This window comes from Haliotis cracherodii, unplaced genomic scaffold (genome assembly GCF_022045235.1).
Source record: "Haliotis cracherodii isolate W230 unplaced genomic scaffold, xgHalCrac1.p SCAF_8, whole genome shotgun sequence".
Taxonomy (NCBI): domain Eukaryota; kingdom Metazoa; phylum Mollusca; class Gastropoda; order Lepetellida; family Haliotidae; genus Haliotis; species Haliotis cracherodii.
In genome coordinates, this window is record NW_027266341.1 from 16,881,103 (window position 1) to 16,940,322 (window position 59,220).

Genomic DNA, 59,220 nt, shown 5'->3' on the forward strand with positions numbered 1-59,220 from the left:
CTAAACATATATATTTCTTTCTCTTGGCACATAAACATTCAGAGTCGAACCATGGAGGTTGTCTTACTCTATCATGTGATCTATTTCTATTTATAACTTTAAAGTGATCGCCAGCATATTGGAGTAATTCGACAATTTTAGCAGTCGCTGCATTTACATTCGTACGTACAACATCAAGAAAATCATTTACTATATGACTGCTCATATCAGAGTTAAATCGACTTAAAAACTCTTCATTACCGTAGTCATGCCATTTGAACTTCAGTATTCTTTTGAAATCCAGATCAGTCTGTCAGGCTATGGCGCATTATAGGAAATAGGCAGTTTAAGCTGACATGAAACTGGTAGATGATCAGATTCCGGTCTGGAGTGAACAGCTAGATCTATGATATATTGGAACATGTTTGATGATGCGATAAAGTAGTCACCAAGCTAGTGCCAATTTGTATAATAAGCATCACTATTGAGAGGTCACTTAGAGACTAAGAGACAAAACGTCATTTTTTCAACTTCCAAGAGTGCAGTTCCCTTGTATTCGGAATGAATCATTAAATACCCAGATTGGCTGTACTTGTCATGTATTCCAACTGCATGGGCTCAACAACAGGCTCTGTTCAGTTGTGTGTTTTGGATAGCTTTTAGCGTCACCTTCAATCTTGCATTTTCATTGTCTTAACAGTCGTTGTCCCTGTTTCAAGTTTCATAAAAGCATTCAATCAGTGTGACATAGGCATAAACAACATGTTCTTCACCCGTATTTACATTGTCAACATAATCAGACCTATTAACGCCTTTCGGCATATGTTCTTATTTGACAAACTACGTATCTTGGAGACCTTAAATAACGACGCTGGTCATTTTGCGAACTGTTTCAGTGTTGAGAGATTTATTATGGCTGTTGTGGCTTATCGTGTTTATTTGCTCAATGTATGGTTAAAGTATTTACCGCGGTCCAAAATCAGGCGAATCATGGTGAAACGTCGCTTTCAAGATTCACTTATACAGCGATTTGCATGCAGGTGTGTGTGTGTGTGTGTGTGTGTGTGTGTGTGTGTGTGTGTGTGTGTGTGTGTGTGTGTGTGTGTGTGTGTGTGTGTGTGTGTGTGTGTGTGTGTGTGTGTGTGTGTGTGTGTGTACTAGTCAAAACCAGTCTGATACCATGACACAGTTAAACTTGTATTCCCCACCATGACACAGTATACTGTCTCCCGGCCGACCAGTCCTTGTTTTAGCACTTTAATGCCGAGCACCAGGCAGGGTAACAATAAACTCTGGAGGCGATCGTCTAATATGAGCTTTAACTTAGTGCTAATCCAGTCACGATTAGAGACCCGGAAATATTTTCCCCTTTGGGAGGGGTGGCCAAATAGACTAGGGCGCTGCAATTTGCTGTGCAGAGTTGCGTCCCTTAGGCGTGTCAGAATCATATGATGTTGATGCCAGATTCACTCTGGTTATTATTCCTGGTTTGTCAGCACCATATCCGTGCTGGTAAGTTTCTCCAAAGTTACAAACGACTGATATCAGCATTTCGAGCATTAAGCTGAAACGCACTGATATAACTGAAATACATGAACTGTTCAAACAAACGGGTTTAAGATCTGCAATGTATTCAACTCAATTGAATCCCGTGGTTACGTTGTGTGGCCTGGATGGTGGGCATTTTCATACTTCCACGGTATGAATCCTTTTATCTACTATCAGTAAATGGTATGCCTGTAATATATGTAAAAATGAACGTGAAATTGACAAGGTCAATGTTTATTAACAATGACGTTTGTACACACTGAAACTTATGAACAAGGTGATATATTATTTTAGCTTTAAACAAGTAGTATAGACAATGGGGGTTCTGCCGCAACTCCGGTGGAGCCAGATTTATATAACTATACCTCCACTACAGGGGGATTTTTTTTATGTCAAAACGCTGATGCGATTCAACGATCGTCATGAGACGTATTAAAAGAAACATCAATATTAATTAATAATAAATAAAATTTACTATAGACCACGAGGATATTGGAAAGGTATAGGAGCAATACAATTAGCCACTGCCGCTAAGGTATCTAAAGATGTGGCCATGGATTGGTTAAAGAAACAAGCGATGTGGCAAATATACTTACCAGCACCGCGTTATATACCGAGGAAGAAGTTTGATATTTTTACATCGAATGACGATCATCAGGCTGACCTCTTGTTTCTTCCCCATGATAAGGTAAGACGCAAAACGTATAAATACGCTTTAACCGTAGTGGATGTGGCCTAGTTGATACAAAGAGGCTGAGCCATTAACTTCGAAAGATTCAGCAGAAGTAGCTAATGCACTCAGTCGCATATATAAACGCGGACCACTAAAATGGCCTAAGCTATCTCAAGTAGATCCTGGTCGCGAGTTTATGGGATCGGTATCTAAACTGTTAACAAAGCACGATGTCGAAATCAGGCGTGGTGAAAAAGAGGCCCATCGTAGTGAAGCTATCGTCGAAAGATTTAACCAGACATTAGCGGAACGTTTGTTTGGCTATCAGTATGGGATCGAAATGAAATCGGAAACGATTGAGATCATCCGAATTGGTGACACGATTATCAGCTGTTGTTTCAGCGCTGAATAATGAATCAACAAGATTAATCGGGAAGAAAACATCCAATTAAAATGATAAGATATTTATACCAGCCCAGTGAACTCGAAGGAGGCCTACGTCGCGCAACTGATCCGATTTGGTCCCTTAAGATATATAACATTAGTCGATTGGTTATGAAAGAAGGAGAGCCTATTCTTTATTATCTTAAAGATGGACCGGGCAGGGCATTTGTACGAGAAGAGTTGCTCATAGTTCCCGACGATACAGCATTATCGCCCTAAATAACCATAAGCATAGGTAGTTGCACCATCCTTATCAATCCATCTCTTTGTATCTAAGGGGGATAATGATGTCTTGTTCATTCTTAATCCATATATCCTATGATTGTAACTTCTTAAAGAGTTCATCTCATGTTTGAATGTTGTACCATTGAATAATGCTTCTTTATATTGTTCATGTTTGATATGCTTTTTTACCACATACTTCTTAACAGCCTTAGTTTTTCTTATCTGTCCATTATAGGACTTCTTTATGGAATACATCTTAGGTCTTAATCCTACATACTCCGCTATAGGAGTCCCAGCACATTCATCCTTCATCTTACCTAACACCTTTTTATTTACTATGCTGTGCAGTATATTATCTTTAGGGTAATAGCTAGTGTCATACATATCTATTTTTTCTGCCATATCTTTATACACATCCTCGGTTTGTGTTTCCATCAACAAAGAATCTGTATCGGTATATAACACCTCGCATCTATCGCCGTATTGCTTCTTAATTTCGTTGTAATAAACGTCATACATTAAGTGTTTTGACAAGTCAAGAATACTCATACCAACGTACACAGGTCTTTTGAATTTTATATTACTCCTCTGCATATGCAACGCGGCTAAGTCATTATCGATTATCTTGCTCCTGTTAAAAGCCGGACAGGCTATAACTTTCCTGAGTCTTTCTTCCTCATTAGATCTTACTAATTTAACATCAACACGCTTCCTTAGATTCTCCATTCTCACTGAGTTATTCATGAGCTTATATAAATTCTTTGTCTTGAGTTTCATGCCTATAACTGGAGATTTCTGTAGTGAACTATATATTTTGTCTTATCCATCACAATTGGTACGAGTTTTCTGCATTAGCTAACCTTGTATCATCCATCAAGGAGTGTTGATATTCCGACATCCAATCTTTATTAACCATTACTCTTTCAGGTGCTAGAGGATAACTGTCATGGTCTTTATGTTACGAATTTGGATATTCCAAGTCAACTTCTAGTATGTACCCTGTATTCGCATCATTCACATTGATATCATGGATATCATTCACTTGGATATCATTCACATCGACCCACTCAAAACCACCCATGGGGAAAGGTTGACTCATAGCCCATACGAACATATCGCTGGCGTCGAGATATAATATAATGGTGTCGGGTTTACTTAGATCATATCCTTCCACTAATTTATTATTAGCCTGAGAATACCTTTTTGCTACCATTGATATACCACCCCTTAATCCTTTCTCAATAAACAAGTGCATATCGTAATCTGTGAGTTGTGTTAGTTCTACACCGATCTTCTTCAACAATGCATCCCACTATAGTCCGGGACTGTAAAAATACCATGCCTCGTCCAAGCCGTATTGTATTAAACATGTCTTTCTAAATATTTCGAATATATCGGCGAGTAACAGTACGTCTTTTTTTAAATACAGATCGTGATAATCGCCTAAATTCTTACAACCTAATTTATCCCACACTGTCAGAGCATGTTCATAATCGGCATCAGTTATTTTAGATTCTGTTAAGTTACTATAGAATGATTCAAGACGTGGTAATTTAGTTTCGTCGAATCTAGACCAATCATCCATATATTCGTAAGGATATACACCTTTTCTCAGCAACAAATGACGAGTTAACCGATCAGTATATTGATTTGTTATTGCAAAGTCATCGGGATTGTCGCATTAGCTAAATTGTCTATGAATCTAAGCCCATAACTTTCTTTTATTCTAGCTTTCCCATCCTTGTCCGTATAATGTATAGTTTTAGTCAACGAGAATGATATATATTTTTCCATATTATTAGGAATACATGTTAAACCGCCGTCGGTCTTTGAGATAGCTTGCATAATGAGATGAGAATCATATCCTCTAAGGTTATGAAACACAACGGGGATGGGTATTGTTTGAGAATTCATTTTTAGTTTCAAGTTATACTCTTTATGCGCGGCTCCCCGATAATGACCCGTGACGTGGCAATGATCTCTTACAGAATCCCGATTCAGGGGTTTATGACAAACATGACAACTCGTTGACTTCCTATAGGCCCTCCAATCATCCCTCGTCATACACAAGGGTTTTTTACACGATAAAGTTTCCCTGATTATTCTCTCTTCATTTTGTAGATATTCTAAGAACTTTCCCGCTGCATCGGGACCTCTGTAAATCTCTGGCGGGTTAGTTTCCCCATCATACCTTACAACAATATATCCAAACCAACAGGAATATGTTCTTGAGTTTTGTGCGTAAAACTCTCTTGATTATCTTGATTGCTTCGGTTGGTATGTTCTATAGGTTTTTATAAGTGCTTCGAAGTACGGAACTAGCATTTGATTACAATAATGTTCAAATTTTAATATATTTTTCCCCTCTTTAGGTATATCAATCCTGATAGCATTCTGTCCAACACCTCTGCAGTCTTCTTTAAGCGCTTCTAATAGATTTTGTCTGCTGTACCCATTTAGGCATCTTTTGCAGAAATATTTCTTTTCCTTATGTTTTGTTTGATCGTATAATAGCCTGTTTAAAATCTTTATCCATTTATAAGGATATTTTCCATCTTTTTTTATCAGAAATGAATTGATTCTGGGAATATGTTCTGGAGCAGAGCTTATCCTGTGTACAACAATTCCTTTAGAATGTCCGAAAACATTTATAGCTAAATTATTTTGCTTTTCCACCTTATCAATTTGTGATATTGGTGTAGGCTCGTCTATGCCATCAAAGTTGAGTCCATCGTTTTGAGGATAGCTAGAAGGTCTATTTGCAATTTTAGAATCTACGGGGAACAATCCAAATCTTATCATCATTCTTAAACAGTCATCAGATTTATTTTTTACATTAATTATGTCTTTTTTCTTTTTATAATACGGGCGTTAATCTATATAAGATGCACCTTTGAAAGGCAATAAATTGCTATATCTAAATGTAAACTATCGATTTTATCCACCCCCCCAACCCGAACCTCTATTAGTCCAGCGTTCTAAAGTTTCTTGTATCCTCTGAATTGATGAATCTAAAGATGTGTTTATAGTATCGGATTCAGTTATAACTTCTTGATTGCTTCGGAAGTACGGCTCGGTATATTCAGTGCTATCGTCTGTACTATGTAAATCATCTAATTCCTCGTTAATTTTACTCGATATGATAGGCTTAACATCATTAACATCCATGTTGGACTTAATATCCATCTTCCAACCTCTTAGATATTTACCAACACCGGCTGTGGGTACAAATTTTAACTCATCAACTGGTTGATTTTATCAACATCATCTTGTTTTTTATCAACATCATCGGGTTGATTATTATCTAGTAAAGCGATCAATTCAGCTTTTCTCATTCGAGAATAACCTCTCCGCCCACTGTTTTTTGCTTGAGCTTTGAGTTCTCTAACAGTCTGGTGTTTGTTGTATTCCAAACCGAGTAAATCAATCAATTCAGCTTTTCTCATTCGATAATATCCATGGAGACCACGTTGCTTTGCCAAGGCCTTCAACTCTCTAACAAAAACCATTGTGGTTTAATGGTATATACAAAATGAATCAAATGTCTAAATGGTTGTTTTTCATATATAAATATGTTTTCTCCCCAACCTATTCCTCTCGTTGATGTAATCTCTCTTCCTAGCATAAATAATCTGGTTCCTGACCCTATCAGCACAGTGTTTCTTACATAAACATCATATCATTTGTCGAAATGCAAATCACATCTCCACTGGTGAGTCATAGTTTTCATCACTATTTATAGATTAGTTGATACATAATAGGCCATAGCTTATGTGTAGCTAAAAATAGACAACAGTCAGCCTGACATAACTTAACAGCCAGTCAGCGCTATTTATAGATTAGCAGTCAGAGTGACATGGCTGATAGATCATGGTTTATGGTAGTTATTGTATAACCTAAAATAGGCACACCAGTCAATCCCAAAATCTATAATTGCTATCTCTCTGTTTTTTTGTTTCTCTGATGGTGTATAAAACTGACTTATTGTTGGTCTCTGTATTGGGTCAAGTTTCTTTCCATAAAAGAGGAAGTATTCATGCATGGCAGATTCAACATGCTTAAACGTTTGAATTTAATGTCCTTGTTTATGCAGTTCTTCATTAATAAAATGTTATCTCTCCATTCTGCACCTGGTCCATTTTGACTGGGCTGCTTCGAGTTGTTCTAATGCTTTTTATGTCGTTTACGCTCCTCTTCAACTTCTTTAGCGTTTGATTCCCTCAGAGTAGAAAATAAACAATTACTCCCCGAAAAAGCTAGAGCATTAACAATAGCTCCACTGACCATCATCGCAATTGTTGCCATAGTCAATAACATAAAATATTCAAATGTTTCATTACTTCATTATGTCCTCTGGGATAAGCCCTTGTTTGATGAGCATATGTTTTTTAGCCATTGCTAATCCAATATCAAGAATGATCATACCGATATCATAACCATTAAAACCTAGCTTGTGTGGTGTGGCTTTAGTAATCAATAGCCAATGGCCAAGCCGCTGACCACCGCTGAATGATACGTTGCGTTTACCAACATTTTACCGTCTGTAACTGGAGTAGTCATGCTTTTTATAGCATTATACCTCTAATTGAACTTGTTGTTGTGTAATCGGGGGTGACGTTTTTTCTTCTCCGGTCTTATAAAACAACCATACCACCGCTATAGCAACATCATCTAGTGCATAGGGAGTCCAAGTTTTAATCTGACGATTATGTTCAATATTTGAATTATGCATTAGTTTCGACTTCCTTGCTAGACCACCCTTCCTACAAGCTGAGATTTTTCTGGGGTTCTTAGTAACTCTGGCTTGTGATTTCGCAATTGCTGGTATTTCCTCATTCACAATCTGTTGTGATTTTGCAATCGCTGGTATTTCCTCGTTCACTTGTTATACAATCTGTGGTGTCACTTGACTCTCCATTATTATTAAGTGTGCACTTTTGTTTAAATTGACAATAAATAGCCGTTATTAAAGTGGTTGTTACCGGAGCTAAGAACACTCCATATCTATGATAAAACTCACAGCTTACTGCGCTTATAGCGTGTTCGATGAATGAGTCTTTCTAGAGAGATTCGCATAAATATGGGCGATGTTCTGCTGGGATAGGGAGAAACGTACTAGCTACGACTGTGTATAGTTGTAACATAGCCGAACCTATTGTTTTAGTCACGGCAGCTCCCAGTCTAGACTCGTAACCCACGTACAGTTTTTTTATTTCTTCATCGGTCATGTTAGCAATTTTTTCGATGGTATAATTTTCCCCAAAATATTGGGAATATTTTCCACCAGCTACTAAAGCAGCGAGTCTTTCTCAATGTTTATCTGCATGTTCTTCTGCATGTTGATCAGGTTTTTTGAGCATTTGTTCGATGAGTTCGTCGCATTCCTAAGGAGATATTTAAATCTAACATAATATAATATGGTATATCCAATACAACCTGTAATAATAAGATATTGATAGAATGAGGATTTCAAGCCACATTATAACGTAATAACCGCTAATATTCGCTATATTTTTGCTATAATTTTGCTATTTTTGCTGTATTTTTTCTATTTTTGCTTTATTTTTTGCTTAGCAATTTCTATTTTTGCAATAATTTTTGCTATAATTTTGCTCAGCAGTTGCTACATTTGCCATATTTTTGCTATTTTGCTTTATTTTTGCTCTATTTTTTGCTTAGCAGTTGCTATTTTTGCTTTATTTTGCTATATTTTTGCTATATTTTTTGCTTAGCAGTTGCTATATTTGCTATAATTTTGCTTAGTAGTTGCTATAATTTTGCTCAGCAGTTGCTACATTTGTCATATTTTTGCTATTTTGCTATATTTTTGTTATTTTTGCTATATTTGTGCTATATTTTTGCTATCTTTGCTATATTTTTTGCTTAGCAGTTGCTACATTTGCTATAATTTTGCATAGCAGTTGCTATATTTGCTATAATTTTGCTATAATTTTGCTAAGCAATTGCATAAGCAGCTGGTTGATCGGTTTTTAATACGAACGTACAATGCTTTGTTGAAGCTAACAGTTTTCTGACTTTATCTCGTTCGAGCTTGGTATAAATAACATCATTTTAGCTTAAACATTCCTCAAATGATACTCGGTCTTTGCAATGAAACAGGGCTACCCATTTGGTCTGCTCTCTGAGATCTTTCAGGACAGAGTTGTATTTTTGAGTAAGTACCCAAACGCTATGCTGAGTATGTCGACTGGAGAATGCTAAATATGAAAGCATATCTTTCTTTTTGGTTAGTTCTTTACTCGCACTGCAATCGTCCATTATGAAAAGGGTTGATTCTCCTTTGTATTTTTCGTGACATACTCGTAAACAGTCTTGTAAACGATCGCCTGGATCAGCTTTGTACACCCTGGGATCATTCATTTCCCAATCTCTCGATAGGTATGTCTTATTAACGCTTATAGTCGGGCACAGAATAATAATATGATCGAAAACGTCCCGATAATGACTTTCTAAAATATCTAGAATAAAAGCTGTTTTTCCACAACCCGTTTGCCCGCAGATGATAGCGTAGTGCAGTTCTTTAGGTAAAAGATTATCAATAGATTCCTTACTATCATTAGATCACACCGCATAAAATCATACATTCATTTAGAAGAAAGCTTACATAAGTATATAATAATGGAGAATTACAAACCAACAAAGGAAGAACTCGAAAAAGCTATCGAAGCATTTATGCTCAGGGACAAAATTATCAAATGGAGAGAATTACCACAAGGTATATATTATATCAGTGATGTCAAACCATCCTAAACGGGCATCAATTGTTTCTTACCAATTACCAAGTTACCAATTACCAAGAAGAGTATATAGTCTGGTCTCCTAGTCTGTCAGCGTTATGACATAAAAAATTTCCCCTGTAGTGGTGGTATAGGTATATAAATCTGGCTCCAGTTGAGTTGCGGTAGAACCTCCATTACCTATACTTCCAAACAGAATATATTTTTGGGTCAATGCATCAATACACAAATCATTTCTCTGAAAATGTTCTTTTCACCACCACATTTTATTCAGTACATCCATGTTAAAAATAATAATTGGTTTTGTTGTAAAATATGAGACAAAATTATTTTTTATAGTTATTTTCTGTAAGAAGTATTTTTTCTCGTTCAATCTTTTCTTTAATTTACAATAGCTAGACTTTGAACTTGTAATATGTTGGCTGCATTGATCAACTGAAAATGATCTATTTCAGACATTGCAAGTGAGGATGAGGTGGAGTCTCGTCCTCCTGGTGAGTCTGGGAGTCACTTCCTTGGTCACTCTCGTCAATAGCTGTAACAGAAGCGGAAGCAGCAGCAGGAGCAGTTCCAGCAGGTCCAGCAGATACAGCAGATCCAGCAGTTCCAGCAGTTCCAGCAGATACAGCAGAAACAGCAGAATCAGATACAGAAGGCCAGGCGAGTGTAACGCTGTATTCGTGGAATGGTTATATTACCGGCAATATTTGGTCGGTTGGTTGCTTTGTTGTTTAACGCTGCACTCAGCAATATTACAGCTATATGACGGCGGTCTGTAAATGATCGATTCTGGACCAGGCAATACAGTGATTGATATCATGAGCATCGACCCAATTGGGATCGATGACATGCTTCATCCACGTCAGCGAGCCTGACCACCCGATCCCGTTAGTCGCCTCTTACGGCAAGCTTAGTCGCCTTTTACGGCAAACATGGGTTGCTGAAGACCTATTCTACCCCGCATCTTCACGGGTAGTATTTGGGGCCCGAGATGATCGGACTAAAGAACAACAGTATCATTACTATCCAAGCATTAATGTAGACACGACATGCTACCAGGAAGACTAATTATATACAAAAGCATCATTACAGGGGAACGGGGAGTTGGACGCTGATCTAGATGAAGTTTAACAGGATCAGTTTGTAGGTTTTACCACTGATAAGGTATAAAATAACATGCCCATTATATAAGCGCCACTGATTTATTGTTTGAAAACAGAAGTTGGTAAAAGTGACATACCAAATAATGACACATATATGTATAAGGACAGTATGTTAACTGAAACAGAAATCTGCAAAAAACACGCACAAGTACATTTGCCTTGACTTTAATACGGCATGTCCATTCCTCTTTTTCACTGGATTTCAAAGTGACATAAAATCAGTAAAAAGATAGATATTATTGCCAATCCACAAGTGGAATTGATCCGATGTGGATTCTCAAAAATTCAAAGGACTTCCTTAAATACATTTTTCAATTTTGTACACATCTATGAAACTATACCCAGTTGAGGACAAAATTCATTCCTTGAGAAAACAATCATTTATTGTGTAAACGGGAAATGAGTGTATAGTGGGGTTCGGAGGAGATACTGGTGAACTGTTTCCATTGCATTGTCAGGGGGAGAATCGATGGATTTCACGTTGTGTTTTAATTGTGTTAACGGTGGAGTGTATAGGGGGTTTGAAGGAGATACTGGTTAATTGTTTCTAGTGCATGAATATAGTGGGGGAGAGGGAGTTGGTGGATTTCACGCTGTCTTTAAATTGTGCTAACTGGAGGGTGTATAGTGGGGTTCGGAACAGATACTGGTGAATTGTTTCAAGCGCATTGTTGGGGAAAGAGAGTTGATGAATATCACGTTGTGTTTAAATTGTGCTAACGGGAGGGTGTATGGTGGGGTTTGGAACAGATACTGGTGAATTGTTTCGATTGCGCTGTCGAGGAGAGAGAGAGAGAGAGAGAGAGAGAGAGAGAGAGAGAGAGAGAGCGAGAGAGAGAGAGAGAGAGAGAGAGAGAGAGAGAGAGAGAGAGAGAGTTTATGGCTTTCACGATGTGTTCTTAGTTGTGCTAACAAGAGATTAGTGTATAGTGGGGTTGAGATGAGATACTGGGGAATTGTTTCTATTGCATTGTCGGGGAGAGAAGAGAGTCGATGGATTTCACGCTGTGATCGGGGTGTTCATGAATAACACGGGTCGTTATTTGTCGTGAGGATTTAATATCAGAACGAACGCCCCTGTAGGTGAAACTGGGTTGGGATCTGCGTTCACCAACACAACTGATAGGACTTATGATGCCTGCCTCTCTTAGGACGGTCTCAGTTGAAAAAAATACACAAAGCAGATATTTGTTGTCAACATGGTCAAGATGCAGTGGCTGGTTTGTTGTTTAAATGCTGGGTGTTAGTATTCAAAACAAGGCCAATCAGGCGCAAGCTGTATTAAATAAAGGACCGATCCAAGCTACCTACCTTACCCCATAAACAGAAGAAGTTAAATGAAAGAAAACTCCACGCAGAGATCAAGTCATTATGCTGCTGTTGAGCTGTAGAATACAACAGCTTTACAGGTTTATTTAATTTAATTCAACATAATGAAAGGTTAAAACACCATTTCATTACAAAACATTATATGTATACAAATATATAAAATACAGAAAATACACATTATATACAACACTGGCACACGTGTACGCCGAGGTAGAAGGCCAACCGCTGATGTTAGTCGAAATGGGCCAGGATCTGCAGGAGGCGTGGACAAGACTCCCTCAAATTGTCTTTGGGAGATTGATTCGGACCATGCCACGCCGTATAAACGAATATTTGACCAGTAGTAGGGACATGACCCATTGTTCATCAAGTGATCTCAAAGCTTCATTTTTTACGACACATACCTGTCGTCTTTCTTGGTTGTTGCACCTTTTTTCTTATCAATCCAACATTCGATACCACATCTGTATTCGTCAGTTGTTTTCGAATACCCACTACTGTTTGGGGGAGTATACCAGTATTTATCTTTCGAAATCAGTCTTGTAACCTTTTCAATTTGAAAACTGTAATAACTAGCATCTTGCGTGTAAAAAGTAGATCTAACCAACTTCAGTAGCAGATTGGCATTGTGACGTCATAGTAACCGATGATGTCACAGAATGATGGTCTGTAAAGAATTATGACTCAAGCAATTTGTTTGATCTCCCCCGTGCGATATAACCTGTTGATGCCAGTTTTGGATGATAAGATGTATACTCCTTGGTTTCTCAGTACTTCATCTTTGCTCGTTGGGTGCACTGAAACGGTAAATGTTTCAAACTTACATCGCGTCGGCCATTCCTTCCGCATTACTATGACATGCTGTGGTATATCAGAACCAAGGTTAAAAGCTCACTAACATGCTAACTGCACGTTCTAAGACCATTAACAAAGATTTGCTCTTTTTCGAATATTAAAAAGACTTAATTATTGCTCTAACACAAATTATCTATGAATACTTCATAGAAAATACAGTATGAAAATAGCGATATTATGGGATTCCAATGTATAATGACGATATTTTTTTATATTCCACAGTACGAATATCATGTCCTCCCAGTCGTACTTTCACAGCCAATTATGGCAAACTGTCGGCTGAGATCTACTGGACTGATTCTGAGGGATATGATTCCAGTACAGGAGTGACGTGAGTATTTCGCCCAGTTATCATATCTGTACGATTTCGCTACGACTGAGACAGGACATTTTCAACACGTCACGAGTATATTCAACGTTTCTCCTTCCCCGGGAATGCTTAATGTCGCGTTCCGGTGCATTCGCTACTATAAATAAAGAAAGCGAAGGCTTTTATTCAGACAAATAGCACTCAGTTTACATCGCACAAACAGCAACGTGTCTTGTTTGTTATTGTGCTCCACACATTGCTACTGTTATACCGAAACCTAAATACGACTTCCTCGAATGTGGCACAGGTTACAATATAGAATGTGTGGTACTTGTGATAATTTGGATCGATGCTTATGATGTCTGATAACTGATTATCGTTGACTTAAAAAAAAAGGAATTGTCAGCTGCAATTACATGTAAAGTTTATCGTGCCCTGAAACCTATAGCCTGATGAGGTACATATGACATTATCTATTGTCATGCCTTTATCATCCCTGGATTTAGTAATAGACATGATATATATTTTTGATGGCGTAAGCTGTCAATGCTATTTCGTCCATTTGAATAAATGAAAACAACGTGTCTTTGTAACTAAAGGAGACAAACTCAAGTTTACATGTGATAATGGTGGGTACGTTTGGATGCCCGATACTTACGCGGTACCTCTTCATCGCTGATTGCAAATAGCATCACTATTACCAATCATTAATACAAGTAATTTGCTTGGCTTTTTATTAATTGGATATGGAAAAATAAATTACGAGCATAGTTGTTAACAAATTGTACAACTGATTAATGGAACCTAAATACGATTTTCTCGGATGTGACACAGGTAACAATACAGAATGTGTGGTCACTTGTGATAATTTCACACCAAAAATACCCCTTCGTCGCATGTGTTTTAGGTGTCGGTAAAGGGAGCATTTAACATTTGAACACTTTTGCTGAAGTGTGAGTGAGTGAGTTTGGTTTTACGCCGCTTTTAGCAATATTCCAGCAATATCACGGCGGGGGACACCAGAAATGGGCTTCACACATTGTACCCATGTCGGGATTCGAACCCGGGTCTTCGGCGTGACGAGCGAACGCTTTAACCACTAGGCTACCCGACCGCCCCCTTTTTGCTGAAGGATTAATCCAGTCATCGTCCTGAATGGAAGTGGTTGTGAATGCACCGAGCGAAGTTCCCGATCGACATCAACAGCAGGCCCTTATTTTGTTATGTTAGCGAGAAATTCACAACACGTAGATGTTTTAATTGTATTGATGTTAGCATTCTATGTGTATACATCAGGTTGTTTTATATGAACAAAGGTAATCTACGTGCAGTCCATTTTCTGTATACATCAGGTTGGATAATATGAACAAAGGTAATCTACTTGCAATTAATGCATGTATACATATGTATACATCAGGCTGGATAATATGAACAAAGGTAATCTACGCTAATTAAGTTTCTCTATACATCAGGTTGTATAGTATGAACAAAGGTTATCTATGTGCAATGAATTTTCTGTATACATCGGATTGGATAATATGAACGAAGGTAATCTACGTGCAATTAATGTATGTGTACATCTGTATACATCAGGTTGGATAAAAGGTAGTCTACGTGCTATTATGTTTCTGTATACATCTGTAGACATCAGGATGTATAATATGAACAAAGAGTATATATATGCAATTAATTTTCTGCATGCATCAGGGTGAATAATATTAACAAAGATTATCTATGTGCAATTCGTTTTCATCCATGTTGTATTCGCAATCTACGGGTGCAGTAGAGGTAAACCTCGCGTCTTATGAAGGTAGCATTTATCCAGTAGGGTATGAACATCTGCACTGATATGTCACACACCACCTTAACCGTACTTGTTGGGATTATCCGTATTTCTGAGTAAAATTCATCATGAACGTTTTCCACCTATAGTCAGCCATATAACTATGAGTTACAATACGATTTGCAGGATTAAGCAAACCAGGGGACCAAGCTCTCACTCCCGGTTCTATGAAGGCACAACTACGATAGGATACAGGGCGACAAACAACTACGGGGACAGTGATTATTGCTCTTTCTACGTCACAATCAAAGGTCAGTCTACAACAAGAACGATGTGCCTTTTACGCTGTATCAATTTAACACGATTGATTAAATTTATCCAAGACGTGTGAGATCGCCTCCGTGGTCTAGTGGTAGAGCGTCCGCCCGGAGAGCGGAAGGCCCGGGGTTCGATCCCCGGTCGCGTCATACCAAAAGACGAAAAAAGATGGTACTTGTTGTTACCCTGTCTGGCGCTCGGCATTAAGGGGCTAAAACAAGGACTGGTCGGCTCGGAGTCAGTTTACTGAGTCTGTGTGGGGCATTCATGTTAAACTGCGGCATGGTATCTCAGTGGGCTAGCACTATAGGGAGAAGTGGTGTGTGTGATGTGATGTATGTAGGGATGGTTGATGTTGGTGATGTGATGTATGTTTGGAAGGGTGATGTTGGTGATGTGATGTAGGTAGGTGTTGTTTTGTAAAATGCTGTGAGTTGGTGTTATTATGGGGATATGATGAAGGGAGATATTCTGTTGGTGATGTGATACGTGTTATGTTGGTAATTGATGTAGGGAGCTGTTATATTGGTGATGTGAAGTGGGTAGGTGTTATATTGTTGATGTGATGAAGGTAAGTGTTATGTCGGTGATGTGATGTAAGTATAGGTGTTATGTTGGTGATGTGATGTAGGTAAGTGTTATGTCGGTGATGTGATGTAGGTAGGTGTTATGTTGGTGATATGAAGCAGTGAGGTGTTATGTTGGTGATGTAATGCAGGGAAGTTGTATGTTGGTGATGTGATTTTGGTAGGTATTATGTCGGAGATGTCATGCAGGGAGGTGTTATGTTGTTGACGTGATGTAGGCAGGTGTTATGTTGGTGATGTGATGTAGGTGGGTGCTTTGTTGGTGACGTGATGCAGGGAGTTTTATGTTGTCGATGTGATGTAGATAGGTATTATGTCGGAGATGTTATGCAGTGAGGTGTTATGTTGGTGATGTGATGCAGGACGCGGTTACGACGGTGATGTAATGGAGGGCGGTGTTATGTTGGTGATGTGAAGTATGTAGGTTTTAAGTTGTTGATGTCATGTAGGTAGGCATTATGTCGGTGATGTGGTGCAGGGATGTGTTATGCTGGTGATACGATGTAGGTAGGTGTTATGTCGGTGATGTAATGCAGGGAGGTGTTTTGTTGGGGATGTATGCAGGTGGCTGTTATGTCGGTGATGTGGTGCAGGGAGGTGTTATGCTGCTGACGTGATGCAGGGAGCTGTTATGTTGGTGATGTGATGTAGGGAGGTGTTTTATCGGAGATGTGATTCAGGTAGATGTTACGCTGGTGATAGAATTCAGGGTGGTGTTATGTTGGTTATGTGATGTAGGGAGGTGTTATGTCGGAGATGTGATTGAGGTAAATGTTATGCTGGTGATATAATGCAGGGTGGTGTTTTGTTGGTTATGTGATATTAGTAGGTGCTATGTTAATGATGTGATGTAGGTAGATTTTAAGTTGGTGATGTGACGTTGGTAGGTGTTGTGTTGGTGATGTTTTTGTAGGTAGGTGTTATGTCTTTTATGTGATGTAGATAGGTATCAAATATGTGACGTGATGCAGGGAGCTGTTATGTTGGTGATTTGCAGGGAGGTATTATGTTGGTGATGTGATGTAGGCTTGTTTTCAGTTGATGTGATGTAGGTAGGTGTTATGTTGGTGATGTGATGTAGGTAGGTGTTATGTTGGTGATATGATGTAGGTAGGTGTTATGTTGGTGATATGAAGCAGTGAGGTGTTATGTTTGTTATGCAATGCAGGGAAGTTGTATGTTGCCGATGTGATTTTGGTAGGTATTATGTCGGAGATGTCATGCAGGGAGGTGTTATGTTGTTGACGTGATGTAGGTGGGTGTTATGTTGTCGATGTGATGTGGGTAGGTGTTATGTTGGTGATGAGATGCTGGGTGCTCCTATGTTGGTGATGTCATGCAGGACGGTGTTATCTTGGTGATGTGATGTAGGTAGGTGTTATCTTGGTGATGTGATGTAGGTAGGTGTTATCTTGGTGATGTGATGTAGGTAGGTGTTATCTTGGTGATGTGATGTAGATAGATGTTATGTCGGTGATGTGATGTGGGGAGGGGTTATGTTGGTAATGTGAAGTGGGGAGGTAATATGTTGGTGATATGATGTAGGTAGGTGTTATGTTGGTGATATGTAGGTAGGTGCTATGTTGGTGATATGATGTAGGTAGGTGTTATGTTGGTGATATGAAGCAGTGAGGTGTTATGTTTGTTATGTAATGCAGGGAAGTTGTATGTTGCCGATGTGATTTTGGTAGGTATTATGTCGGAGATGTCATGTAGGGAGGTGTTATGTTGTTGACGTGATGTAGGCAGGTGTTATGTTGTTGATGTGATGTAGGTGGGTGTTATGTTGTCGAAATGATGTAGGTAGGTGTTATGTTGGTGATGAGATGCGGGGAGCTCCTATGTTGGTGATGTTATGCAGGACGGTGTTATCTTGGTGATGTAATGTAGGTAGGTGTTATCTTGGTGATGTGATGTAGGTAGGTGTTATGTTGGTGATTTGATGTGGGGAGGTGTTATGTTGGTGAGGTGATGTGGGGAGGTGTTATGTCAAAGATGTGATGTAAGGAGGTGTCATTGAGGTTATATATTAGTGATGTGATGTAGGTCGGTGTTATGTCGGTGATACGATGTATGGAGGTGTCATGTTGGTGATGTGATGTAAGGAGGTGTTTTGTTGGTGATGTGATATAGGTGGGTATTATGTTGGTGATGTGGTGCAGGAAGGTGTTATATTGCTGACGTGATGTAGGGAGCTGTTATGTTGGTGATGTGATGTAGGGAGGTGTTTTATCGGAGATGTGATTCAGGTAGATGTTACGCTGGTGATAGAATTCAGGGTGGTGTTATGTTGGTTATGTGATATTATGTGGATTATGTGATGCAGGAAGGTGTTATGTTTGTGATGTGATGCAGGGAGGTATTATGTCTTTTTTGTGATGTAGATAGGTATTAAACAGGTGATATGATGCAGGGAGCTCTTATGCTGGTAACATGATGTAGGTATAGGTGTTATTTTGGTGATGTGATTTCGGTAGGTGTTATGTTGGTGATATGAAGCAGTGATGTGTTATGTTGGTGATGTAATGCAGGGAAGTTGTATGTTGCCGATGTGATTTCGGTAGGTATTATGTCTGTGAAGTCATGCAGGGAGGTGTTATGTCGGTGATGTCATGCAGGGAGGAGTTATGTTGGTGATGTGATGTAGGTGGGTGTTATGTTGTCGATGTGATATAGGTAGGTGTTATGTTGGTGATGAGATGCGGGGAGCTCTTATGTTGGTGATGTGATGTAGGTAGGTGTTATGTTGGTAATGTTATGCAGAGAGGTGTTATCTTGGTGATGTAATGTGGGTAGGTGTTATCTTGGTAATGTAATGCAGGAAGGTGTTATGTTGATGATGTGGCGTAGGTAGGTGTTATGTCGGTTATGTTGTGTAGATAGAAGTGTTGGTGATGTAATGCAGGACGGTTTTATGTTGGTGATGTGATGTAGGTGTTATGTTGGTGATGTGATGTAGGTAGGTATTATACTGGTTATGAGATACGTGTTATGTTGGTCATGTGATGTAGGGAGCTGTTATCTTGGTGATGTGATGTGGGTAGGTGTTATGTTGCTGACGTGATGTAGGTAGGTATTATGTTGGTAATGTTATGCAGAGAGGTGTTATGTTGATGATGTGATGTAGGTGGGTGTTATGTTGTGACGGTGTGATGTAGTTAGGTGTTATGTTGGTGATGTGATGTTTTTAGGTGTTATGTTGGTGATGAGATGCGGGGAGCTCTTATGTTGGTGATGTCATGCAGGAGGTGTTATCTTGGTGATGTGATGTAGGTAGGTGTTATGTTGGTGATGTGATGTTTGTAGGTGTTATCTTGGTGATGTGATGTAGGTAGGTGTTATGTTGGTGATTTGATGTGGGGAGGTGTTATGTTGGTGAGGTGATGTGGGGAGGTGTTATGTCGGTGATACGATGTATGGAGGTGTCATGTTGGTGATGTGATGTAAGGAGGTGTTTTGTTGGTGATGTGATATAGGTGGGTATTTTGTCGGTGATGTGAAACAGGGAGCTGTTGCGTTGGTGATGTAATGTAGAGAGGTGTCACGTCGGCGATGTGATGTAGGTAGGTTTTATGTCGGAGATGTGATAGTGGGAGCTGTTATGTTGGTGTTGTACGTATGGGGAATATATTTGTCTGGATGGGATTTAGCGAGGCGTGATGTTAGTGGTAGAGATGCGATTTGGAAGTAGTGACGCATGTAGGCATGTACGATCTTGGTGTCATGAGATCTGAAGCTGAGTGTCTAGGAATAGTGTCATTGTGAGATGATTTCGTTAAAAGATGTACGGTGTATAGTGATGGGAATTAGTGCCTCTGAGTAAACCGATGCGTAGAATGCTAAAAAAATTAAAAGGTGCTTCGAAATGGTATAGAGAATACTGTGTTTCCTGCTTATCGTAAGGTGCGGCGTAAGAAGCAGTCAGACTAAGTGACTTGATGAATTACATGATATAATTGGAAGACAACTGACCTTCTACTCTGACAGTCAACCACAGCGACGTAACCATATTTCTTGTAGTCAGGCCGTTCCTTTGACTTGCGGTGGGGTAAGGCATCGCTTATCCTGTCTATTCTCGACTGATGTTTTATTTTTACAGTGATTAGATGCAGCTATCGGTATGATCCCAGTTATGGTGATGTCTCTTGCGACAATTCGGACAGAAGATATGGTACCTTATGCCGTTATACCTGCGATTACGGCTTCTGGCGTGACGGTAGTTCCTCCACTTCGTGTGAGAAGAGCGGGTATTGGTCCTCAAGTACCCCAACATGCAGAAGTAAGTGGATTCGTGTGAGTGGTGAATGATGTGATTGACTGGCATTGCAGCTAGTGTATCGATAACTGATGAATAATATATAAGAATAAGTTATGACATCGATAATACTACATGACTTCACTTTACGACAAAGTTAAGTCGTTTCTACTGATGTAATATAATATTTGCCTTACGTTGCACAGCATGTCGATTGCAACCGTCCTGATAGGTTGGCCATCTACTAGTACAGTCACAATGCCAATCTTGCCCTCTACTTAGTGGAATTCTGATAGGCAGCTCGGTAATTTCGAACATGTTTCAACTCTCCAACATTCCAGACCAATCCAAACAAGTTTTTTCTTGAGTTGGTTGGTTGGTTGGTTGTTTAACGCCGCACTCAGCAATATGACTTTTACCTTAATGTTTTCTAAGAGTATGTCCCCAGCTTGTGTAAGATCATGAGTCATTGACAAGATTACTCTCCGACAACCCGTTTGACAACTTCAAAATTAGATTCTTGTTATGATGTCTGAGGTCGCATTTGCTCACAGCGCCTACCCAGTGGGTGTAACCTCCTGCAAAGCTTGAATCAAAGGATTGCAGTTCTTTAGCTGGCGCTTACTCAGTCGCTTCATCACAAGTCTCTGCAAGAGAAAGCGATTGATAGTGAGTGAGTTGGGTTTAACGCCGATTTTAACAATATTCAAGTTATATCGCGGCGTGTCAGCTTAATGAGGGAGGAAAGCCCAAATTGCAGTGATGCAGGTCTCAGACGTTTACCATTGCGGTGAAACCCACGAGCACGGATATGGTGCTGACAAACCTGGAAACATAATCGGGGCGAACCGGGATTCGAACCCACAATCATAGGTTTCTGGCATACCCAAGGGACGCAACTTTGCACAGCGAATCGCGGCGCCTTAGACGACTGGGCCACCCGTGCCCCCGCGAATGATAATGAGTGAGTGAGTGAGTGAGTATGGTTTTACGCCGCTTTTAGCAATATTCCAGCAATATAGCGGCGGGGGACACCAGAAATGGGTTCACACATTGTACCCATGTCGGGAATCGAACCCGGGTTTTCGGCGTGACGAGCGAACGCTTTAACCACTAGGCTACCTGACCGCCCCGATTGATAGTGAGTGAAAGAAACTTATACATAGAGAAAGAGAGAGAGTTTTGCTTTAAGTGATGCATTGATGTATGAAATAATCAGAAAATCATTTTGATTAGTTTGTATTGTATACCAATATATTCCCCAACCTTTTTATGCTTGCATCTGCAAGACACACATGTAAATTATCTCCCTTGTAACGAAACAATGTCTCATTTGAACTCATATTTATTGATATTATTATGGAGGTTATTATATGAGTGTTCATGTCATACAATGTTTACGAGACGAGTGTCTAAAGTCCGGTATTTTCCGAGTGAGCGCTCGGGAAATACCGAGTATTTAGGCACAAGTGTCGTAAACATACTATTTCATGAACACTCATATAATGTTCTTTTTATAACCGAATACGAATTACAGAGACGAATTTTAGTGTTTTCCTATAAGGACAGCAAGTCGCAACAGTAGCGGAACCATAATTTGTCGAATGACGTCAAGAATCTTCAGCTATGACGTTGTTTCAAGTGTGAAGTCATCTCGACTTCACGTCACAATAAGATTCGAATGACGTCAATAACGCCGTCTGGATGACGGAAATAAGTGGATTTTGTCTCGTGACGTGATATGACCCTAGGGCACATATGATTTTTATGTACCCCGATATATTTGCCCTCGTAGGTAATACACTGACGTGTTGAATGTATCACAAGAGTTCATATTTACGGATATTATATTGACATATTGCATAATAAAGTGAGTGTTATAGGTATACATGTAAGAAATTGTTTGTTATAAGTAATAATGGTAGTATTGCTTAATTTACAGGGAAATTTTGCGGTTCTCCATCCATGCCCTTCAGAGGTCTGAGTGTATCCTGCACCAATGGCTACTACTATGGAAGCAGATGCACGGTAAACTGTGACTGGAGAAAAGGATATTCGGCAGCATATATGAGCTATGCTTCATGTTATGGGACTGGGAGCTGGAATTACAGAAACTGGCGGTGTGCAGGTGGGTATGTCCTAGTGATGATTTTATCATCCTTTGTAATGTAGGCAAGTGACAACTGACTAGATCAATTATTTACATATAATTATTTACACTCTGATGTGAATGTCTTCACCGCTTCTGAACGACATCGTTTGTCATGGAGTGTCAGTGACATGTGGGAGGAAACCTCGAAGTGATGGATATTTCAGGCGTTTCAAATTGCTAATATGTGAGAAAAGTGTTGTTTAGCTTCTGTAGTTGATGATGGTATAAGGGATCAATATGGTTGGTTGGTTTGTTGTTTAACGCTGCACTCAGCAATATTGCAGCTTTATGACGGTGGTCTGTAAATAATCGAATCTGGACCAGACAATCCAGTGATTAATATCATGAGCATCGATCCACGCAATTGGGATCGATGACATGCATCAACCAAGTCAGCGAGCCTGACCACCCAATCCCGTTAGCCGCCTCCGACGACAAACATAGTCACCTTTTACGGCAAGCATGGGTTGCTGAAGACCTATTCTACCCCGGAATCTTCATGGGTCGGATCAATATGAATACGACAGACATACATTTCAGATACAGAGAGACCAAAGATCTTAAACTGCCCTGAGGCAGAGTTGAAGACGACAAGCAATACCTACATATGGTCTACAGTCAGGGCAACGGACAACTCCGGTAGTGTCACCTTGACCCAGGTGAAAGGTCAAAGGCCAGGGTCAGTGTTGACAGGGGGATTGCACCTGATAGAATACCGGGCTGTTGACTCTTCAGGAAACCACGCTCAGTCCTGTACATTTACAGTCAACTATGAAGGTGAGGAGCGAAAGTATTCCAATACTTCAATCACACAAGTATCTCGAAAACCCACTCCTTACAACACACATCATTCTATACATGCACTGGTCTTAAATCAAACCAAACAACAGTATACACCTCACACCGCCCAACAGACCAATCACCACCACATACACCGCACATCACACCATACAACACACATCACACCATACAACACATACTCCACCATATGACACACACCACCACATACACCACACATCACCATATGACATCTACTTCACCATTTGACACATACTACACCATACGACACATACTACACAATACGATACACATCACACCCTACAACACACATCACACCATACAACACACATCACACCATACAACACACATCGCCATATAACACATACTTTACCATACGACACAGACTACACCATACGACACATACAATACAATGCGACACACATCACACCCTACAACGCATACTTCACCATATGACACACACCACACCATACAACACACATCACACCATACAACACATATCACCATACAACACACACAACACCATACAACACACATCACACCATACATCACGCATCAAAACCCACTACACACACCACGCCATACAACACACATCACACCATACAACGCACATCACACCATACAACGCACATCACACCATACAACACACATCACACCATACAACGCACATCACACCATACAACGCACATCACACCATACAACGCACATCACACCATACAACACACATCACACCATACAACGCACATCACACCATACAACACACATCACACCATACAACGCACATCACACCATACAACACACATCACACCATACAACGCACATCACACCATACAACGCACATCACACCATACAACACACACCACACCATACAACGCACATCACACCATACAACGCACATCACACCATACAACACACATCACACCATACAACGCACATCACACCATACAACACACATCACACCATACAACACACATCACACCATACAACACACATCACACAAAACAACACACATCACACAAAACAACATACAACACACATCACACCATACAACACATATCACACAAAACAACATACACCGCACATCACACCATACAACGCACATCACACCATACAACACACATCACACACAACAACACACATCACACAAAACAACATACAACACACATCACACCATACAACACACATCACACAAAACAACATACAACACACATCACATCATACAAGACTCATCACACAACACAAAAAAAACCCATGCAACACAAACCCCATCATACAACTCTAACCTTAGCACACCACACAACACACATCATACCATATAATACACGCTACACAGTACCTCACACACCTCTCCATATAACACACAAGACAACACACATCATACAACAAACGCTACACCGTACACCCCGAACCGCTTCATGTAACACAAATCAAACAATACACCACATACCATTCAACATAGAACACACCATAGAACACTTACCACATGATGTAAAACAACAAACAATACACCACATACCATGAGGTACCAGAACACACCATAGAACACTTACCACACGATGTAAAACAACAAACAATACACCACAAACTACGCATGATTTTAACGTGCAGTATTTAAGCACTTACCTTCGTAACATTACGTAAGTGATAGAGTAGGTGAGTATAGTTTTACGCTGCTTTTACCAATATCAACAATATCAAGGCGGGGACTCCAGAAATGAGCTTCACACACTGTATCCATTTGGGGAATCGAACCCGGACCTTCGGCATGACGAGTAGTTTGAAACTTCCCTTTTTCTGTCAATATATACATTTATGCATGTAAAATCTCACCATGCTTTAAAATTTAGCAATGATTTGGAACACATTTGTCTCAAAACAGTCTGCAGGTATGGCCCTTTCATGTAACAGGCAGGGGGCACGGGTGGCCCAGTCGTCTAAGGCGTCGCGATTCGCTGTGCAGAGTTGCGTCCCTTGGGCACGCTAGAAACCTATGATTGTTGGTTCGAATCCCGGTTCGCCCCGATTATGTTTCTAGGTTTGTCGGCACCATACCCGTGCTCGTGGGTTTCACCGAAGTGGTAAACGTCTGAGACCTGCATCACTTTGGGCTTTCCTCCCACATTAAGCTGACACGCCGCGACATAACTGGAATATTGTTAAAAGCGGCGTTAAACCCATCTCACTCACTCATGTAACAGACAAATTAGGCTATTTCGCTTTGTAAGTTTTAACACAGGGCGCTGATAACACATCAAAACCTGAAATTTAGATTTGTCGATCATAGCCTCTATTTAACATTATCGTTTCAGTTCCGCCCTGTACCAGGCCCGCCGTGTCAGGTGGTGGCGACTACGACCCCGTCTTCAACTGCTATTCCAGCAACTACACCATGGGTTCGTCATGCAGAGCCAACTGTCCACACAGCCGTGTGCTGGGGAACCCGTACATCACGTGCGAGAGGCGCAACAGCCTCATTCCGGCCTCCATCTGGGTGGGACACAACAACTCCTTTCCGAAGTGCCACAGTATGTCCACCTGAATGTTACGTGTATGCCTGATCCGTGAAGATCCGGGAAAGAATAGGTCTTCAGCAACCCATGCTTGTCATAAAAGGCGACTATGCATGTCGTAAGAGGCGACTAATTGCGTGGATCGATGCTCATGATGTCAATCACTGGATTGTCTGATGCAGACTCGATTATTTGCAGGTGTTATATATACCCTGCCACCATGCTTGGTTTTGAGATTGAAATAAGCGGTTATTATCACCAGAACAAGACTCGCCGTCAATGAATAGTAAGTCTCGTTTATCTGCCGAAACAGATGCCATTCGGCGTAAAAAGGCCAAATAGTGATGAAAATAGTATGAATGTTTCACTGAAATTCAGCCATGCCACCTGGCGTTAGCGAAAGGTGTAAGCATGTCCTGTTCTACACACAAGCAATAAACAAAGCATCAATACAATGTCCAACTGTACACTGGATTTTGTTTCAGAGAAAGCATGCCCCGATCTGAAGCCGCCAAGTAATGGTGCTCTCGTATGTGACAAGATCTTCGGAGGAGAAACCTGCCAGGCTCAATGCCATGCTGATCATGATGTCCCGGGTGACAAGGCCTACCGCAATACTTACATATGCGGCTCCAAGGGAGGGTGGCTGCCTTCATCTCACGTACCTGATTGCTCCAGTACGTATTAAGTACATGATAAACTAGAATATACTGAGTTACAGCGAAAGTTCTGTTTATGTTAAACCTACACGCCAACAAGGATGAACTACAACTACAGTTTTTTCCCATTATCAAATTGTTTTCTTCGTCTTACAAACTGAAAAAAAGAAAAAATCAACGATATTTTTTTAATGAAAGATATAATTTGCAGGTTCGATCATTATGAAGAATGTTTCTGGAACCGAAAGCAGTAAAACAAAGTTGAATTGAAGCGATGGCTTTGTGATTTGCAAGTGATTGACCCTACACCCGTTTGTACCTTTGGTAACAGCTTGGAACTAGCAACTTTGTCCAAGTCATTATGTTTATATTTACTGTATTCAGATATCATTTGGATTTATCGGTCTATGGTTATTTACAAGTCGCAGAAGGTGGTACCATCCACACCCATGAATCCAAAATAACATCTAATTTCTGACTGATTAATATTACCTCACCCCTGAATCCCGAATACTACTTAACAAAAACATATGCAAGAATTGAATTCGCTCTACTAAGGCTAAAGGCGAAGTACAGGTACCTAGGCCATAAAAGGGGTAAATGTTTAGTTAAATTACAGAAAAATTAAAATATATAAAGGATTGTTTTACGTACACCAAAATCTAAACGCTGAACCTGCGGAAAAAATGCGATCTTATTTGCGTCCCACTTATCACACTGCTGAATAGACCAACAAATCCTGCGTCCCTGAAGGGCTTTGGCAGCCTCTAAAATATATCCCTACATGTACATTTCGACTAAGACAAACTATTCTTTCGGGGAAAATATTTTTACAAAATCTCCTTCAACACTTTTTAATCTGTATTGCAAATGTGCCATTGACGGAACTGTGGATAGGAAACAAGAAAACAACACTAAGTCTATTCTGCCCTCTCCCATCTACCAGACCGCAGTTCCCAGAAACACTTTTCCTTACTTGATAACAAAACGATTTCACTACCATAATCACTGGATTGTCTGGTCCAGACTGGATTATTAACAGACTGCTGTCATACACCTGGAATATAGCTGAGTGTGGCATTAAACAAACAAACAAACAAACAAACACTTTTGATGTACCTGGTGAGCAAAAGCAATAGTCACTCATGGCCATATTTTCTTTTTGTTGTTTGACGCACCGACCATAACAAAATTCATTCTTTTTCAGTATTGGTATTCCCTGACTCCTACAACCTTCCGTCCCATCTGTTCTACTATGGCGGGAACTGCTCTGACAATTCCGAGATCGCAGATAAGTTTTTAGAGAATCTTATTGAGTCATCAACTCACGATTGCGACGATGGTAAATGTACTGTTGAAAACGTCGACGTGAAATGTGGTGCCATTGAGGCAGATGACGATGATTTTCATGAGGAAGACGAGGAATATTACTACTACTATGAAGATGGTGATGACCTTGACCTTGAAGAAGACTATTTAGACGAAAAAGGAGTTGTTGACCTTGAATTGGTGGGGGAATATGCGAATGAAGGTAGCGAGCTATCGGAGAAACCTGAACCGACCAAAGCCTCTGATCTGTTGTTGAGGAGACGAAGGGATGTTGGCGGCATGACTTCTCCGACGCCTGTTTGGAACGCAACTTTACCTCCTGACAGCGGCGTAGGACTCAGCAACACTACTGATGTTGGCAACATGTCTTCCCCGACGCCTATTTGGAACGCAACATTGGCCTCTGACAGCAACGAGGGACTCGCCAACAATACTGATGTAGGCAGTGGCGCTGTAAGGAGACGTAAAAGGAAACCATTGTCCCGCATCGATGTCAGGTTCAACTGGGTGTTCACGGACAGAACTCGGTAAATTTAAAGTGAAATCTTAATGCTTATTAAACGTCTACTTTCGCTCTATACTAGTATACGTTAAAATGATTTCATTGTGGTATTGTAGTGAGGGACACGGGTGGCCCAGTCGTCCAAAGCGCAATTAGTCAGGCCAAAATCCGATTACCGCGATGAAAATCGGTTTTAATAATCTTTGTTTGTCAATGCCATTCTCGTGCTCGCTGATGTCACCAAAGTGATGAACATGCTCGTTGATGTCACCAAAGTGATAAATCACGTGTGATCTAGTGTTACCGTGTAAAACCCATTCTTGTCATCCCAAGTGGCAAGACTTTCCGTTAAATTAGCGTAATACTATTGTTTCATGCGTTCAACCCCAATGGGCCTTATGGTACCAGACCGAGTTTGAGTACCACAATCCTCCGGTTGTGTTCAAATCCCACTTTCAACAAGATTACGTCTGTTAGTCGCAACCACCCATCTTCCCGAGGCAAGGGAGTTAACTGACTATAAAAGACCAGTTTCCACCCTTGCCTAACAAGGCCACAATTATGGAGTAAGATTTTGGCTGGATTGACGAGTCTATGCATAGTCTAAACAAAATCGCGTAACGAACTCGACATTCGGTTCGTAAACAACGTGGATTTCAACGTGCGGATTTCGGTCGACTGCAGGATTTGCAAAGCATGTGTACCGACAACTAGGCGTGTTCAGATATTTTGCAATTTTTTTCATTATTTTGATCAGGTGCTCAAGTGATTTGATGCACTTCACGGGGTTAGGCCGGTCTCATTACAATATAAATGTTGATTATTGAGCAGACCGTCTTGACTCGGCGCCGCCGTCTTGTTTGAGGAAAATGCAATTGATAAGAGACAAGGAATCTGATTGGTCAATAGGAGGAACATAGGAGGGACATAGCTCGTATTAGCCATGGGTGGCGCTACGATCGAGCATGGATATTCCGGCCTAGTTCGACAAGGGTGGAAACTGGACTTTTATAGTCAGTTAACGCCCTTGCTGGGAAATATGACAATATATGATATGCTGGACTTCCTCATTGATAATATCTATTGTTGCCTTTGAGGCAAGAAGTACGTCTCCTCACTGGCACCGATTGTGATCCCCTTTTTGCTGACCTATTACTTTGTGCATCTTTATGCATTAACAATTTTAAATCTCTTCTCGGGTTGGTTAAAAAACCTACAAACAAAACAAAGGAATTTGGCCAAGACGTTTAAACCTAAAATAAATCGATGATCTGCTATCGCTTAATAAATTAAACCAGGGAGACGCTTCGCCTGTTTCATACTTACATCTATGCATAAAGATTCTGAGTGACAAAAAACTCCTCTCAAGACGAATGATTTCACCACCAGGAAATGCTTGCATGATTAATTAAATTGGTAAAATAAGCTTCAACACTGCATGACGTGGTAGGACAGAAATTTCTGAAAAACGATTTGAATTCACTCCACACTGATAATAGGTCCATCCTTTGTATGTCTTAGTCCCTTGACAACCGAGAATGTGACAGACTTCGTCGGTATCGTCCTCAACTCCACCCGTCTGTCCCTCAACGGCTCAAGAGCAGTAAACTTCATAATTGGAAGTCTTGGAAATCTGACTGTGACGTGTGGGCCTGGGAAGGTGATATCCAACGTGTCAAGGTCACTCTGTGGTAGGAACATTAAGCGGATATATATTCCACGCACAAATGATATAATTATACCATATCTAATTATGTCATAACACAAAGATTGTAAAACATCAGAAACTCCTTTTTCGTCTCAATCGTTTCTTGGGCGACTACTCAATTTCTCGTAATCCTTGGTAATGCGAAAATAATGAGATTTGGCTGCTACTGAATTTCAACAGTTCTGCTGTGTTCCATCTATACCAAACTAAGTTATCAGACATGGAAGGTTGTGAATAATGTGCATGCACTACTTGCTTTACTCGATCAGATATTGATGATGGCCATCTGTTCAATATTGTTACAGTTCATTGTCCACGTGGGACGTTCCACAACCAGGATGTTGACACCTGTGAGGCGTGTCCGGTCCACACCTACTCCGACACCAGTGGTCAGACACAGTGCACTCCGTGTGGTCAGATGACCGGTACAAAGAACAATGGAAGTAAAACTGACCGGGACTGTATCGGTGAGTGGCGGTCTTACTATGTGAAATGCCTGGTATGATTAATACAAATTGGTTATTTTTGCTTGTTTTAAATGCGTAAGTTCACCAATATACTCTACATCCCCTGAGTTGATATTTTGTTTTCTGAGGGAGCACTTGAAATGTGTCTACCATCCAAAACTGGCTTCCACAAGAGGTATCGCTTGGGTGAGATCAAGTATATCTCCAAGGAAATATCAGCCACAATGAATTGGATCCCCATTGTGACGTCATCTGTCACCATGATGTCCCAATCAAATAGCATCCCTTGCTTCTCTGCCGTGAAAGCTTATCTTCCCGAGCCAAGAGTGTCCATGAGCCTGTATCAAAGTTTAGTTTTCAGTGATGCTGAACCTGGTTAATAGGTCTACTTTTTACACCAAAGAAACTGGTTATGACGAAACATGTTGGAAGAATGAATTTGAATCATGGTAAATGTTAATACATCAATACTCGTGGATAGAGTTTAAAATTGTTTTAATTTGTATCGAGTCGTGTAGATTGAGATATATTTTATATCAAAAGACACTCGGGTGAGATTATATATTTATTTGTATGTCAATGTATCTACGTACGCAATCCTTCATCAACTACAAAACAACCTTGTTAACTCGAACTTCAAGTTTGGTCCAACAACGGAACACCAATCCACGTTGAACTCGCTATTTCTATATTCTGTCGATGCTGAGGACTTCGTATCTTCGTTATTGCATGTTGTTACACATACAGATGGCCAAACATAGATTTGAAAAATTTAATTTTTAAACCTTTTTTTCCTGAAACAGCGATGTGCCAGCCTGGCAATTTTTCTGTGACTGGACTGATACCCTGCGACCCTTGTCCTTTTGGAACATATCAGCCGAATCGGTTTGGAAAAAGTTGCATTCCATGCTCTTCAGAATCGTCCACTGTTGGAATTGGGAGTTCTAGCGCGAGCCAATGTGTTCGTGAGTACAGCTATGAGCCGCATTCCTACAGGAGGTTGGGCATGGATGGACACATGGCTGAAGGCCCTGCGTAGTTGCATCCCTTAGTGGGTTCGATACCCAGATTTGCTCAAATTATGATCATTTGTCAAAGATTTGCCTCAAACATTAAACTGACCTGATATATTTTTCAAAGAGGTTTTAAAGTATTTAACTAAAGAAACTGAACTGAAGTTTCGAATGTTTCAGAGAACGTTGATCAACGATAATTCAGTGAAGTTGACTAGTCTTTGTTCGATTCACCTTTGCATAATGGATCTTACCAATTCAAAGTCATGGTCGCATTCTGTATGGATCTTCATATCATGTTCATTTTTTTAAGCATTCGATGTACTGGTCAAAGGTCCTGTTCAGTTGAATTTTGGCCCTGTCCTGAACGACTGGGTAGAGGATTTGTCCCTCGCCTTCTGGTACCGCTCGCTGCCCCAAAGCAGAAGTAGCAGAAACATCTCACTTGTGCTCAGTCATCCCACCAGAGGGCATCAGATGACCTTTGAACTGACCACTCGGACAAATATAAGGATGAGAGGGTGTGTACATTCGGTATCTGTACTATGTGGTATAAATCCATCGGGATGTTAAGACATTACTACATTTATGCCCCGGGTTTCTGAACATGTATCTATATAGGAGGGTATTCATACAGGAGGGTAACTATACGGCTGGGGATCTATACAGGAGGGTATCCATACAGGAGGGTATCTATACAGGAGGGTATCTATACAGGAGGGTGTCTATACAGGAGGGTATCCATACAAGACGGTATCTATACCACTGGGGATCTATACAACAGGGAATCTATACAGCAGGGTATCCATACAAGACGGTATCTATACGACTGGGGATCTATACAACAGGGAATCTATACAACAGGGTATCTAAACGGCTGGGGATCTACACAGGAGGGTGTCTATACGACTGGGGATCTATACTACAGGGAATCTATACAGCAGGGTATCTAAACGGCAGAGTATCTATAAAGCAGGATGTCTATACAGGAGGGTATCTGGACAGCAGGGTATCCATACAAGAGGGTATTTATACAGGAGGGTATCTATACTACTGGGGATCTATACAACAGGGAATCTATACAGGAGGGTGTCTATACAGGAGGGTATCTATACAGGAGGGTGTCTATACAGGAGGGTATCTATACAGGAGGGTGTCTATACAGCAGGGTATCTTTACAGGAGGGTATCTATACAGGAGGGTGTCTATACAGCAGGGTATCTATACAGGATGGTATCTATACACGAGGGTGTCTTTACAGGAGGGTGTCTATACAGGAGGGTATCTATACAGGAGGGTGTCTATACAGCAGGGTATCTATACAGGATGGTATCTATACACGAGGGTGTCTTTACAGGAGGATGTCTATACAGCAGGGTATCTGAACAGCAGGGTATCCATACAAGAGGATATCTATACAGGAGGGTATCTATACTGGAGGGTGTTTATACAGGAGGGTATCTATACAGCAGGGTATCTGAACAGCAGGGTATCCATACAAGAGGGTATCTATACGACTGGGGATCTATACAACAGGGAATCTATACACGAGGGTGTCTATACAGGAGGGTGTCCATACGTGAGGGTGTCTATACAGTAGGGTATCTATAGAGGAGGGTGGCTATACAGGAGGGCAACTGTATAGGAGGGTGTCTATACAGAAGGATATCTATACAGAAGGGTGTCGATACAGGAGAGTACCACAGGGTGTCTATACAGTAGGGTATCTATAGAGGTGGGTGTCTATACAGGAGGGTATCTATAGAGGTGGGTGTCGATACAGGAGAGTGTCTATACAGGAGGGTATGTATACCACAGGGTGTCTATAAAGGAGGATATCTGTACAGGAGGGTATCTATACAGGAGGGCATCTGTACAGGAGGGTGTCTATACAGGAGGGTATCTATACAGAAGGGTGTCGATACAGGAGAGTGTCTATACAGGAGAGTGTCTATACAGGAGGGTATGTATACCACAGGGTGTCTATAAAGGAGGATATCTGTACAGGAGGGTATCTATACAGAAGGGTATCTATACAGGAGGGTATCTATACAGAAGGGTGTCTATACAGGAGGGTGTCTATAAAGGAGGATTTCTGTACAGGAGGATATCTGTACAGGAGGGTATCTATACAGCAGGGCATTTACACAGGAGGGTATCTATTCACAGGAGGGTGTCTATACAATGCTGTATCTATACAGCAGGTCATCTTTACATCAGGGTATAGGCCTGGATTTCCCGTTTGATGCAGTATGTGGAACCTGTTCGTGTGCCCTTCCCCAAGATAAGACTTGCTGGTGTCTTTACACAAACCAATACTCACTAACTCACACCGATTTTCATTGGTGGGTTATCAGTCAGGAGGTCCCAGTGAACACCTACGTCCCCCAGGACTTGTGGACCCACATGGCGGTAGTGTGGAAAGGCTATCCCAGTTTCGTGGACATCTACAGGGCTGGCCGCAGGGTGGCACATTATGGAAACGAAGTACCTCTGTGCTTCGTGCCGGAGGAAACAGAGCTTACCATCCATATCGAACAAGGGACAGGTGATTTTACATGGATCTTTTTTAATATTTTATATTAGCAGATAACAAATGTGTTAATAGATCACAAACTGCTTTTAACGCATGTACTTTTGAAATGGAAGACAAGACATTCTCAATACATACGAGTGGCGTTCAATAAGTTTTGGAACTTCAATATAAGACCAAGTCGTAGGATATCTTTTGCACTTTAATTTGCAATATAATCTCCATTCACCTCAATACACTTATTCCATTTGTCCTTCAAGCTTTTAATACCACTCTAAAAGAAATCTGCAGATTGGACCTCTAACCACGCCTCTGTGGCAGCCTTTACGTCCACGTCATCCTGGAAGCGTCTTCCACGTAGGGCAGATTTCATTTGCCCGAACAGGAAATAGTCACTGGGAGCAAAGCCTGGTCTGTAGGGGATTTAACTTTTCGAATCCATATTCAAAATGGCCTGTGCAATTCTCGACTTGTGAACCGGAGCGTTGGTAAAGAACTTTATTACAGCGCGTTGTTTATGTTTGAGAAAATCCATGATTGTGACCACCCTAAGATGAATGAAGCCATCACATCTAACTTATTGTTGTGTCTGGAACTTGTTATGACACGTGTCAACCTGGTGTTATGACTGGTGTCACACCTGCCACAAGTTGACATTGTTTGAGTAAACACAAATGCCCAAGTTGCAAAATTTATTGAACGCCCCTCGTACATAACGATGTTATATATACAGACCATACATGTATATGCATGCGTCTGTAGTTGCATTAATAAACAACGAGTAAGCCTTTGTGATTTACTTCCGATTAACCCCATAAAACACTACAGCCTCAATTGGGTTTGGAGTGTAGACTAAGTCCTTTAACCACCACCTTTCTCCGCTTGACAGGAACACCTGCAGCTAGTATTTCATAGAAATCAATAGAACGAAGATATATATTAATTCTTATATTACTTATTCAACAATTTCTTTGCCCCTACTAATTACAACCTGTTGTTCTGACACAGTTTAGAAACAAACTTTATCAAACATCAATGAAATTATTCAATGTTAATGTCACTTTTATTGTAAAGTATATGAGGTTGTGGTGTTCAACATATATCGAGTCATTATCGTACAAACACTGTTTGTTAATTATTTAACGCCACACGCGGCAGTATCCCGACTATATGACTGCGCTCTGTAAATAAACGGGTCTGGACCACAATATTCCAGCTATATGACGGCGGGCTGTAAAGAATCGAGTCTGCACCAGACAATCCAGTGATTGACATCATGAGCATCGATCCACGCAATTGGGATACGATGACATGCATTAACCAAGTCAGCAAGCCTGACCACCCGATCCCGTTAGTTGCCTCTGACGACAAGCATAGTCGCCTTTAATGGCAAGCATGGGTTGATAACCTATAATTCTAACCCGGATCTTCAAGGGTCTTGATATTATGAGCAACGATCCACACCGTCAGTGTACGATGAATGTCCATAGTCACCTAGCCTGAGAGGGACATGGGTGGCCCCGTCGACTAAGGCCCCGCGATTCGCTGTGCGGAGTTGCGTCCCTTGTGCACGCCAGAAACCTATGATTGTGAGTTCGAATCCGGGTTCGCCCTGATTATGTTTCTAGGTTTGTCAGCACCATACCCCTGCTCGTGGGTTTAACCGAAGTGGTAAACGTCTGAGACCTGCATCACTTGGGGCTTTCCTCCCACATTAAGCTGGAATACTGTTAAAAGCGGTGTTAAACCCAACTCATTCACTCACTCACCTAGCCTGACCGTCCGATTCATAAGTCGCCTCTTACGACCAGCATAGATGTCAAAATGTATTTATCTTGTTGGAACATGATCACAACATGTAAATAAATCGATGATGATGTAAACAGCAGCAGGGCAATACTGCATTATATACTGATGATTTGTTTTCAGAATTGAATTTGAGGGAGATCTACGCGATGCCACTAAGCAATGTCTCGAGGACTATAGCTCACATGGCCAGGTCCTGCTCACCTGGAGATGTTGGGTTCGATTCTCTCATCAACAAAATCAAGGCCTCGGATCCATCGAAGATCAGCATGGTGGTACCCAGTGTCTGTTCAGGTACGCTATGACATGTTTAGGTGAGCTATGACATGTTCAGGTGACTAGATTCAGAAGTAAAAGGATTCAGTGTATATACTGCTCAAAATAAGTTAAAGAACACCCACAATCAGAAGGCTGTGTGTTGTAATACCCACCAGCCACGACAGATTAACTAAAGTCAACTTCTCTTGAGAAGTATATATTAACCTGATAATCTTGTGAAGTTGAGATTTTACAAACGTAATCATCTCAAAATCACAATGTGGGCTAAGTTAGCTGTTCAGTAGATTTTACCGTTTCTGATTACTTTTGGAACCGAACTTGCACCATGAGGTTTCAAATGTTAAACCATGCGCAGTTAAGATAACGGGTAAACTAGCTGGCTCTACATTGAAAACACAAGTATATCTCCATTCTACCATGACAAAAAAAAGCACATGGGTTCAGTCAGAGGTTTTAAGTGGGTTATCGATCTGAATTAAGAGAATACCGATAATATCCTAAAACAAAAGCATGGCGGTGTATATGCTTAATGTTTTGTTTACATACATGACTCGCATATATGACAGGTTCAAAGTCACTGTTAACGCGAACACGTGGGAACCTCTCTTTTGAAATACTATCACTTATTTGTTTTCTATTGTGTTTTTCAACCCAAACTGCATTGCCACGCCTACTTTGAGTATTGTACGTACCACAACTTTACATTTGTACATAATATTCCCAAATATAGAATTATAATATATATATATATATATATATATATATATATATATATATATATATATATATATATATATATATATATAAATATATTACTATTAGCTTGTGTCCGTAGGTCAAGTCACCTGGTTCAATCAGGGACGGTTAATGTAATTTGAAACCGCTGATTGACTAATTGGAACTGAGTAATTTCAACAATTCATTGCAGAAGTGTGTTGTAGGATTACGACTGTTTTCTTTCCCTACAGAGATCGACCGATGTTCTCCAAGCCCCTGTCCCGAGCACTACTGTCGATCATTCAAGTATGGCTTCCAGTGCACGTGTAAAGGAGGCTTCTCTGGCCGGAAGTGCGAGACACCGCCGGACTACTGTGTCGTGGACAACAAGTGTGAACATGGCGCTCTGTGTGAGAATATCAAGGGAGGGGTAGCCTGTACCTGCACTGACGACTACAAGGGGCGATACTGCGAAATACCAATAGGTAAGACTACAGCGGGCGGACTGTCTAGGTAGATATTCTTTTCAGCTGCAACGCTAAATCATGTTTTTAATAAAAACCATGAGCTTAACTGTGTTTTCTTTCTTTCAAACTAAACCTTGCGATAATGTATTTTTATGACAATGTCTTAAAAAATTGATAACGCAAAACGAGAACACTTTTGGACACAATGTTGATGTATTGTGCCTCTTTCAGTTCATGGCAAGTGGAATGTTTGGACTCCATGGTCATCGTGTTCTGTGACCTGTGGCGGAGGTGTAAGGTCAAGGTCAAGGGCTTGTGACAATCCTTCTCCTGAGCCTGAGCTCGGAAAACCATGTGAAGGATCTGCTGAAGAAACATATGTTTGTAATGAGAACAAATGCCCAGGTAATGATCGATTGTGTTTATTGCTGTGTTGTACTACAATGAGATCGACGGACATGGTGAAGTGAGTGAGTGAGTATGGTTTTACGCTGGATGCTGGAAGGATGTTAATGGATGGATGGATGATGATGGATGGATGGATGGTGATGGATGATGAGGGATGGATGATGGATGAGGGATGGTGATGATGATGATGATGATGATGATGAGGGATGGTGATGGATGTTGGATGGATGGATGGATGATTGGTGGATGATGATGGATGATGATGCTGATGCTGATGGATGATGGTGGATGGATGGTGATGGATGATGATGAATGATGATGTTGGTGATGATGGTGATGATGATGGTGATGGATGATTGTGGATGGATGATGATAATGATGATGATGGATGAAATGATGATGGTGGATGATGATTTATGATGGATGATGATTGATGATGGATGATGATTGATGATGGATGATGATGACTGATGATGGATGCTGATGATAATGAATGATGATGGATGGATAATTGACGATGGATGGTGATGATGATGGCTGGCTGGATGATTGATGGATGATTATGTGATGGTGGATGGAAGATGATGATGGTGATGATGATGGCTGGGTTGATGGATGATGATGGATGGTGATGGATGATGATGGATGATGATGACTGACGATTGATAATGATGGATGGATGATGATGGATGCATGATGATGGATGGTGATGATGATGGATGATGATGGATGCATGATGATGGATGGTGATGATGGTGGTGATCGAAGGATGATGATGATGATTGATGGATGGGTGATGATGGATGTTGATGATGATGGATGGACGGATGATGACTGATGATGGATGATGACTGATGATGGATGATGAAGGATGGATGGATGATGATGGATGATATGATTGATGATGGATGATATGAATGATAAAGGATGATGATGATGGATGATGATGGATGGTGATATGATGATGATGTGGATGGATGGTGATGGATGATGATGAATTATGTTGATGGTAATGAAGGTGATGATGATGTTGATGGATGATGGTGGATGGATGGTGATGGATGATGATAAATGATGATGATGGATGGATGGAGGATGGATGGATGATGATGGATGATGATTAATGATGATGGCTGGATTGATGGATGAAAATTATTGATGATGGATGATGCTGATGGATGGTGATATGATGATGATGATGATGATGTGGATGGATGGTGATGGATGATGATGAATTATGTTGATGGTGATGAAGGTGATGATGATGTTGATGGATGATGGTGGATGGATGGTGATGGATGATGATAAATGATGTTGATGGATGAAATGATGATGATGGATGGATGGAGGATGGATGGGTGATGATGGATGATGATGATTAATGGATGATGGATGGATGATGATTGTGATCGATGGATGATGATGATGATGATGATGATGATGATGGTGGATGGGTGATGGTGATGGATGATAATGATGATGATGGATGGATGATGACATGATGATGACTGGATGATGTGATGATGATTGATGGATGGATGATGATGATGGATGGATGATGATGGATGGTGATGATGATGGTGATCGATGGATGATGATGATGATTGATGGATGGATGATGATGATGGATGGATGATGGTGGATAGATGATGGATGGATGATGGATGCTGATGGATGATGACTGATGATTGATGATGATGGTTGGATGGATGATGATGATGGATGATGATGATGATGGATGGTGATATTATGATGATGATATGGATGGATGGTGATGGATGATGAGAAATGATGTTGATGTATGTGATGAGGATGATGGATGGATGGAGGATGGATTGGTGATGATTGATGATGATGGATAATGATGGATGATGATGGATGGATGATGGATGATGGTGATGGATGGGTGATGGTGATGGTGGTGGTAGTGATGATGATGGTGATGATGGATGTATGGGTGATGATGGATGTTGATGATGATGATGGATGGATGGATGATGTATGATGATGAGGATGGATGGATGGATGGATGATGATGATGATAATGATGATGATGGATTGATGATGGATGGATGATGATGATGAAAATGATGATGGATGGATGATGATGATTGATGGTGGATGGATGATTGATGGATGATGATTGATGATGGATGGATGATTATGGATGATGATGCCCATCTGTCAATCTGTGTAAAGCAGAAGACCGCAGTTGTTTTTTTTAGACTTCACACTTTTCGAAATGTTCTCGGTGGGTTCGACAATGTAGTGCTTCCTGGGTTGCGTGTGGGGTGGGCAAGGGCCCTGAGTTGATGATGAGCCTTACCAGCCTGACTGTGCAAGGATCATCCAAACCCTCTTTCTGCATTTTTATCTTAATTTGTAAATAATAATTTTATTAATATCACAGTGTAAATGTCATCTCTTACTTTCAGAATGCAAGGCGTCCCAGTTAACGCTGAGCCAGGGCGTCAGTGTTAGCTGCACCAACTTGACGAAAGCGGCCATGAACTGTTCCGTGTCATGTGACGAAGGTTTGGTGTTCCAGGAGGATCCTCCATTGTATGAATGTTATGAAGAACTGTGGACCCCCAAAGCAAAGACTATATCTTGCGTCAGTAAGTACAGCCCCAATTTGTACACTAATATCAATAAAGGAATGTCACTATAACGTTCAGTGCACTTTAAAAATCAATAAAGATTTGAGGTTTGATTGACCCCAAACAAATGTAATGGTTGCAACATTGTCTGTATTACGAGGGACATTATGGAACATCCAACTATAAGGAGATCGGGTGGTCACAATGTCGTATTGGTGTGACGTGTTGCTTGTTTGTTCCCTGACTCTTCGCCATTGCTTCTAAACTGCCGGTAAAAGGAAGGCATATACCCCTGTTTGATGGTGGCTAAATGAAAATGAAAATGAAACAATCCAGAAATTTTAATCGATGGTGGTGTATTTGAAACGGGTATCATTGGTATGTTTTGGACCTTCAATTTGCTGTGTAACCTTACGTTTTGATAACATTTGGATTTTTATGGTTGAATCCAATTTTCAAATGGATACTTTCTTTTGCCCTGTAATCTATTTTTTTTACGGCGTGGACCGTTGTTCATGTCATCTGGGCTTGCTTCATCCAGTCTCGGTCATTGATGGAATATTGTTTACCGTGGCGTAAAATCCAGCTGACGATCTCATAAATGACCTTTCAGACTTCCAGATCCCAAACAACGTGGCGTTTAGCTACACCGTCCCCTACAAGACACGGGTCGGAATCAACATGGCTGCCGATCTCGCCATTATCCAAAACACGGCGTCTGTTTGCGCGTCTAATACTTCCTGTGTTCGGGACGAGACTTGTACAGTCGCAGTTGTCGTGGAAACGTGTCAACGAGACGCTGGAGGGTGCGCTCAGTTTCCAGAAGGATACAAGGCGAAAATGAAGTTTGAGGCTAATTTTGTTGTCAGTAACTGGAGTGGTAAGCATTCATAGATATGTACATTAAGGGGGAAGGGTTGGGGATTGGTGGTTGTTTGGGTTTGGGTGGGAAGGGTTGTGGGGGATAAGATTTATCAGTTGATGACACAGTGGTTACTGGAAATAAAATAGATCAGAACAGATGATTCAGATTTTTTCTGAATTTCACACATTCGGGTATCCAAACTGGATAATTCGAAATTTGTCAACCAAGAAGCAAATGTCTATATGGTATGCATCAATGGTTATGTGAATGCAAAATATCCTAATGTCATTTATTATCATGTCAAGGTATTAACTTCTTTGTTATTATATCGCAGTTGTAACTGAGGACAGTGGGTCACAAAAAACTAACAAATTCAGAATTCATAACCAAAATACAAGTTCATGCTATTTTCAGCCGTCGAAACAAGGCAGAATCTTGCAGAGGCCTACTCGTCCTTGAACAACAGCTACAATGACCTTGAGGAGATGTACGAGGAGTGCTTCCTGGTGACACTGACAGATGGTCCAGTCAAGCCAGGAACGTCCATTGCGGACAGTGACCTCTCGTGTCCAGTGGGATCAGTCCCAGACATGGGCTACTGTAGTGAGTTATCTTAGTAAAGTTCATAAGCATTTCGGCGTCTCGATTGGTGTCTTTTATGGTTGGTCAAATATATTATAATAACATATTTCAAAGTTCCAAAGGAAACATTGATTCCACAAGTTACCCAAAGTTTGGTGAGTGAAAATAAATCCATTTGTACCATGAACCGTTGGTAGGTATTGTGGACATATTGGAGTGAGTGAATTGAACTTTACGTCGCTTTTAGCAATATTGCAGCAATATTCCTGCGGGGGAACACCGGCAATGGGCTTCATATATTTTACCCATGTAGGGAATCGAACCCAGGTCTTGGCGTGACGTGCGAATGCTTTAACCACTAGGCTACCCGACCGCCCTTGGCCATATTGAAAATATAAATGACCGATAGTATGACTATATTGACCAATAACATTTAAATTATGTATTAGAAGGGTGATTTGTTTGGTAATTGTTTTCCTGGCCATTAAAATTATAAATTAAGGATACGTTTCTCAACTATGTACATGAAGAAATATATTTAAAGCCAAGTGTATTTACGCTTCTTTAGGAGGCGTGCCATCCAAAACAAATGGTATCACAATTTAGCCAGTTATATAGTATTTATGTTGTAATATAATCTCTCATTTCCAGGGTACACGTGTATAACTATCATTACTACTGTGTGTTACAGCTTCATGTGCCCCCGGGACGGTGTCCGACAATGACACGTGTGTTGCGTGCGCGCGCGGCTGGTACCAGGAGGAATCAGGGAAGTTACAGTGTGACCTATGTCCAGCTGCCTTTAACACTGAATACATGGGGTCAAGCTTGGAATCCGAATGTATAGGTATGAGGATTAAATGATTTACAATATTTTTGAAGTGAGATCACTGTCTTGTACTGCTTGACTTCTCATTCCATGCCTGTCACTTATACCATCACTGGTCACATCACTGATCCCTATCACCATATGTGGAATAGTGTTGAGTGTAGCGTTAAACAACAAACACACAAACAATACACATTTGTAGCATATACACCCCCCCCCCCCCCCCCCCCCCCCTCCACACCCTCGGATGCTTTAATGCCTCCATCCTTTAGTGACCCCATCACCGAACCCCACCACTGACCCCATCACTGGTCACATCACTGGTCGCATCACTGACCCCTATCACTGATCATATCACTGACCTCATCACTGGCCACATCACTAGCTCCATCATTGACCTCATCACTGGTTACATCATATCACATCTTACAATTGCAGCTCCCCCTGCTGATGCCTTCATGCTTCTCACTGACCCCATCACTGGACACATCTGGTCAGTCAACTTGTCCGACTTCACACACAAGGCTGTGGCTCTGCCGAACAACGTGAGACTGGGGTCATCTGCATACGACCCGGTCACGAACCACATCTTCTATGCTGACAAATACAGACCTGCCATACACAGTGTTGGGCCCAAGAAGAGCAAGACGTACATCAAGCTCAATTGGGGTAAATGGATGTTGCAATATTCTTAACACCGCTTTGAACAGTACTTCAGTTTTATTGTGGCATTTCTGCTTAACGTGGAAGCAAAACCCCAAATAGTTAGTGCTGACCGTCCAAGGATCATAGTCAGGTAAAGCCTGGCATTTTCACCCAAGATTAATTGATCCTGACAACTCTGTAGAACAAATTTGACGTATTATAGTGCTATAGGCATACTTTTGCCATCTGTTTGATGTAGCGTTACGCCTTTGCAGCTGCCGCTGTGGATGGTATATCAATAGATCCTGTATCAAGACTCATATTCTACACCGACAAAGGCAATGACGTTATTGGCGTGGTAACAATGGTTACAAAATATCACAAGATTGTGATCAGAGCTGCTACCTACATGCCAAGACATATCGAAGTGGATCCTTTACACGGGTATGTTTGATTTTGGGGGCTTCATGAAGCTTTGCCTGCTCTTAAAGGCTCATATGTGATTCACAAGGCCATGGTTGTCCAGATAATTAGGTGATGTCTTGAATGCTAACATTAGTATCGTGTGCTATAGGATTCATCTCATTCTGTTTTACCTGTAAGTCTACGTAAGAAAAAATTATTTTAAAAGATAACATCCCGACATTATTTTGTGACTTATATATACTGTCACACTAGATGGAAATATTGTGTAAATCATCAATATCTTTAAAAACAAAATGTGTATTTCTAAGACTAACTGAAATACAGTTGATAACACAAACTGATTGCTGCCTATTCTGCTGATACAACATCTCACGCTTCTTTTCCTTCATCAGTGTAATGTACTGGACAGATTGGGGCGAGGACAACAGGATAGAGCGGGCCAACTACGATGGGTCTGACCGACGGGTGCTGGTCAGTTCCATATGGCCGGAGGGACTAACACTGGACAGGGATGGTGAGAATTTAAACTAAGTAACTCCATATTTATGGCTGATATACTGCCGATGCTACATTTAATTTGTTTTCACTCATGCAATTTCCTCGGATTAACGCCTACCACAAGATACGTGTGTACAACTCATGGAATTTGACTAAGAGAAACAGCGATTCGCTTTGTTCAACTTCAGTATTCTACATAAGCTATATATTCTTAATATTTTGTATTGTCTCTAGGTGTGTGTCACTGTTGGTAATTGTGAACGGCTGAATGTTTTGATCACGACATAGGCCAACATTCATTCTCATCATTCTTACATTCACGTTTAATCTTCAGCCCAGAAGCTGTACTGGAGCGACGCCGGGTCCAAGACCTTGGAGATGATGGACCTGGAAGAAGGAAACAGAACTACCCTCCTGACGACAGACAACTACCCCTCCACCATCGCTGTCTTCAACGACTTGCTCTTCTACTCCGCCATCTTACCTAATTCCAGGTAGATATCTGTAACTGTACCCTCCCAGCACCGCCCATAATGACAGCTTGATATCTATAATGGTACCCCTCCTTTACACCGTCTTCAATGACTATCTATTCCACTAAATATATCTCAGACTGTTACCTTTCTGGCATCCTCGACAAAATCCGGATCCTCTACTTGATATATTTTAAAACATTACACTTCCAGTATCAAGGTCTATCTCTTCTATCCCGGCATCTACTCCTATATCTCAAAATGTTACCTTTCTGGCATCCTCGAAAAGCACCTCTACTCTATATATCTCAGTGTTACCTTTCTTGCATCATTGACAAACTCCTCTAATCGATATATCTCAAACTGTTACCTTCCAGGCATCCTTGAAAGCTCCTCTACTCCATATATCTCAAAATGATACCTTTCTGGCAACCTCGACATGCTCCTCTACTCTATATATCTCAAAATGTTACCATTCTTGCATCATTGACAAACTCCTTTAATCGATATATCTCAAAATGTTAGCTTCCTGGCATCCTTGAAAGCTCCAATACTCTATATATCTCAAAATGTTACCTTCCTGGCATCCTTGAAAGCTCCTCTACTCTATATATCTCAAACTGTTACCTTCCTGGCATCCTTGAAAGCTCCTCTACTCTATATATCTCAAACTGTTACCTTTCTGGCATCCTCGACAAAATCCGGATCCTCTACTCGATATATGTTAAAACATTACACTTCCAGTATCAAGGTCTATCTCTTCTACCCCGGCATCACTCACACCCACGTAGATATCTATAAAATTAGTGTTGCCCTTTAAAATACGACGCAAAGATCACTCTCCCAATCTGCCATCGCCTACAGGTGAGGTGAGGTGAATAGGGTTTAACGTCGCGTCCAAGATTATTGCACTTATATAGCGACGTGCATGTACATGTGTGTTTGTGTGGCTGCTTGTACTAGTCCGGACGAATGCCGATTTATAGTGCTAGCTCACTGAGATACCACGCCGCAGTTTAACATGAATACCCCACTCAGACGCAGTATACTGACTCCGAGCCGACCAGTCCTTGTTTGAGCACCAGACAGGGTAACAACAAGTACCATATTTTAACGTCTTTTGGTATGACGCGGTCTGGGATCGAACCCCGTACCGTCCGCTCTCCGGGCTGACGCTCTATCTCTACCTCTACCAACATCAGGAACAACTTCCCCAGAACAATGACATTTTCAAAATGAATCATGCAATTTGTCTTTTTAAGCAGCGTTGTGAGAAGGGTAAACGTGGATGGTACGGGATTCGCAGAGACAATGTTACCTTCCTTCCGCTACCTGTCAGACATCCACGCCTACCAACAGAGTGATTACGAAACAGGTACTTGGGTAACGCGTTCTGCTCTAACTAAAAGCATTGTATTGTTCTGGCACGTATCCGCAATAACCTGAGATGTTATGTTATGAGCGTGAGTGGAGTAATCAGTCTTTCTACAAAAAACAACAGACATCTTTGTTGTCACCCTCGGTTCATTTCAGTTCGAAGAGACATTTAATTTCCCTGTTTCCTTAAATATCATGTTATATTTCATTATAAATTGTAAATATATTCGTCATATCTTTTTTAATGTTGCTTTACTGTTAAAAAACTTATTATGCAGTATATAGCGGTTTATTATATGTGTTTATAGTAACAAATGGATGTACTGACAACAATGGCGGCTGTTCGTATTTGTGCTTCCCTCGCACAAACGGAACTAACGTCTGCGCATGTCCCGATGGCTACACTATGGATGAAAATGAGGTTGACTGCACCAAAAGTAAGTGTCAGAGTACTATAGAGTACTATTAGATTTAAAAAAATAAATAATAATAATAATAATAATAATAACAACAACAATAATAATAATAATAATAATAATGGTACGACCCTGAATATGTAGAGGGCGTCATGGAAAATGATCAACACAAAATCCTTTGGAATAGGCCCGTATACAGTCTCAGACATATCCAGGCCAACAAACCTGATCTTGTCCTTTTTGATAAATCCAATGAAATCATTTATATCATTGAACTTCCTGTCCCTTTTGACACTAATGTTATTGACAAGATTCATGAAACACATGGCAAATATGCAGACCTCGCTTTCGAAATGTCACGCTTGTATCCCATGTACCAAGTTGTCCGACTCCCCATTGTTCCCGGTGCCTTAGGTTTGGTACCTCCCAATCTGTTGACTGACATTTGGAGAGTACCCGGGTTTGCTATCGGCAATACAGCCCATCTGACAATCCGTGTAATGCAGAAGGCTGCAGTGTTGGAGAGTCTTCACATTCTCCGAAAAGTCCTGGGTGGGTTTGGCTGGGCAGCACTTCCTGGGAGAAATCCCATTCGCTGTCTGGGCTGCGTGTAAAGGGGGCAAGGGCCTTGAACTGATGAAGAGCCCAACCATACTGACTGTTCCAGGATCACCCAAACACTCTTTGCTGCGTTTTTGAAATTTTAATCTGTTTATAATAATAAGACAAATGTGGATGGAATATACGTCATTGCTCTTCAGCACATTAAAAATTATAGGTGATTTTGATTGACCATTCCCATTAAGAGATTAAACTTTGTACGTCCTACAGTATTTCTTCTCGACGTGATCCCAAATTGAAAAAGCGTATATTTCGTTATATTTTCCTATTTTTCAGAGATCAGCAAGTCGTGGTGGTGGGATGTGTGGATGCAGCCTCGACGACGGAGAGACGTGGAACATGTGCTGCGACAACGCCATGGGGACTAAACACCGATACCCCAGTCTCATTGGTGTCATTTGATTAAATATACGATTATTTAGCTTTTGAGCAATTATTTTATTTGTTTTCTGTAGCAGTTTAAAGGAAATGTATAGCATCAGATCTACTGTAAAACACGCTTTTTTTGCTTTTCCGTTACTTCACTGGGGTAGACTAGTGGCCACTATGGGTAAAGCTCTCTCTCGGATTACTTGGGTTCGATCCCCCCACATAGGGTACCATGATATCGCTGAAATATTGTTAAAAGCAGCGTTAACCCCAACTCACTCACTCACTACTTGACAATTGTATTAATTTAGCTTTAATGTTTGTTGTTGTTCAGTCCTGAGTATATCCTCATATAAAACTACTGACACTTTCTAAGTTGCTTGAAGTACTGTTATTTGTCATTTTTTATCAATTTCTCACAGAATAAATCTTGTGAAAATGAATTATGTTGTCCATGTTTTTTGTTTCTTTTCCGCCGTCAGTGCTCTTTCCGGTGAAGTGTGTCCTCCATTTTTTGTATTATGACTGAGTAGAGGAATGGTATTTCGCGCCGTCAGTGCCCTTCCCGGTGAAGTGTGTCCTCCATTCTTTGTATTATTACCGAGTGGAGGAATGGTATTTTTCGCCATCAGTGCTCTTTCCGATGACATGTGTCCTCCATTCTTTGTATTATGACTGAGTGGAGGAATGTTATTTTGCGCCGTTAGTGCTCTTTCCGGTGACATGTGTGCTCCATTCTTTGTATTATGGCTGAGTAGAGGAATGGTATTTTGCGCCGTCAGTGCTCTTCAAGGTGACATGTGTCCTCCATTCTTTGTATTATGACTGAGTTGAGGAATGGTATTTTGCGCCGTCAGTGCTCTTCAAGGTGACATGTGTCCTCCATTCTTTGTATTATAACTGAGTTGAGGAATGGTATTTTGCGCCGTCAGTGCTCTTCAAGGTGACATGTGTCCTCCATTCTTTGTAGTATTACTGAGTAGATGAATGTTATCTTGCGCCGTCAGTGCTCTTTCCGGTGAAGTGTGTCCTCCATTCTTTGTATTATAACTGAGTTGAGGAATGGTATTTTGCGCCGTCAGTGCTCTTTCCGGTGAAGTGTGTCCTCCATTCTTTTTGTTATGACTGAGTGGTTGAGCGTTATTTTGCACCTCTGTAAGAATAACAAATAGCTATGCTGTTAAGTCACTCTCTAAATACTAGTATTCGAGTAATGGCCAAGCAGACCAGCGACTGATAGCATGAGCAACTCTGCCGGGGATGACTCACGATCAGCAAGGTCACCACCAGAAGTTTATTTGTCAGCTCTTACATAGAGTACTGGGAATATTCTGGAATATCCATGGGGTTGTATCAGGATGGTTTGCTTCAAATAAACTCGGGGTGATCAGCGACGTTGTTTGCTGGCCGAATAACATATACACAGTTGAACACTGGCCTACCCAAGTATTCAACCAGTCCATTACCAGCTATATGGTGTTGCCATTAATGAGGTACTATTTATATATTTTGCCAATCGGCACATAGATACCCACACTACACTCACTCACTCACATTACCTGCCGCAGCTCCTCTTGCTATTCAAAACATGAAGTTATCATCTGTTGTTCAATTTATTAATCATTCATTCAATCAGGTATATTTTATAAGTTCACATCTTTAACAGTCCTGCTGTTCACTAATTGTAGCTACACCGTGAACGAGAAAGGACAAGAATGTAACTTTCCGTAGTTTCAGAGACTTGTAAAACCAATATTAGTCAAACGTAGTCATAAAATTCATCCATTCTAACAGTAAACACATGTAAGTAGAACGAAAAAGAGGTTATCTTTCATTTTAATTCATCGAAAGAAGACGTTTCAAACTAGCACACCGTTTTATAGTAACCATCAGACAACACATACGTGCAAAACAAAACACTGAAATTCGGGAAACGATTGATAAACTTGAAAGCAGTAAACCGGGTTGCCTTATTAGGTAGCGCGCATTACTGAAAGTACACGTCGTACACCTGCAAATGTACTCGTGATTTACAGATGTGCTGATTGAATACTGTTTAACGCCACGTAACGCACCTGGGTAACCTTCTTTTGATTATTTGCGAGTTGGGCCAGAACAGAAGCGTGTTAATATTTAGGTAATCGGCGACCCCAAACAAGTTACGGCTACACGAGTTCACCAGCTGAATTACGCGTTGAACACACAAATGTATAAACAACAAAGATTTCATAACTTTACAATATTTAAATAGATATAGTACTTTCTGTCCAAACTATTGCAGCGATTATAATTACGATTACTTCTAATTTACAACGCGCGATGACCTTACCACCAGGTCTTATATGAGATATCAACTTAAAGTTTAGCCTCTTTAAGGATGCTGATAAAATGTACAAGCAGTAAAAATATTTACCAAAATTTTAAAAACGATGACTCCCTGAATAGAATCCGTCCTCGGAAATGTCGGACAAGAAAATTTACAAACAAGTTGATTATGTTTGTTTTTTCCTACATATTCTCACAATCCTCACGTCGATCATCTGTACCTTTTCTTCTAATACGATTGTCATATCTCTCCCACTTTGGATGTGATCATTCAGCCACTGCGTTGTGTGGCATTAAGTGGCTAAAACAAGGACTGGTCGGCTCGGAGTCAGTATACTGTGTCTGAGTGGGGTATTCATGTTGAACTGCGACATGGTATCTCAGTGAGCTAGCGCTATAAATCGGCATCAGTCCGGACTAGTACAAGCAGCCACACACACACGTACATGCACGTCGCTATAGGAATAGCGTAGCAATAATCTTGGACGCGACGTTAAACCCCATTTCACCTCATCTCACCTCAGAAAACTCAGTCTTTCACGCTTAGGTATATGATAAACCACGCTTCTTTCTTCATTGTTCTTTGCGATTTATTGCTGAGCTATATCATATTTATATAATATAAATACATTCTCTCTGCAGATTTCTATCGTGTTTTCTACACATCCTTTGAATAGTGTAGTAACCGCAACTTTGCATTTTGTTGCCTATAACTGTACATATGTTTTGTTTAATATGCCTACCGACAATGACTGAAACAAATACCATTCTTTGAATATTAGCTTGCGGTGGTGCGGCCGTCAAACCAGCTGTTTGAATCAGGGGGGATTTATTGTGATATATAAGATAGACGAAGCGTGGTATATTATTATTTTTATTATTATTATCATTATTATTATTATTTCACACTAAAACATTGTTCTATCATGACGTCATTTCTGGAAATTCGAACGTGCGCTCGCAACTTGATTACGTCGTAAATGGACGACGAAATGTTTGAGAAAGAGAAGTGTCAAGTTAGTTCCCCATAGATACAGCTGGGCAAGGTAGCTAAACGCAATGGTCGAACGATCGCATCCAAAAACGGCAGAGATATGACGCTCGGTATTGGAAGAAGAGGTACAGATAATCGACGTGCAAAATGTGAGGATATGGGGGAAAGAACAAATTTAAGTTTGTTCATAAAATGGACTTGTCCGACATATCCGAGGTCGGATTCTATTCAGGGAGTCATCATTATGTAAAGACGGGAACATATTTTTGAAGCTTGTACATTTTAATTAATACCCTTTAAGAGGCAGTACATAATATTGATATCTCATATTGTAAATAAACAACTCCCACTCGTTTATTTCTTAAGTAATAGGGGTGGTCGGGTAGCCTAGTGGTTAAAGCGTTCGCTCGTCATGCTGAAGACCCGGGTTCGATTCCCGACATGGGTACATTGTGTGAAGCCCATTTCTGGTGTCCCCCGCCGTGATATTGCTGGAATATTGCTAAAAGCGGCGTAAAACCATATTCACTCACTCACTCTTAAGTAATAGCCTCGAGTAATTTCCAAATTTATGATAGAATGTCTTGTTACTGACTTCTCAAATAATTTGACTGTATAAATCATGAAGCATTGTTCAAGAGACTTTCGAAAGGTGTTGTTAAAGGTAAATTCCTCCACCTTTTCTTGATCATGAACCCATCACTGTGTGCATGCGTGAGCATTGATAATCGCTAATAATTGGATCCGTCAAGACTTAAACCACCAGATTTTCAGCATTGTCATCGGTCAGCTGACTTCAATGTTGGGAGAGGAATATGGAAGAGCTGTTATAAGGCTTGTCTTGAAATATTTTATTGATGCGTTTTCATCATTCACCGATCGCGATGATGCCATCTGTATCTGACACTGTCTTGCAGCTTTAAAAGAAAGTTAATGTTTGAAAACAATTGTAAAGAAACTCGAATTAAGTTTAATCTCAGCTAAATAAGTCTGTCGTGAAGACCCCTTCTTCATCTAAACTCGGCATCACTTTCTCGACACTCTATCTGAATGTATTTACTATTCTCAGTTCAAATCTCAATAAAGGTTGAAACCAGTATAATCAGTGACCCTTTTCTTCATCTACGGTAAGCAATAACCATGTTTCGTTGTAAGGACTTTAATCTGCGGCTGAATGTGGTCGCCATGCTTTATCTAACAAACGCTTTTGATCTGCCATGCTAGAGGCCTTTGCAAAGTGCTCAACTATAACAAGCTACACTCGCTGTAATAACATAATATCATTGATATACTTCAGCGTGTGCAGTAAACGACAACTTCATTATGCTTGAAATATGGACCTACTTTTAAAGTACATGATAAATTATGCCTGTCTGTCTGTCCGTCTCTCTGACTATCTGTATTCATCTGTCTGTCTGTCTGATTTAGTTTAAGTTGTCTTCTTTCTTCAATTAATATGGTTAGAACAGTATAGTTTACATAGTGCAATCCTATAAACCGACACCTTAACTCACCATAAAATATTCCTCCATTTTATTATCTAAATTAACATGATTTAACAAACTTATCATCAATACAAAATATCTAAAAAGGCTAAAAATGGTTATGCAACCATCATAGTAACAAACCCAGACTAAACAAACAATAATTCAATTATGACAATTTACTCGTCAATTCCATAAACGTAGACGCTCTCTTACATGCAACGTTAACTTTTTGTAAGGATTCGAGTTCTAAAACGTAAGCTGTTACGTCAGGGGAAACCAGATTGCAAAACACTCGAAGCCGTTACTAGTTTTCACATTCGTGTTGGTATCTTCTTAACGTCTTTTTTCATGGGTAACATGGTTCTGAATAACGAGACATCACAGTGTGGAAATTCAGCACTCATTGTTAACTTAACCAGGAAGAAAATAGCTTCCCCTTTGGCTATCAGAGTTAAATGACAGGATATATTCACCCTTGTGTAAAACGTGTTAAGTGGAACATTAAGCTTTTGGAAATAAACGTTTGTCAGAGAGATCAGTCTTCAGTCTCTGTTTGCCGAAATACAAACCAACCTACTCTTGTTATACATGGACGTTTCAGCTTAGAGGAACACTTCCCTATGTGGTGGCAGACAGGCCACTTGAAGCAAACAGACGGTGTTGGAAGAAGAGACTCTCAAGCGGGAACTTGATGTGATGTGGAACAGGAGCGCTCATGTAGCGTTTCCGATTCTACTGTGGTCGCGTGGACAGAGGCAAAAACGGGGAGTTAAAAGTGATGTTGGGACTGACGGAGGATCGGGGGGTGGGGGGATTCGGTGGGGATGGGGGGTATAAGAAGGAGGGATAAGGAGAGAGTAAGAAAGTAGATCGGATGGAAAGAAAATAAGATCGCAGATAGTGCGAATTATGATTTGTGTCGCTGTTTGGACCGTCCAGATTTATCACGGCGGCCAGTGGTACGCCGGGATACGATGACACAAACAGTGAGTGAGTGAGTGAGTGAGTGAGTGAGTGAGTTGGGTTTAACGCCGCTTTTAACAGTATTCCAGTTACACCACGGTGTGTCAGCTTCATGTGGCAGGAAAGCCCAAAGGGATGCACGAGCACGGGTATGGTGCCGACAAGCTTGGAAACATAATCGGGGAGAACCGGGATTCGAACCAAGGATCGAGGGCTTTAAACTGTTTATATAACCACATTACCTTCACACAGAGTACAATCATGCTTCCGATGGTTTGTAACCATTGTGCAAGATGAGGGAATCCCTTTAATAGCCTACTTGGCTACATTAGTGAGTGAGTGAGTGAGTGAGTGAGTGAGTATGGTTTTACGCAGCCTTTAGTAATATTCCAGCAATATCACGGCGGAGGACACCAGAAATGGTCTTCACACATTGTACCTATTGGCTATATTAAGATGAATGGCGATGCAATATCATATCTAATTTTTAAAAAAAAAACAATTTATAGAAGTATATCAAACCTGGTCTTTCCTTCGGAAAAGACCTCTTAACAAAAACGTATACAGTCGTCTATTAGACTTTAGAACTTGTAATCATAGATTTCCGGTAGAAAGCGACAGATGGAATAAAATAGCAAGAGAAGATGGAACATACCACCTATGTACTTCCCCTGTAATAGCTGATAAAACATTATTTATTTAAATGTGAATTCTTTTCTTTCCATAAATCTCTATACATCCCTTAATATCATTATGAGTTCCCAAATCATAAATTGGCAAGACTATTTTCGAGCAACAGCACTGATGTAAGTTGAAATGCTTATGAATGTGTTCTAAAACCCTTCATCCTGATGTTAATTTAAACAAGCAATGTATGCATATAATTTATATTAAATCTAATGCTAATTATATAGTATACTCTTATACCACTGTAGCTGTATTTTCATTAAATGAATGAATCTAACGATCGCAGTGGTTCTACCACTTTACTCCAACATTTACCTTTAATGAAAGGAAGCACCCTACTGAGAGATTATGCACTGTGTTTTTCTTATCCACATTTGAGCTTGCGCTTGTATGAGAGGGTGATCATCCGAATGATACACTTGTGTCAGTCAGTAACACACAACGCGAGCTGGCAGCCAATGAGGATGGTTTGAATGGTGTCAAACACTATCATGTCAAGTGTACTGATCCTCCCATGAGACAACCCATCGCGCGAGTGACACTATATATGGGATATGTAGGAGGAAGCGAGCTGTCCTTCACCAAGAAGCTTGGAGACAGGGAAGTAAACAGCAGCTGATATCAGAAGGTATGTTTATGTTCCACTGGCATGTGTCAGTTGAAGTCATGCATGTTGTGCCTTTAAGCAGTAAGAGAGTGTACAAAGTTATGATTTATTTACTTGTGGCGTGTCTCATTTGAAGTCATTCATGTAGAGCATTTAAGCAGTAAGAGAGTGAACAAAGTAATAATTCATGTACTTGTGGCGTGTGTCATTTCAAGACATCCATGGAGTGCCTTTGAGAAGCAGTAGTGTATACAAAGTTATGAATTATGTACTTGTGGCATGTGTCTTTTGAAGTCATGCATTGGATGTCTTTAAGCAGTAAGAGACTGAACAAAGTTATGATTTGTCTACTTATGGTATGTGTCATTTGCAGTCATGCACAAAGTTATGATTTTGGTACTTGTGGCGTGTGTCATTTGAGGTCATGCATAGCGTGCCTTTAAGCAGGAAGAGAGTGAACAAAGTTATGGTTTAGGTACTTGTGGCGTGTGTCATTTGAAGTCATGCATGGAGTGCCTATATGCAGCAGTAGCGTATACAAAGTTCTGATGAAAGCTCTGCACGCTAGGTGTCACTTCCCGTGCATCTGATGTCGAATCCATTCGACAGGCGAATAGCATCACGACACCCTAAAATAGAACTCGCCACATCTATTTACCAAGAAGGCTTTGCATAACGTTTAAATTACGTATGACATGCATAAATGCTCAGCTTGCTCAGTATTAAAACTTTCAGTTGTTTATTTACCTCAAAAAGAAAATATCGCGAGTTAAAAAGGTTTCGGTCAAACTTCTCGGCACACAACTACCAGAAACGGCCATTGTTAACTTTTGGCACTTCACGTTGAGCGGCATGCAGTCCGATATTTTCTTTATAATTTCTTAATTTGTCTTATTCGATCATATTTTTTTGTTTGCTAACGAAAGGAAAACACTCATGATTCTTAATTTCTAAAAATTAGCAACTTTCGGTGTAACTAAAAGCAAAAAAAAACAATTAGGGATCGTAACATCATCGATTGGATGGAACGTGTACGATCATGGCAACGGCGGTAAACAAACAACTCCATATGCATAGTTATCCCGTTAGACTATTACAATCATTTTGTTATATCTAACTTGATTTTCTAGAATTATTGACACGCATGTATAAATCTTTGTAAAAAAAATCATTTTTAAAGAGTTTGCAAATGATTTCGTTTGATAAACTTTCGGACACATTGACAAGTAGACAAACGTCAGTGCCACGTTTGACACTCGCAATTTGTTGAGTTGAACAAAGTCAACAAACACTGCGAAAAATTACAAATATTGGATGATAGGCAAAATCTGAACTGATATACATTCTAGGTAAACCATTTAATAGCAAAATAGTGCAGTTTACGAGAAATAATCAAAATACTTGCAATTTTAGCTATTATTTCTGAAACCGGAAGCACGTACCGCATGTGACGCATTGAAGCAAAGTATGCAAAAGTTGGTAAGCCATCATAAAGAAATTCCGAAATAGATTTAAATTCAAAAGAAAATACACAATTTACTATTTTTCGTCAACTATTTACTATTTATTGATCTGGAGAGCAGTCTTCACTCATATTTGTTTCATATTTCTTCGTGATTGTCGCCATCAAATGTGTCAGTCTAAATCCGAAACCGTAATGGATTTCACGCTCGATGATTTTAATTTAAAATTATTTTCTGAAAACGAACGCAACCGAGAGCGATATAATGTATTGATATGCCATAATAATAACAACAACATAATATTGTTATTGGTCTAACATTACAACAAGAACAATTTAGAATATTAAAGATGTTGTTGAAAACTTTCTGAGAACCCCCCGTCCTCTGAACAGATTAAAATTTTGGTACACGACGACTGTATGGAGGTAGTGATAAGATAAATAGGCTCCTATATATGTGATTTTGTACCCCCCAAAAATTAAATTGTACCCAAAATACTTTGTGAATTTGTACCTAAGAAAATAAGACAATAGATCTATAATTATATTTAAATGTATGTTTTCATGTAGATGAACAGAACACACAATAAAATATTTCATCAAGTTTATAATATATGATTATGACTGTGATCCTTGAAATTGATTGTTTAGTTTTGATAGAAAATTGACATCTTGTCACTGAAGAAGAGGCCAGTTAAGTTGGTTAAACCTAAGATAGAATGTATTGTTTTGATAGTATGTTAAGTTTAAGACACCAAAATTAATGTATATCTTTGAAATAATTCGAGGTAGATCTACAAAATCACATACCCATTTGGGTACTAAATCTCTAAAAATTTAAGGTAGAAAAGTGACTAGATCTACTGTACATTTCAACTGGCTTTTGGGAATCAATGGGATAAAAAACACCTTTGTCTGAATGATTCCTTTTCTCATTTTAAGACAAGAATTTGTTTTACGTAACATAACAGTCAGAACTACACGGCTCATATTTTGTCCTAAAAATATATACAAAATGTGAAAAGTATGGACAACTCAGAAATGAGGGCTTTTAAAGTTATAATTCTACCTAACTTGTCACATGGTTTGACTTAGGCTTATCTGAGGAAAGTCCTTATGAAAACCTTTTTTAATTTTTTTGTATGACACTGGCAATTTCTGGCACTTAGACAAAGAGTATTCAAGGAAAGGCAGATATGTTTTTAATTGTGAATAAGGCTTTCCTTTATAATTCTTGTTTCATGATGACACGGGAACTTTTACACACACCAGCTGAGAAAGTTGTGATAATGTGATTGCATACAAAGGAAAACAGGATTGCAGCAGTACCTGTATATGCAAAATAGACGACATAAGGTGAACTAAAGTCATGTGGCGTGGCTAACCAGAAAAAAAAATACATCTGGCAAGGGTAAACATGTATACAGGCACATTTCCTTTCACTCCAAACAGAAGACTGAGATAGCATTTTCTTTGAAAAATATGGCTAACTCACCAGCTTATGTGTCAACATGATTCTTGTGATTAATCAATTTATTCATTATTCATGGAATACTAAAATTAAATGACATCAAATAGTTACTTATTCACATAATTTACTGCGAAAGATAATAATTGTAGAATAAAATATCTTTAAACTAAAGATAATAATTGAAGTTTGATCCGTAACACTGTGCTGATGCATTGACCAATATTTAGTGTCCATACACACAATCATTGTATAAAAAAATAACTACTAAATATAAAAATATAACAAAAGATTTTAAAACCTGTAAACAGGTGTAAATAATTAAACAATTAAAATTAAGATATCAGAGATATGATTATTGAAATGAATTTGCACTAATGTTACGATATAAAAAGGTTCCTAGCATGAAACGCAACCCACCAATGACGCAATTCAGGTAAGTTCAAGAAAATTTACAAATTTTGTGTTCGCTTTGGTCTTAACCTTGGTATGATTCAAAACATCGGGATATTTTGATGTAGAACTGTGTAGTTTTCTATCAGAAATAAATGTGCAAAATATTTCTTCAATTGGCCCTTGTTTAATGAGGCACCGGCTGTTTGAAATCACCCACCCTTTCTAGAGCGCCTTTTGCTAAAATTAATCCAGCAGGCAGGGGTAAGAAGTGTGAAAATAATTCAGCAGGCTATAGGTTAATGTACTTGTGGCATGTGGCATTTCAAGCCTTTAAGCAGCAGTAGCGTATACAAAGTTATGAATTACGTACTTGTGACATGTGTCATTTGAAGTCATGCATTGAGTGTCTTTAAGAAATTAGAGAGTGAACAAAGTGATGGTTTATGTACTTGTGGTATGTGTCATTTCAAGTCATGCATGGAGTGCCTTTAAGCAGCAGTAGTGTATACAAAAATATGATTTATTTACTTGTGGTAGGTGTCAGTTGAAGTCATGCATGGGGTACCTTTACGCAGTAGGAGACTGCACAAAGTGATGATTTATGTACTTGTGGTATGTGTCATTTGAAGTCATGCATGTAGTGCCTTTAAGCAGTAAGAGAGTGTACAAAGTTATGATTTGTGTACTTTTGACATGTGTCATTTGAAGTCATGCATGGAGTGCCTTTATAAGCAGTAAGAGAGTGTACAAAGTGATGATTTATGTGCTTGTGGTATGTGTCATTTCAAGTCATGCATGGAGTGCCTTTAAGCAGCAGTAATGTATACAAAAATATGATTTATTTACTTGTGGCAGGTGTCATTTGAAGTCATGCATGTAGTGCCTTTAAGCAGTAAGAGAGTGAACAAAGTTATGATTTATGTACTTATGACAGGTGTCATTTGAAGTCATTCATGTAGAGCCTTTAAGCAGTAAGAGAGTGAACAAAGTTATGATTTATGTACTTGTGGCATGTGTCATTTCAAGTCATGCATGGAGTGCCTTTAAGCAGCAGTAATGTATACAAAAATATGATTTATTTACTTGTGGCAGGTGTCATTTGAAGTCATTCATGTAGAGCCTTTAAGCAGTAAGAGACTGCACAAAGTTACGAGTTATGTACTTGTGGAATGTGTCATTTAACGTGATGCATAAGACATCCTGGTTTCTGGAGCTCAGCCCAATGACCTATATTATACACATCAACACTTGTTTCGTTAAGTATGGACAAGTTGAAGTTTATTGTATTTTGTTTTAGAATGGATGGGCGGGGGGTGGGGAGGGGGGGTCTTGGGATTTATTTATTAAAATATTATTGTTCTGGAGATTATTATTGGCAAAAAAACAATGTTTCACAATGCACTTGCCTTTGCATGTGGTTATCACAGGGCAGTATATGCTCACCTTTTCGCGAAAACTATTTGATAGTAACTCATATACACACGCTCATGATTAAAACCATTATGCTGACGTAACACGAATGTTCTTCCGTAGATTGAGAACCAGGATCTCACTG

The 59,220-nt window shown here is 40.1% G+C and overlaps 1 protein-coding gene across 1 annotated transcript; it reads left to right on the plus strand.

Annotated features, from left to right (window-relative positions):
* The first annotated feature begins 22,294 nt into the window (after nucleotides 1-22,294).
* LOC139449696 (sushi, von Willebrand factor type A, EGF and pentraxin domain-containing protein 1-like) lies at nucleotides 22,295-47,604 on the plus strand. The gene is made up of 24 exons (XM_071231199.1): nucleotides 22,295-22,355; nucleotides 22,920-23,156; nucleotides 25,487-25,702; nucleotides 26,173-26,364; nucleotides 27,554-28,202; nucleotides 29,699-29,868; nucleotides 30,191-30,352; nucleotides 31,156-31,317; nucleotides 31,679-31,886; nucleotides 33,723-33,913; nucleotides 35,828-35,998; nucleotides 36,952-37,185; nucleotides 37,399-37,572; nucleotides 40,011-40,193; nucleotides 40,789-41,055; nucleotides 41,455-41,643; nucleotides 42,314-42,469; nucleotides 42,890-43,120; nucleotides 43,372-43,540; nucleotides 43,915-44,036; nucleotides 44,355-44,514; nucleotides 45,756-45,868; nucleotides 46,179-46,307; nucleotides 47,184-47,604. The coding sequence occupies exons 1-24, from the start codon at nucleotides 22,295-22,297 to the stop codon at nucleotides 47,273-47,275; spliced, it is 4,638 nt and encodes a 1,545-aa protein (XP_071087300.1). The 3' UTR covers nucleotides 47,276-47,604.
* The last annotated feature ends 11,616 nt before the right edge of the window (nucleotides 47,605-59,220 follow it).

Coding starts and splice junctions, on each gene's coding strand:
- LOC139449696 (XM_071231199.1), top strand. CDS start 22,295: ATGAGCTATGCTTCATGTTATGGGACTGGGAGCTGGAATTACAGAAAC. Junction 41,056..41,454: donor TGTTGTCAGTAACTGGAGTG/GTAAGCATTCAT, acceptor TGCTATTTTCAG/CCGTCGAAACAAGGCAGAAT. Junction 41,644..42,313: donor CCCAGACATGGGCTACTGTA/GTGAGTTATCTT, acceptor TGTGTGTTACAG/CTTCATGTGCCCCCGGGACG.